This window comes from Petromyzon marinus, chromosome 8 (assembly GCF_048934315.1).
Source record: "Petromyzon marinus isolate PM22_M1 ecotype Great Lakes invasive population chromosome 8, UKy_Petmar_22M1.pri1.0, whole genome shotgun sequence".
Classification (NCBI taxonomy): domain Eukaryota; kingdom Metazoa; phylum Chordata; class Hyperoartia; order Petromyzontiformes; family Petromyzontidae; genus Petromyzon; species Petromyzon marinus.
The window spans coordinates 7726858-7798946 of NC_133674.1; the positions used below are offsets into that span (position 1 = coordinate 7726858).

Below are 72089 nucleotides of genomic sequence, written 5' to 3' on the forward strand. Positions count from 1 at the left end.
TAGGTGCCCCTACAGTGTGTTAAGGCTATATGGGGGAACTTTGTTGTCTGTGTGTGTGTGTGGGTCTGTGTGTGTGTGTGGGTCTGTGTGGGTGTGTGTGGGTGTGTGGGGGTTATGGGGAGCGGTCGTGTAGCGGTTAGCACCCGCTCGCCGCCAACACCACCGAATCGGTCATGGGCCTCCCCTAGGTCGGCTCGGCCTCAATTGAGTATCTGGTGCGATGTGTGAACATCGGCAATGGGGAGACAAAGGTGGTCGGGTGTGGCGGCTGGCTGGCTGGCCACCCACCCCCTCGTGTGCCGTGCCGGCCTTCATAGATGCTCGCTAACAGCACTTGCCCCAACTGTCTGTTGAGGCTATACTGGGGGGGGGGGATCTTTCTCTTTGTAAGGGTTGCCCCTAACTGACGGTGGATGGGTTCACGCCAGACGATCGCGATGTCGTGGTGGTGGTGGTGGCGGTGGCGGTGATGTCGCAGAATTCTTTCGGCCGCTTTGCCATTCATCCCACTCCGAGTTGGAGAACTCTCTCCGACTCCTCAAGCGAGGTAATGACACGCCCCTTTGATATGTTAATCTTTCACACACAAGCAAGAAATATATTTTTTTTTTAAACACGTTTATGTTGCTTCAGTCAGGTAAGGGCTTAAATTATCAATGCACATTGTTATTTCCGGCATCGCTGGTACAAAAAAACTGGAATAGGTGGAACCAGGAGCCAACAACCGTATCGTAAGTAGTCACCTGCACAGCTATTGTGAGGAGTATACTAGATGTGCAGTGCCGGGTGTGCGGGCAATGTGCGTTTGCCGAGTCACCAGCCCGCACGCACCCGGCTGAAATGAGTCCCTGACTTGAGCCGCGCATCTGATAGAACAATTCGCATCTGATAGAACAATTCGCATCTGATAGAACAATTCGCATCTGAAAGAACAATTCGCATCTGAAAGAATTCGCATCTGATAGAACAATTCGCATCTGATAGAACAATTCGCATCTGATAGAACAATTCGCATCTGATAGAACAATTCGCATCTGATAGAACAATTCGCATCTGATACAACAATTCGCATCTGATACAACAATTCGCCGTTCGTCGGTACATTTTTTTTTGGAGAAAAAAATGTTTTGGAGGAAGAAGAAAAAATACTTTGTGCTCGTTTTGGCGGATCCGAGGTGTTTCTTCTGTGATTCCAAGGATACATTTCATCGCGGATTACAAGAGACGTTGCTTTATTGTTGTTATATTTACTCTGACGCCGGTATTTCTCGACGGTGCCTCAGTTTCGCCTCTTCACTCTTAAAGCTGATGAGAACTTTGCGCATCACGAGTTCAAGTCATCCACACGTTCACGGACGGCGCCGTCTTTGTCAATACAACTAGTGGATGAGGGGGAGAGGGGCGTCCTCCCAAATGCCGTGCGGGTCACAGGGGGGAGGGGGGGTGGGGCGTAATTTGGTTCATACTTCACCAGGCTGATCAGGGGGCCGGTGAGGGCGGATAGGAGTGCAGTACAACAATGGAATGACAGTGGCCTGTTTGTGCACGTGTGGGTCACTCTTCCGAGCGCTATCCAGGCGCAAAAAACCCCGCCTAGCTTCCGAGATAATGACGAGGTCGGTCGCTTAATGTGCTAAATAATCTGCGGTACACAAAACGTTCAAGTGACACGAAATGATCAGTTGAAGACAAAAAGCTAAAATCAATTGACACAAACATATTGTGTGTGTGTTACATCATGTTGGTTCGACCCAGTGCATGTATCTAACAAGAGACGTTCCTTGTCTATGAACGTGTGGCAGTTCCCCAGCAGAGTTCCAAGCAAAAAGCCTGACTGCTGATGAGACACCGAATGTCAAAACCCGTTTGTTTTGCTTGTGCAGCATCTAACGAAAGGTGGTTAAAGTACTCGCTCGCAGAGGGCCTTGCGGCTAATGGGATGTGTCAAACAATTCGTTTGTACGTGGAGGGACGGACAAGGGAAGGAGGCGTTCTGTTTGCCAATCTATTTAAATCAATTAAGACCATCTCAGTTTAACATTCAGTAGGATTTCGCGACCAATATAATCCATAATCTAGGTTTCCGTTGGGTTAGATCGTGTAACTATGATTGCGTCGTTAAAACCCGACACAGCCAACGAGTAAAGTTTGTCACGTAAACAAAACGTGCCAATTAGTTACTATTTCAGCACTTTGAATTCACAATGCTGGCTGTAGCCTAATGAGGCTGGTTGTAATTACCGGCGAAGCGTCCTACTCAAATTGACGTGGGTTTACTCTCCAGCGCACTGAACTAGTAACGAATTGGCACGTTCTGTTTACGTGACAAAACTTACTAACTGGCTGTGCCGGTTGGTGGCGGGTTATAAACGACACGTTGATATTTACGCGATCCAACACCCCCCCCCCCCCCCCAAAAAAAACCTTTATTATGGATCAGACCATCTCGTATACCTCCGAATCTAGAGGTGAACCCTCTGGCACGAGCGATGCGAGTCCATCCACATGACCCCGTCGCAACGCAACCGGGCCGTGCGTGTCCCCTCCCGTCACTTTCTTCTGAGCATATTAATTCAGTTTCGTTGCCCCCTGATGATCAGACGCGCTTGAGCGCACGGTCACTGGCCCGCAGCCGAGCGGGACAATGAACCCGTGCCTCCGTGCGCGTTGACTCTTCTTGTGGCACTTTTTGTATCGCTGCGTTGTCTCATCAATCGGTTTCGTGTCGAGGTAACGACGCTGCTGCTCGTGCTGCTGCTGCTGCTGCTCCTGCTGCTCCTGCTGCTGCTGCTCCTGCTGCTGCTGCACTTTAATGACATTCGGTTTGATTCTACCGCGTGCTTTAATTTGGACTGAGCGCGAACGAGACGTCAGTAAAACCGTGATGTGATGTCACGTGTCTTTTTTTTTTGTTACCGCGTGTGCCCCTTCATCGGTGTGTCGTCTCTTACAGCGCAAGCACGCGTCGGGCCGACGTTTCGGGCAATGGTCCGTATTTGCCGTAGAGTGACAGTCTACCTCTCTGGCCTGTCTATGTGCTGTGAAGAAGAGCCATTGGTTTGAAACGTCGACGAATGCGTTGAGTTTTTTTATTTTTTTAAGTGTGAGAGCTATTGCGTGTGTTTGTGTGGGGCGCGGGGAGCGGTAGTGGAGCGGTTAGCGCGCTGCGCTACGAACTTGGCGACCTGAGTTCTATTCCCGCTCATGGCCAACATCAGTGACAATTATCTGAACCAGTCCTGGGCCTCCCCTAGGTCGACTCAGCCTCAAATGAGTACCTGGTGCGGTGTGTAAACATCGCCACTGGGGAGACAAAGGCGGCCGGGCGTGGTGCTGGTCACCCACCCCCTCGTATGCCGTTCTGGCCTTCATAGGTGCTCGCTTACAGCACTTGCCCCAACAGTCTGTTACAGGCGATACGGGGGATCTTTGTAATTTTTTTCTTTGTGTGTTTGTGTGATGCTCATTGTGCTGAACATCAGCGGAGGTCTTACTCCGAATCAGTTGAGCGGCATTAGATTTTCATCAGATTCGTAACGCTGTGTGGAAGCCACCTGGCCGATCGCTCCATACGAAGCTACGGGATCTTCTCGGCGACGTTTTGGCTGCCTCTCTCAAAGCTTGCGAAACGTGGAGCCCCTTTAAAAAAACACATCTGCGCCGATTTGAAATATCCGGACTGGCCTGCCTGCGGTCCGTCCTGGCTTTAACCAGGCTGGATTGTTTGAGGACCTCATAGATCCTTGAAATAACTATGATCAGTCACCTCCGTCAAGCAAATCTGCATTGGTTGGGTCATGTAGCCAGCATGCCCAGCTAGCGCTTGCCCTATGAGCTTCTGTTTAGCCGCATAGAAAAGGCGAAACGGGCGCGGGCTAGAGAAGATATGGGCTCATGCGGGCCAGGAACATGTGGTTCTGAGTGGACTTGCCGATACACTGGTACCAGCGGTGTCAAGATCGGCCTCTGTTGAGGAGGTTCGTGAAGGACGCTACTGGGCAGATGAAGGCAGTCGCCCTCAAGTAACAACGGAGGACTGAGGAGCGACGCTCACAACGAGCGGAACCCTGAGCAGATAATACGCAGCAAGATGGCACAGTGGGGAGCACAGATGGTGCGTCTACCAATCATCTCAGTCAATTCAGGGCACCTGGGTCTGTCCCGCCCCTTGCCAGCAGTGACCCCTTCCACACTGCGCGTGGCCTCAACGTAAACCTCTCCTGGCACAAGCGCAGTGGTGACTTCAGTGAGGTGACAAACGGCTGTTGTTGTGAGAGATGTCCTGAGGGTTTACGTGGCGGTTACGAGTGTTGGGTGAGTTGAGTTTCTTGTAATGAAGTGTGATCATGACAATTCATTATACACAAAAGCCACACAGAGTCAAAGGTCTGATTTTCAGGAAGCTCCTGCTGCCGCAATGGCTTGTTTCTTTTGAGATGTTTTCAGCCGCTCAATGATGAGTTGTGCTTATTATACAAGTGGGAAAAAATACCCCGAAGCGCTCGGAGAAAAGCCCACGCGCGAGCAGAAGCAACACTCTATCCCCGTACGGATGGAAACAGATGAAGATGAGATGTTAACTAGCTTGCCTGGTATACAGGAGGGCGTGGGTTCGATCCCGATCTTGAAGCCTGCTGCCGTATATTTGGTGTACGTGGTGCCTCTCTTGTCGTGGTCGCGTGGATTTTTCTCCGGGGCCTCCAGATGTTTCCTCCACATTTAAAAAACACGCGTTTAGAGTATTTGGTTGCTGCAACATTTCCATGCGATAAGTCACTTCTTGGAGCTTTCATTTGTGGCCAGGTCACTTCTGAAAAATAGCTAACATAGCTCAGTGGGCCTTACCTGGTAAAATACAAAAAAAAGTTACATTGTTTTTAATCCACTTTTTTTTGGATTAGATCGCGTAAATATATAAATGTGACGTTAAATCCGCCACCACCCGACACAGCCAACTAGTAAACAGAACGTGCGAATTCGTTACGAGTACAGCACTAAGCGGTGTGTTGGAGAGCCAGGCCACAACATTTGCAATCTGAGCACGACGTGCACTACCATATCCTGGCGAGCCGTCGGATGACGTTGCCTCGACGCCGACGGGAAGGGAACATTCACAACCAATCTGTGTGTGATCCACTAACCCTCGCTGTGGCCTCCACAGTGCCGGATCACAGGCGATGTGCAACATAGCCACCACCGGCTTGTTTTGTGTGTGTGGGTCGGCGTTGTGTAACAGACTTGTGTTGTTGGGTCTGTGTGTGTGTCGGCGTTGTGTAACAGACTTGTGTTGTTGGGTCTGTGTGTGTGTCGGCTGTGTGTAACAGACTTGTGTTGTTGTGTCTCTGTGTGTGTGTCGGGGTTGTGTAACAGACTTGTGTTGTTGTGTCTGTGTGTGTGTCGGCGTTGTGTAACAGACTTGTGTTGTTGTGTCTCTGTGTGTGTGTCGGCGTTGTGTAACAGACTTGTTTTGTTGTGTCTGTGTATGTGTCGGCGTTGTGTAACAGACTTGTGTTGTTGGGTCTGTGTGTGTGTCGGCTGTGTGTAACAGACTTGTGTTGTTGTGTCTGTGTGTGTGTCGGCGTTGTGTAACAGACTTGTGTTGTTGTGTCTGTGTGTGTGTCGGCGTTGTGTAACAGACTTGTGTTGTTGTGTCTGTGTGTGTGTCGGCGTTGTGTAACAGACTTGTGTTGTTGGGTCTGTGTGTTGGCGTTGTGTAACAGACTTGTGTTGTTGTGTCTGTGTGTGTGTCGGCTGTGTGTAACAGACTTGTGTTGTTGTGTCTGTGTGTGTGTCGGCGTTGTGTAACAGACTTGTGTTGTTGTTCATAATAAAGGTTTTTGGGTTAGATCGCGTTTATTTATAAATGTGTCGTAACCCTCCACCACCCGACACGGCCAATCAGCAAAAAAAAGTGTCACGTTGACAAAAGACAAATAATTCACTACTTTAGCCCACCGGTGTGTTGAAGAGTGAATCCACAACATTTACAGTTTGAGTACGACGTTTCGCTGGTAAATACATCCAGCATCATCGGGCAATTCGCCAGAATGGTAAAGCCCTCGCTTGCTCCCGGTTTTATATAGAGCAGCATGGTGACGTCATCACTTAACTCATAAAAAATCGCTCTGACAGCTACAGGCTTAGTGCGGCCTGGAAGCGTATTATTAAATAATACACATTACATTTTGATTTAAAGAATTACTAATCTACAACTCATTACTAATCATAACCAATGACTGATTACTAATAGATTATATAATTACAACACCCCCCCCCCTCCGCCTCTAATCACTGCACCTGATATGAGTTAAGTGATGACGTCACCCTGCTGCTCTATATAAAACCGGGAGCAAGCGAGGGCTTTACCATTCTGGCGAATTGCCCGATGATGCTGGATGTATTTACCAGCGAAACGTCGTACTCAAGCTGTAAATGTTGTGGATTCACTCTTCAACACACCGGTGGGCTAAAGTAGTGAATTATTTGTCTTTTGTCAACGTGACACTTTTTTTTGCTGATTGGCCGTGTCGGGTGGTGGAGGGTTACGACACATTTATAAATAAACGTGATCTAACCCAAAAACCTTTATTATGAATAATATTGGTCGCGAAAGCCTACGTGTTAAACTTGTGTTGTTGTGTCTGTGTGTGTGTCGGCTGTGTGTAACAGACTTGTGTTGTTGTGCCTCTGTGTGTGTCGGCGTTGTGTAACAGACTTGTGCTGTTGTGCCTCTGTGTGTGTCGGCGTTGTGTAACAGACTTGTGTTGTTGTGTCTGTGTGTGTGTGGGGAGCGGTGGTGCAGCGGTTAGCGCGCTGAGCCACGAACCCGGGCCACCCGAGTTCGATTCCCGCTCGCGGCCAACACCAGTGACTATTATTTGAACCGGTCCTGGGCCTCCCCTAGGTCGACTCAGCCTCAAATGAGTACCTGTTGCGGTGTGTAAACATCACCACTGAGGAGACAAAGGCGGCTGGACGTGGTGCTGGCCACCCAACCCTTCGTGTGCCGTGCAGGCCTTCATAGATTGCTCCTCGCTAATAGCACTTGCCCTAACAGGTCTGTTGAAGGCTATACGGGGGGATCTTTATCTGTGTATGTGTGTTGGTATGTTTAATTTTTTGCCGCGCGTGTGTGCGAGTCGTGTATCTAGCAGTGGATCAAAGAGACGCGACAAAAAAATGCCCCCCTTGCATTCGTATGTAAATTAATATTTACATATGAATCGCAGACAATAAACATAGCGCGCACACAGATGTGCACGCGCGTGCAGCGGGGTGCGCGCGCGGGGGGGGGGGGGCAGTGGTTGGGGTGGGGGGGGGTAGTTGGGACACCGCAGTGGCAGAGTAATAGTGGACGTGATGTGCCTTGCGACAGATGTTGATGGATGTTGATGGATGTGATGTTTGCGCGTGGCAGATCCGCGCGCGGATGTGATGAATCGCCCAATTGTTTCGGCCCCAGAGAAAGCAATCACTTAAAACTCGAGAAGATTAAATCAACATTTGCGCTATTGCGGCGAAAGGAGATGCGCCTTCAAGTGTAATCAGATTTGGCTCTGAACCTCGGATTGGGTTCATCAGAGGCGGCGAGGGTAATGTCAGCTGGATGGTGCCCATTAAATGCGTGTGTAAGGAGATGAGAGAAGATACGCCGAGCGGCGAGGAGGATTAATTCACTAAAACGACAATAAGGTGGTCCCAAGAATTCGTGGAAAGGGCCGTTATATAAATCCCAAATAGAATAGGGGAATCCGTGAGAGTGTGAATAAATTAGGGGGCACTAGTCCCGAGAGAGGGCAAGCGGGAGACGGCACGAACGAGACGGGACTAACGAGAGTCAGACTTGAAGGAACAGAGAGCAGATGAGAGACAGAACAGAACAACATCCACGGCGTACAGAGGAGCGGACACTCCAGACGGTTACGATCGAGCACGTACAGCCGGGACAGAACAAACCATAGTCGGGGCTTTACTTAAATCGGGTCTGTCTGGATCAGCGACCCAACAAATATGTATACAGCGCACTCCGTATCAGACACCTCTTCGCTCGGAGCGAGATGTTAACTACCTCGCCTGGTATGCAGGAGATCGTAGGTTCGATCCCGACCCTGACGCCTTGCTGTATATTTGGAGTCTGCGTGTCACTCTGCCCTGCTGTGGCGTGGATTTTTCTCCGGATCCTCCGGTTCTTCTCTCCACGGTTAGAATCAACATCACGCGTTTCGAGTATTTTGGCTGCTGTAAATGACCACGTGATAGGCCACTTCGTTGAGCTATCATTTGTGATAGCCAGGTCGCTTCTGAAAAAAAGCTACATCGCTCAGTGTGCCGTACCTGGTAAAATAAAATAAAACATTAAATCGCTATAATAGTAATATAAACCACAGGCAATCATTCTCCGAGAGAGAGAGAGAGGGAGGGACGAGGCTGCTGCGGTCGTGCGAGTTGTGGGGATCAGACGGGGGCCCTTCTCTGCGGCCACCACAACGCGCACCAGCGCCAGGAATCCGATGAGCCATGAAGCTCACATCACAGATGTCCTCACAGCCCCACTACACCTGCCGTCCCTAGGGGGCCCCGGGACAAATCACGCCGTGGAGACCCCCCCCTCCCCCACGACGCCTTCAAACCAAACCGATCGTAGTGCATCTGACACCGTGACGTTGAAGCGCGCCCCCTCCCCCCGCCTGCCCACCACCCCCAAAGCGCGGGGCTCGGGGCAATCGCCCCAGATTCGCCGTATCCTGGGGACGGCTCTGCCTGCTGCTCACTGATTTTAATCTCAATCGCCTCGTCTCAGCATCGGCGCTAAGTGCCTCTATCCGTTCGGTGAGGTACCGCATTCTAAAACTATTTAAACTTTTAAAATTATTTTTTTACCGTAGAGCTCTTTTTGAGAGGTGACCTGTCAACAAATAATAGCTCTGCGAAGTCGCCGCTCGAGTGGAAATGTACAGCAGCCAAATACTCTAAACGCACGATTATCAATGTGGAGGGAAACACGGGGAGGACCTGGAGAAAAATCCACGCGACCACGGGAAAAAGATGCAAACTCCAAATATTGCAACGGGCGTCGGGGTTGCGATTGAACCCATGATCTCGTGTGTACCAAGCGATCTCGCCACCGTGGCGTCACGATCCTACGACGCACTTTCGTCCCCCGTATGAGAGCAAACATGCATTGGAGTATCGCGTCTTATAATCCGGTAGTCGCGTGCGTGTGTGTGTGAGCGCGCTACAAGATTTGTGCAACTTTACCGTGAGGAAGCGGTGGCGCAGTGGTTGGCGCACTGCGCTACGGACCCAAGTCCGAGTCACGCTCGCAGCCACCAACATCGACTCAGCGCGGTGTGTAAAACATCAGCGCTGGGGAGACAAAGGCGGCCGGGCGTGGTGCTGGCCCCCCACCCTGTGCGCGTGCGGTGCCGATCTCCCTCGGTGTTGCTCGCAAGCAGCGCTTGGCCCGGCACTCTGCTGACGTCTACAGGGGGCGAATCTTCTTCCTGCTCGCTCCGTCGACTTCCATTCCGCGCTCTTCATCTCGCGCTGAAGTCATCTGGCGTTCCGCCGACGTCTCCGGCCTAACTCAATTTCAGTTCCACTCTCTGCCCCCCCCCCCCCTGCCACGCACACTTTGTAAATTGTATCTCTTGTCCTATAGTTATTAACATATATATTTTTTTAAATCGCGTATTTAGTTTCCCTTTATCGTTACATTCGAAGCTCATCTTTTTCCATCGAAACTTTGGTGAACTTGTGAGTTGTAGTGCACATTTAAAACAAATTGCAAACAATAAAAACAAAGCTGCTGGCTGCTTTATCGCCTAACATTAAATGCAATAAAATTCTACTCCACGAAGCCTGCCGTGCGTTGCCTGGGTGAAAGTTTCATTTCCAGGGGCGATTAATGATGTTGATGATGCAAGCAAGCAATGCCACGTCAAAGCTGGGCGCGCGTGATGAATGAAATTTTTTTTTTAATTTCATCAAACGGACTTCTTTTTCCTTCACGGTGTCATCATTTCATGATCTGCCTTCTGCCACGGCGGCGGGTAATTGAGTCGCGGATTTATTCATGTATCTAAATATTTGTAGAAATATTCAGTTGTGTTCCCCGACTGCCAAGTCACTGCTGGCACAAAAAAAAGAAGCGAACGGCTCGGTGGGCTTCGGATCCTAAAATGCCCCGATCCACAAATACGAATGAGACATCGCGGCCACTGCTGACGAGGTTATTTTCTGGCTAGACCACCTGAACGTGAAACTTTCCCTGTTGCTCTGCATCTACGAAAACAGACCGTCCTGGTAAAATTAAATTAAAACCAACCTGTTTAGTTGTATTTGTTTTTTTTTGTCATTTGCTTACCTTTCCTATTATTTGCACCGGACATCTGTGAAAAAGAGCTTCACAGCTCATCGGATTCCTCAAATATAATTTTTTTTTTAAATCTGATTCTGAACGCTGACTGTGAAGTCTTCTAATGTCCGTGAGTAATGGTGTAGTTGTAGAGAGGGGTGGATGAGTTCTTATACCTGGGCAGTGCGCTCATGGCCAGCCCCGGTTTATGCAGCGGTCTTCCGCTCCCTACTGGACATCCGTGGCGGGGAAAAAAACGCTTTATAGATCATCGGATTCCTCCAGTACTAATAAAGATTCTAACTCTGATTCGCGCCAATGCAACGGCAGCCCCATTTAGCGGCAACGTGAATGACGACTGTCGTTGGTCCCCTGTCGTTCGTGAGTTGGTCTCTACGGTCTCGTGGTTTGTGTTAATGCACTACGGGTGCGCTAATTGTAGTGAGGTGACAGCTCAGATCTACGTCACACATCAATATGCACTCACTCGTTAATAAGAATATAACATTGTAAGCGAGCGAAAATTGTACTTAAAAATTTTACATTCAAAGGCGCGGGAAAATAAATTAAAGAGAGTAAATCTATGGGTCTCTGTGTGTGTCGATGGACCTCTGTGTGAGTCTATGGGTCTATGTGAGTCAATGGGCCTCTGAGTCTATGGGTCTCTGCGTAAGTCTATGGGTCTCTGTGTGAGTCTATGGGTCTTTGTCTGAGTCTATGGGTCTCTGTGTAAGTCTATGTGTCTCTGTGTGAGTATATGGACCTCTTTGTGAGCCTATGGATATCTGTGTGTGTCTATGGGTATCTGTGTGTGTCTCTGGGTCTCTATGTGAGTCTATGGGTCTCTGTGTGAGTCTATGGGTATCTGTGTCAGTCTATGTGTCTATGCGAGTCTATGGGCCTCTGAGTCTATGGGTCTCTGCGTAAGCCTATGGGTCTTTGTGTGAGTCTATGTGTCTCTGTCTGAGTCTATGGACCTCTGTGTGAGTCTATGGGTATCTGTGTGTGTCTATGGGTCTTTGTGCGAGTCTATGGGTCTCTGTGTGAGTCTGTGGGTCTCTGTTTGTGTCTATGGATCTCTGTGTGAGTTTATGGGTCTCTGTGTGAGTGTATGGGTATCTGTGTGAATCTATAGGTCTCTGTGTGTGTCTATGGGTCTCTGTGCGAGTCTATGGGTCTCTGTCTGAGTCTATGGACCTCTGTGTGAGTCTATGGGTATCTGTGTGAGTCTATGGGTCTCTGTGTGAGTCTGTGGGTCTGTGTGTGAGTTTTCTCTTCTCTCTGTTAGTCACAGACTCACATTCCAGACGACTTGAGCTGCGACAGAGACGCGACGTTCGCCTTGCCTGGTCCTAGAGGCTCGAGGCTCTAGGAGGAGGACAATGGTGAGGACAAGGGATAGGACAAGAGGGAGGCCGAGGAGAAGGAGGACAATGGGGAGGGGGAGGACAATGGGGAGGGGGAGGACAATGGGGAGGGGGAGGAGGAGGACAATGGGGAGGGGGTGGAGGAAGACAATGGGGATGAGGAGGAGGGGGACAATGGGGAGGACAAGGAGGGATAGGACAAGAGGGAGGCCGAGGAGGAGGAGGAGGAGGCCGCTCGAGGCAGATTGGAGATTGTAACACGGGAGTTGTGACATGATGGCGGGAGCTCAGCACGCCGGCTGACCCAGCGCGTGCTTTGTAAGAGAGGAGGGCGACTCTGCACGGGGTTGCGTCGGTCAACTGCAAGCCAGCGGAGTTAACGGAGAAGCTCTGGGGGAAGGATGAAGCTAAGAAGGTTTCTATTTGCGGGGGGGGGGAGATACAAGACTGAAGTCATCCTCCTTCAGCACATTTGCCATGAAACTGGTCGGTGGCTCTTACTGAATGAAGATGCGAGCGGTCACCTCACTGCACTGCACGGCGCCTGTGGGGTGTTGCAACTGAACACGCAGTGCCGCGTTTATTCTCCTGGTGTTGTGTGTGACCACGGATTCATTTCTAGTTCATATTTGTTCCCCATCGCCACGAGGCTTCTTGGCTTACGAGTTCCAGGGTACTATCCTATCCAAATCCATAACGATCCTGTGCCATTGTTGCTTACATTCCTATCATTCTGTAAACAGATTGTAGTCATGTTGTTGATGTTCTTTAGGTCTATCGGTAAAGTCACGTAGATAGGTTCAAAGAAAATAACAAACGAAAAAACGACGACGTTTCGATTGCCAACACAAGCGACACAAGCGATCGAAACGTCGTAGAATATGAATTCCTGCAGTCACGAAAGCTTCAAGTCAAAATGTTGTTGTTGTTGCTTTGTCTTTTGTTTATGCTGCTGCTGCTGCTGTGCGGGTCTTGCCTGGTAACTTAGCCGGGTAACTGACTACTAAACAGCATCATCCGTGTAAGAAATCAAATAAACTCAACACTCAATCAAAGCAAATGTCTCCCTGGGATGGATGCTAACACGCTGTGCTGTCTGCCTCTGTCCGTGCCATGCGTGTAAACGAAAACAAACTATTTTTGTTTTATATTCTTGGTTCTTTCGGTAAAGTCACGTAGAAGGGAAACAATCAAATAATAATATAAAACAATAAAATTATCACGACGTTTCGACTGCAACACAAGCAATCATCATCAGGTGTGAAACCCACAACAAGATATTTTGAAAAACGCCACTTTTTTCAAATTTTCTTGCTGTGGTTTTCACACCTGATGATGATTGCTTGTGTTGCAGTCGAAACGTCGTGATAATTTTATTGTTTTATATTTTTATTATTTTATTGTTTCCCTTCTACGTGACTTTACCGAAAGAACCAAGAATATGAATCCCTGCAGTCACGAAAGCTTTAAATCAAAATTTATTTTTGTTTTATTTGTACCAGGTAAGGCGCACTGAGCTACATAGTCGCTTTTTTTTCAGAAGCGACCTGGCCACAAATGACAGCTAAGATGAAGTGGTTTATTGTGTGGAAATTCATCGCAGCCAAATACTCAAAATGCGTGATGTTGATTTCAAATGTGGTCAGATGAAACCGCGGACCCGGAGGAAAATCCACACGACCACGGGAAGAGAGACACCGCAGACTCCAAATATACAGCAGGCGCTGAGGTCAGGATCGAACCCACAACCTCCTGTATACTAGGCGAGGGAGTGAACATCTCTCCATTGTGTTTGTCTTCACATCCATGATGAGGGATTGAGAGACTGACTTTCGACCCAATTAAACCCTAACACGGTATTTCACTTGATGTGACACACCCTTGCAGTCATTATTTCTTGATATTTGATTTATGTATTTATTGTGAACATTTTTATTATGCTTATTCACCCAGTTAAGTTATTACTTTGTACTGCCAAGTGTTGGGTAAAACTGCAGCTCATTCTTCGGCAAGTTTGGGCAAGTTTGGGCAATACCAGTTCCAATGTTGAGTTGTTTTTATATATGTAGTGGCGTAACGCGCGTAGGGTTTGCAAACAGCAGTCGCATTATGTACGAGGTTGCAGGCAGTGGGGTCAGCTAAAGATAAGCAAGTGCAGGCGGGTGGCCTGGGTGACAGCAGACAGAGAGACGCCAGCAATTAGGGAAAGAGGCAGTGATTGGCTGGCTGCAAATGCGTAGTAGGCGCCACGGAGGCGAGAGATAGTGGCGATAAGGGGGAGAACACGTGGGGGAGAACACGTGCGTGAGGCGTCGGGAGGACTCCGGCTTAATGAGGGCCATCTGAGGGCACTTAATGAGGAGGGGGATAAAAGGGGAACGTGTGAGGCAGAGGAGTTGAGTTGGTTGGAGTGAAGAGAAGAGAGAATTCAAAAGAAGTCGGGGACCCCACTCTCCACACCTCGTCCTCGCCAGCGGTGTTGGCTGAACCCCCGCTGGAGGCACGGGCGAGGTTGGAGGAGTGAGGGTAGACAGACTAGCAGCAGAGAGGCGAGCGGAATCCTAACTGTGAGTGTAATGAGGCTAGCAGTAGAGAGGCTAGCAGAGTGTACAGTGACAGGCTAGCAGTGGAGAAGCTAACAGAGTGTGTAGTGAGAGGCTAGCAGTGGAGAAGCTAACAGAGTGTATAGTGAGAGGCTAGCAGTAGAGAAGCTAGCAGAGTGTATAGTGAGAGACTAGCAGTGGAGAAGCTAGCAGAGTGTATAGTGACAGGCTAGCAGTAGAGAAGCTAACAGAGTGTATAGTGAGAGACTAGCAGTAGAGAAGCTAGCAGAGTGTATAGTGAGAGGCTAGCAGTAGAGAAGCTAACAGAGTGTATAGTGACAGGCTAGCAGTGGAGAAGCTAACAGAGTGTATAGTGACAGGCTAGCAGTAGAGAAGCTATCAGAGTATATAGTGACAGGCTAGCAGTGGAGAAGCTAGCAAAGTGTACAGTGACAGACTAGCAGTGGAGAAGCTAACAGAGTGTATAGTGACAGGCTAGCAGTGGAGAAGCTATCAGAGTCTATAGTGACAGGCTAGCAGTGGAGAAGCTAGCAAAGTGTACAGTGACAGACTAGCAGTGGAGAAGCTAACAGAGTCTATAGTGACAGACTAGCAGTGGAGAAGCTAACAGAGTGTATAGTGACAGGCTAGCAGTGGAGAAGCTAACAGAGTGTACAGTGACAGGCTAGCAGTGGAGAAGCTAACAGAGTGTACAGTGACAGGCTAGCAGTGGAGAAGCTAGCAGAGTGTACAGTGACAGGCTAGCAGTGGAGAAGCTAGCAGAGTGTACAGTGACAGGCTAGCAGTGGAGAAGCTAACAGAGTGTATAGTGACAGGCTAGCAGTGGAGAAGCTAACAGAGTGTATAGTGACAGGCTAGCAGTGGAGAAGCTAGCAGAGTGTATAGTGACAGGCTAGCAGTGGAGAAGCTAACAGAGTGTACAGTGACAGGCTAGCAGTAGAGAAGTTAGCAGAGTGTACAGTGACAGGCTAGCAGTAGAGAAGCTAGCAGAGTGTATAGTGACAGGCTAGCAGTGGAGAAGCTAGCAGAGTGTACAGTGACAGGCTAGCAGTGGAGAAGCTAGGAGAGTGTACAGTGACAGGCTAGCAGTGGAGAAGCTATCAGAGTGTATAGTGACAGGCTAGCAGTGGAGAAGCTATCAGAGTGTACAGTGACAGGCTAGCAGTGGAGAAGCTAACAGAGTGTACAGTGACAGGCTAGCAGTGGAGAAGCTAACAGAGTGTATAGTGACAGGCTAGCAGTAGAGAGGCTAGCAGAGTGTACAGTGACAGGCTAGCAGTGGAGAAGCTAGCAGAGTGTATAGTGACAGGCTAGCAGTGGAGAAGCTAGCAGAGTGTATAGTGACAGGCTAGCAGTGGAGAAGCTAGCAGAGTGTATAGTGACAGGCTAGCAGTGGAGAAGCTAGCAGAGTGTATAGTGACAGGCTAGCAGTGGAGAAGCTAACAGAGTGTATAGTGACAGGCTAGCAGTGGAGAAGCTAGCGGTGTGTACAGTGACAGGCTAGCAGTGGAGAAGCTAGCAGAGTGTACAGTGACAGGCTAGCAGTAGAGAAGCTAGCAGAGTGTATAGTGAGAGGCTAGCAGTGGAGAAGCTAGCAGAGTGTACAGTGACAGGCTAGCAGTGGAGAAGCTAGCAGAGTGTATAGTGACAGGCTAGCAGTAGAGAAGCTAACAGAGTGTACAGTGACAGGCTAGCAGTGGAGAAGCTATCAGAGTGTACAGTGACAGGCTAGCAGTGGAGAAGCTAACATAGTGTACAGTGACAGGCTAGCAGTGGAGAAGCCAGCAGAGTGTATAGTGACAGGCTAGCAGTGGATAAGCTAGCAGAGTGTACAGTGACAGGCTAGCAATGGAGAAGCCAGCAGAGTGTATAGTGACAGGCTAGCAGTGGAGAAGCTATCAGAGTGTACAGTGACAGGCTAGCAGTGGAGAAGCTAGCAGAGTGTATAGTGACAGGCTAGCGGTGGAGAAGCTGGCAGAGTGTATAGTGACAGGCTAGCAGTGGAGAAGCTAGCAGAGTGTATAGTGATAGAGTGTATAGTGACAGGCTAGCAGTGGAGAAGCTGGCAGAGTGTATAGTGACAGGCTAGCAGTGGAGAAGCTAACAGAGTGTATAGTGACAGGCTAGCGGTGGAGAAGCTAACAGAGTGTTTAGTGACAGGCTAGCAGTGGAGAAGCTAACAGAGTGTACAGTGACAGGCTAGCAGTGGAGAAGCTAGCAGAGTGTATAGTGACAGGCTAGCAGTGGAGAAGCTAGCAGAGTGTATAGTGACAGGCTAGCAGTGGAGAAGCTAACAGAGTGTATAGTGACAGGCTAGCAGTGGAGAAGCTAACAGAGTGTATAGTGACAGGCTAGGAGTGGAGAAGCTATCAGTGTATAGTGACAGGCTAGCAGTGGAGAAGCTAACAGAGTGTATAGTGACAGGCTAGCAGTGGAGAAGCTAGCAGAGTGTACAGTGACAGGCTAGCAGTGGAGAAGCTAACAGAGTGTACAGTGACAGGCTAGCAGTGGAGAAGCTAACAGAGTGTATAGTGACAGGCTAGCGGTGGAGAAGCTAACAGAGTGTTTAGTGACAGGCTAGCAGTGGAGAAGCTGGCAGAGCGCAACGTAGCAGGCTAGCAGTGGAGCGAGAGCGAGCGGAGCGTAGCAGCCGAGCAGCACAAGAGGAGGAGTTGCGACGGAGTCACGTGGTGATGAACGCTAGGAGTTCTGTATGAATAAAGTGACACGGGAGAAAAATAATAAGCTGTCCGTGTTCAGTAACACCACGACATGTCTGTGGGCAAGGAAACTGGCGAATACGGAGGAATCCCAGGGCAGAACAGGGGAGGGGGGGAGAGACCATACAAACTCCGCGCCCGAGTTGTGAATCCAACCCATGCGCTTTCTCAAAATATTTTTTGTCATTTATACCGGAGGAATCCGATGAGCTATGAAGCTCTATCACGTCCAGTAGGGGCGGGTCAGAGAGTTCCATCAACAAACAATACAACACGCACGATAGGAGTGCGAAGTACAGGAAAGTAAATCACTGAAAACTTTTTTTATTTCACCAGGCAAAGCCCACTGAGCTAGATCAGCTTCTTTTTCAGACGCGACCTGGCCACAAGTGACAGCTCAACCAAGTGGCGTATCACGTGGACATTTATAGCAAACCAAAGACTCTTAAACGCGTGATGTTCATTCTAAATGTGGAGGGGAAAACCAGAGGACCCGGAGAAAAAAATCCACGCGACCACGGGGAGACAGGCATGCGGACTCCAAATATACAGCAGCAGGCGTCTGAATCGAACCCCCAACCATCCTGAATACCAGGCCAGGTAGTTAACACCTCGCCACTTAAATAACGAAAGTACACACAGTGAGGCGCAGCTGTCACCACTGCACTGCGCTGCCACCTTGCCGCACAGATCATTGGAAGTGAAAGTGACGCTTGGTTATCGCCTGGTACGGAGGACCGTGCAGAGGTGGAGAGATCACGGCTCTGACTGAGGCCTTGGACAACAAGGGGGGAGGTGGGGCGGTGGCGTTGACCGGAAAGATTATTCAGGTAAAATGAGCTACCGATTCATCAATTCAAATCCATTCTTATGCTCACACGAGATGCGCATTGAATCGTGCCTCTGAGAATGGGCTACTCATGCAAATGGGATGCATGTCGTATGCCGACATTATATTCAGACGAGCGGAGCGAACAAAAACACAAAATGAGACGGAACAAACGCGAGACACAGTACATGATGAGTATATTATAGCTTATACCCACGTTTAAACGTGCATTGAGGCGCCACGGTGGCTAGGAGATGTTAACTACCTCGCCTGGTATGCAGGAGCTCGTGGTTTAGATCCCGACCCTGACGCCTGCTGTATATTTGGAGTTTGCGTGTTCTTCCTGTGGTCGTGTGGATTTTTTATCCTGGCCCTCCGGTTTTTTCCCTTCCACAATTAGAAACGTGTTTTTGGCTGATATATTTCCACGTGATATTACACTAAGTTGAGCTATAATTTATGACAAGGTCGTTTCTGAAAAAGAGCTATATAGCTCAGTGGGTCTTACCTGGTAAAATAAAAACAGTTTTTTTTAGTTAGTAGCATGCCATAACCCTTTATAGAATGGCTTCACATTCAATAACATAAATCGGTGTGAGCGGTGGCGCAGTGGTTAGCGCGCTGTGCTGTGATTCCGCTGACTTGAGATCGATTTTCCCGGGTCACGGCCAATACCAGTGGCGAGTGATTTACCAGAACCCATCTTTCCCCCCCGTCCTCAGCCCCATGTATAGTCAAACAATTTCCACAGCTGCTCCGGTGTGGCGAGGCCTAATCCAGCAGTGGATTGGCACGAGGCTGTGCATTGTGAATTGTTGTTTTTACCAGGTAAAACCAACTAAGCTATTTATAACTATTTTCAGAAGCAACCATGCCACAAATGATATTTCAACTTCGGCGACATCACCACAGTGCCTGTGCCAGGCTAGGTGCACTTTGAGGCTATCAAGTGAAGTGTGGAATGCTCGCTGACAGGAGGTCTCAGGACAGACCCAGCACGTGCCATGGGTTGCCTGACTGAGATGACCAGTAGATACACCACCTGTACCCCCTACTGTGTCAACTCGCCGCAATTTATCCGCCCGGCGCTCCGCTCGTTGTTGTGAGCGTGGTTCCTCTGCCCTCCGTTGTTGCTGGAGGGCGACTGCCGCCAACTGCCCAGCAGCAGCAGCGTCCTTCACGAGCCTCGTCCATAGCACTGGACACGACTCAACACAAGCACGAACGTCGTTGTGGAGAATATAAACAACAACATAAATAAGCCATGACTCGTTCACATGCCCGTCCTCTTAAAAAACACACACACATTTCGTACACAGCCTGGCACAGAGGTCAGTGATCTTGGGCCCTCCCTCTTGTGATGTGGCTGTCCTTAATAGGTGCTCGCTAACAGCGATTGCCCGCACGGACTGTACCAGCGGTGGGTAACCTGCGGCTCTTTAACGAACCCCTTCGTGACGTTTCATGCAAACGCGCTGCGGCTCTTGAAACGCTGAATTCGAAACGAAATGCCTTTTTCTTGTGACTCCTCGTGGTTGCCGACCCCTGGGGCCCCGTTACCAGCTTCTCGTCTGGGTGTTGAAGCGCTGCCTGAGCAACGGCCCCAGGCGCTCCATCGAACACGAGTCGGAATCAGCGCTTCGGTCACCAACACGGCGCTTTGATGCCCTCTGCCGTCGCCGCAGCTGGGATCTCGCATATTCAGCCGAGAGCCATGACGGTGCAAACAATAATGCCGCACTGTCATGCCCCGCTTTACGTCGGGGATGCGTTCCCGAAAGTCGTGAAAGGTGCGACGACGAATATCGGAAGGGGGTCAATCGCAGCGATTTGCAAGGTGTAGGTGGAGTCGAAGGCCATAGGAGAGGCGACAGATAACGTGAAAGGACGGATGGCCCTGCCGGCCGCGTGAGTGTGGGTTGAGGGCAACGCAGATTGGGTCAAAGGGGGGAGACGTACATCGGAGTATTCCTGGAATTGTATGGACGATATAATAAACCACTCTGGTCAACGCTCCTTCAACGGAGGAGGAACAGCAGAACTACGCGAATTATCTCTCTCTCCTGAAGCCCTTGTTGCCGTGGCGAGCCCCAGATCTCGACATTGGCATCTCTAGCTCCTGAGCATATTTGCTCCAGAGAGGCTATGGTGATCAGCAACGCTATAGTTGCAACCGGAATCTGAATCTTGTCTGGACCTCCTCTAGGTCGACTCGACCGTTAATGCGTACCTGGATGCATGCTTTTTTAACACGTAGGTTTCACGACCAACATTAGGAGTCGAGAATAGTTTTGGGTTAGATCATATCGCCTTGGTGCGATGGAGGAGGAATGTTGAAAAGCAAGCAACATTGTTTTTAAAAAAAAATGTCCTTGGAAGTCAACGGTCGTCTTCTAGACATGCAAAGACTTACCCCACCATCGTGGCTCAGGGTAGCAAACAGCAAAAGAGCATCAACTCAAGGCTCAATCGCTCGGCTTTTCAACATTCCTACCCCGGTTGGTGCTGAAAACCAAAAAAATGCATATTTTCCCGCACCGGATACCTTGGTTCAATTGGCTCTGTCGGTTTAGCGAATGTACAGCTGCAACCATACTCTTTGGTTATTTTCGGTAACGTCACGTAGTTTCATTTCTACCCACGTGACGTTACCGGAAAGAACCAAAGAGTATGGATTCCTGCAGTCACGAAAGCTTCAAATCGAGATTGTACAGCTGAAAATTGGCATTATACAGACACCATGATAACACAAGGCCATAAAGAAGGCTGTCTCTGGTGTAGGCCAATCAGTTTCAAAGGCAATGCCCATCTGTTATCAGAGCCACGTGTTTGTTTGCATGCTTTGCCACAAGTACGTGTGGTTAATGCAAACCTGATGGTGGTTGAACATCTTAACAACTGTTTTGCTTATATTGTCCATGATTTCAATATTGGAAAAAAGGTCCCATAGATCATGATCTCACCCGGCAGCAACTAATTATGGACCTGGTTACATTGTGAACATCAGCAGCGGTTAGGGATCGTTGGCCATGTGTGCATGGTGCTGAACGTATTGCCTCATTACACATGAGCCTTGCTTGCCTTAATAGGTGCTCACTAACTTTGTTTGCCCCGAGTTTACATATGGGTTTGTGTGTGCGTCTGTGGGTCCCTACGTGGGTATATGTGCCTCTTGAGTAGATGGGTCTTTGAATCTGTGGGTGGATGTATGGGCCCTATAAGAGTTCAGTATATGGGCCTGTGTTTCTCCATGTCTTTCTTGCTGTATCTATAATCTGTCTACATTTATATTTAATTTCAGTCCCTTGACTCAAAGATGTTCTTTTGAACTTCATCTAGATACATTTCATTTTTAATGCGAATTGCATTTTTCAAATTTACTCTGCATTTATTTTCAAAAGTGAATGGTGTTAATAATGTATTGCTTTTATTGTCCAAATCAAATCAACCGACTCCTACCCCTCCTGTACACTAAGCCACCTTAGGCCACAATACACGATCTTAGGGTTAGGGCTTCTTTATTGCATACTAGCGGGAAGTACCCGACAAGTTTTGAAATATATTTCAAAACATGTCTTAAAAACATAACATATACATACACAAGTACTAAGCAATTGTGAAAGTCCGGCGTTCCGCTTGTCTGTAGATTTGTCCATCAAAAAAAATATAAGAGGCTTGAAGTCCTGAATCAAAAAGTAATAGAAAGTGGCGGGTAAATAGTTGATTTCAAAGCTTTCCGAAAATTGTCGACCCCCGCTCCCCCCCCCCCCCGTAGGCATATATACCTACACACCCTACATACAATAGTGTGAGTAGTGTCTAGTGACTTTATAGTAGTATCTGGCTCTACAGCCATATCTACCAACTCTATCGTAGTAACTTCTAACTCTATTGTAGTATCTGCCGACTCTATAGTAGTAGTATCTGCCGATTTTATAATATTCTCAACCAACTCTATAGTAGTAAATACTGACTCTACAGTAGTATCCAATGACTATAGCAGTATCTACTGAATCTATAGTCGTATCTATTGACACTATAGTAGTATCCACTCGCTATAGTAGTGTAGTGGTTGATTTCACTCGGACAACTTTTGTCTTTCTTCCAACACCACTTTATTTACAGTTCTCCACATGTCCTCAATGCTACACAATTCCCTTGATGCCACGGCTCGCTCGCCGCGCCTTACTCGACTCACTCGCCGTCTTTGTCTCTCCAATCTCCGCTTCTCTGTCAGCCCCGCTGTCACCGCTTCTCCGTTATCTCCACTATCACTCTGCTTTCTCCACTGCTGGCTGCTTCGTCTCTGCTCTCCGCTATCACCGTGCTCTCTCCACTGCTGGCTGCTTCGTCCCTGCTCTCCGCTATCACCGTGCTCTCTCCACTGCTGGTTGCTTCGTCTCTGCTTTCCGCTATCACTGTGCTCTCTCCGCTGCTAGCTGCTTCACTTCAGCTCCGCTTTCCTCTCTCCACTTGCTGGCTGCCTCACTTCAGCTCTGCTCCACGTCTTGCTTCGTCCAGTCCCTGAATCCAACTCCCCTCTCTCCTCGCGTCTCCCCAATTTATCCCCGTTCTCATTATTCCCCAATTAATTATCCCGCGTCCCACCGACGCTCCGCGTCCTCGTGCACCTGTTCCTTGCCCAGACATTAAGACGCCACTTCAGCCCTGACAACAACACCAGCCAATCACATTTCAGCCCTGACAACAACACCAGCCAATCACAGCGGTCTCTGGCTCCCTAGCTTTATTGGCCTAATCATTACCTCATCATCCCAACCATCGCACCTGGCTGTCCCAATATGACCCATACTGTCCTGCCCCCGCACGATCTCACCATTTACCCCCATGCGCATATTTATTCCACTACAGTAGTAACGCAAACTCTGCAGCAGTAACTACTGACTCTATGGTAGTATCTGCAGACTCTTTAGCAGTATTTGCTGATGCTATAGTCGTATCTATCGACTCTGCAGCAGTATCTACTGACTATAGTGGTACCTACTGACTGTACTATTATACCGACTCAAATAGTAGTATCTACCGACTATCATAGTATACACTGACTATAGCAGTAACTACTACCTCTATAGTAGTATCAACTGACTGGAGTAGTATTTAATGACTGTAGTAGTTTCTACTGACAGTAGTATCTACTAACAATAAAGGAGTATCTACTGACTCTATAGTAGTGTAGTGAGTCCAACTGAGTCACAGACGTTGTTCTTTAGAGGCAACACATGTATTCGTAACATCAACACGTAACACAAAGGGGTAACTGCCCCTTCAACAGATACAGCCTAGGGTGGTGGCCACCCAGCTAACTACACTATATGGAGGAGATACAGCTACGAAGGATCTGACCCTCAATCGGGTCCCGGCCACGTGTTGATGCCTGCAGAGCTTCCAGCTTGTAGAACGTGGAGCTTCAAGCTTGTAGAATGCAGCGACCCCGGTCCCTCTCAGGGACCCACCTTATATCCCCCTCGGGTCGGGGCCGCTCTGCCCTTGGCCCCGCCCACCTTCTCCAGCGTTCTGGCTCCCTCCCGATCCCTCTCGAGAGCACTCCCCGGACACGTGATCGCCCCCTAGCCCCCCCCCCCCCCCCCCCCGCCTGGGGGCCTCTCTGTGGACACTCCGGATCACGTGTCTACGGGGTCAACCAGAGTGTCATGGCCCGGGGCAACCGTATCCCTGGGCTGACACTCTCCCACTCCCCCTCGTGGGAGCCCCCACCACATGCCGTGCGTGGTGCCCGCGCTATCCCAGCGCTCACCAAGCCCCGCGAGGGCTGGTACCACACCCGCCCACGTGGTGTACGCGATGACGGTGCATCACACGCCATGGCCCTCTCAGGCCAGCACCATACAGTGACATCCCCGATGTCACTACAGTAGTATCTACTCACCGTAGTAGTAGTAGTATCTACGGACTGTATAGTAGTATCTACTGACTGTAGCAGTATTTACTGACTCTATTGTAGTATCTGCCGACTCTATAGTAGTAAATACTGACTCTACAATAGTCTCTACTGACTATAGTAGTATCTACAGAATCTGTAGTCGTATCTATTGACTCTTTCATAGTATCCACTGACTATAGAAGTAACTACTAACTCTATAGTAGTATCTGCTTACTCTATAGCAGTATCTACTTACTCTACAGTAGCCTCTACCGACTCTACAGTAGTATCTACCAACTCTATAGTTGTAACTACTGACTCTATAGTAGTATCTAGTGACTCTACGGTATAGCAATGTGTACTGGCTGTAGTAGTAGCTATACTAACTCTATAGCAGTGTGTATTGGCTGTAGTGTTAGCGATACTAACTCTATAGCAGTATCTACTGGCTGTAGTAGTAACTATACTAACTCTCTAAAAGTACTAACTTTTTATTTATTTTAATTTTTAGTTTACTACTGAAAGAACCAATAATAAGTCTACTTTATAGACTGCCAGTACCCTCACTCAGGTTAAAAACCAAGCTACAGTCTAAATTATAGACTGCCAATACACGCACCGAAATAACCAAGAATATAGTACTTAACAGTGCCGTGGTGAGGCCTAGTCCCGTGCAGAGCCCCCAACCTCGCCTAGATTGCCCAGCCGGACGAGGTGGCACCTTGGCAGACTGGGGCTGGGCAGTTATGCCCCCCCCTCCACCCACGATCCCCCCGCCCACTCTACAGTAGCATCTACGGCCTATAGTAGTATCATCCACCGACTCTATAGTAGTAACTGCACACATTGGGGTGGAGGGGGGGGAATAAGACATTCCACTGTGAAGAATTTACCTCAGTATTGTGTGTATTAATTTGGCATTTTTTACGCTAATAGGAATTTTTCTGGCCCCCAGCGATCGCGTGTGCATTGCTATGGGCAACCACGTCGCGGCTTTGTCGCGCATGCATAGATGCATGCTTTGGCGCGCGCTCAACGGCGTAATGTAATTATTAATCGTACTAAATTGTTAATTTAACTACTTTAAAATTGACGGATGTGAAATTCGAATAGCGCTGGCTCACCACGGGGCTTATCGCGTGGTACCTGGGAACTTTTTTAAAATGTAAACCCCACGGTTCGCCAGTGAAATCATTTGCAAATTTCGTCCACACACAGACAGACAGAGAGACACACAGACAAAAAAATATACTTATATAGGTAAGATCCCAAGACAAAGGCTCTCCGTATAGCCTAAATAGAATTCTGTTAGAAAGTAGCACCTCTGAAGGCAAGCACGGACAACGAGGGGGTGGATGGCCAGGACCAAACTTGGCCGCCTTTTTGCCTCCCTAGTGTTTACACATCGCAAAAGGAAACGTTTGAGTCTGATTCGGCCTAGGGAAGGCCCAGGACCGGTTAAGATATTTGTCACTGATGTTGGTCGTGAGTGGGGAATAGAACTCAGGGTCGCCGGGTTCGTTTTGCAGTGCACTAACCATTGTGCCACCGCTCCCCACATTTCATATCCCAAATATCCCCCGTATAGCCATAACAGATTGTTGGGGCAAGTGCTGTTAGCAAGTAGCACCGATAAAGGCCGGCACGGTACCCGAGGAGTGAGTGGTCAGCACCCTGCCCGACCGCAAATTGTCTCCCCAGTGGTGATGTTTACACATGGCACCAGGTATGCATTTGAGGCTGAGTCGACCTAGGGCCGTGAGCTGTCAACACCAGCGACACATCCAGCACACTCCAGCACCCAAAGGAATGGGTCTCTCCCAGACCACCGTGCTTGCGTTCATCCCCTTGCTATATCCTTATCTCCGAACCTTCTCGAACCTTCCAGAATGTTCTTCTCAACCCCCTCCTTCTCCCCTTTCCACTACTCCTGTCCCTTGGCCTATCTCTTTGCATTTGTCGCACTACATGACTGCCTCTCCAATGCACCCCCTTTGGCTTATCCCTATTTCTCTCTGCCCTTCATGTGGATTTTCCCATTTTTTCTAATGTACGGGCGGGAGCACAAGCCCTCCATAGAGGCTCAACTGGGTGCAGCTTCAAAGAAACAAATACTGGACGTACCCATGGCCCTGCAGGTTACGCTCGGCCGGGTGTCGGAGGTGCGTGCTGCGGCGAGGGAAAATACTGCCAGGGCACAAGCCGCTAATGAGGAGAGCACAGGACGGCACGAGCACGTGCCTCCTTGGGCTGTCGGTGACAGAGCGTGGTTGCATTGTCTGTAGGTGCCGCTGCAGACATCACCTAAGTTGCACCGCCCATGGCGGGGACCGGCCACAGTGCGTGCGAGTACAGGCGGGGCGTCGCCGTTGGTTTGTCCACCCATCGTGCCTCAAACCATACGTCCATCTCCATACCCTGTGCGGCCAGGGTCTGGTGTGTCCGACGTGCCAGGGCAGTCGTCCAAAATAATTGTGCAACCCAGGAAGTGCATTGTGCCACCCACAGAAGGCGACCCTCTGAGTCTCAGAGGCCCACAAGACTCTGCCACGTGCAATGGACCGTCGTTATTGACCCGGTTGAGAACTTTACGGCTGCGATAGCGGCTCTCCAAACCACGAAGTGGACTGTCGATTCCCAAGGCCACACTTTTTTTATGTGTGTACCCCGGTTGCGGTTGCTGTTGTTTGCGTGGGGTGGCTTGCACCACTCACTCGTCCTGTTGTGTTATTGTTGGTTTCTGTGGTCGAGTGATGAGTTCTTTTCCATGCAGATGTGGGTTCTCATTCTGCCCTAATTGTTGAAATGTTGTCTTTTTTTAAGTCTTGGTATTAGCCAGGACAGCTATATTTTTAAGAAGTGGGGAGGGTGATGTCATGAAAGTAGAGCCTACATGCACTGCGAGGGGACTAGTGGCCACGGGAGGTAATGACAGGGGTATCAGTTGTGAGTGCAAAGGGCCTGGTGGCTACGGGAATGATCGAGAAGGGAGCGTGGTCAGGTGACGGAAGAGGACGGTAGAATCTGCCGGTGGAGCGAGCGTCCAGAGTCAGCGACAATGATCGAGAAGGGGAGCGTGGCCTCGTTTTGGTATGTAAGAGAGATGCGTGGGAGGCTCGGGGCTGTTGCAGTGGGGTCTCCTCCGCCTGATGTCAGGTGAACGTGTCTTCAATAACGTGCTATCTCAAGAGAAGTCTGTCAAGTCGTCATTACACAAACGACAGGAGGTACAAGAGCAATGGGCACGCATAATGTACATGCATAGCGTACGTTGATTACCATATTAATAACACAACCGGTAATGGATACCCATTGTCATTTATACGCACTCATTAACCCCCCCCCCCCCCCCCCACTTCGCACAAGAAGGGCTCACAACTGACGTCATCATATCAATTCCTCTATTTAAGGAACGAAATAGGAGGATTTCTCCACAAATCTGGCTGCCGCCTGATAATGCGAAATGTCATTCTCAGATTGTAAATGTTGTGGATTTGCTCTCCAACACACCGGTGGGCTGTACAAGTAACGAATTGGCCACGTTCTGTTTACGTGACAAACCTTACTAATTTGCTGTGTCGGGTGGTGGTGGGTTTAACGACACATTGATATTTACGCGATATAACACGAAAAACCTGTATTATGGATGCTATTGGTTTCGAAAGCCTACGCGCTAAATAGATGTCATTTGAGGTTATAAATTGATTGTTCACGCTTACGGTGGCTTTCAGACCGCATCCATTATTTTCGTCTCCCCCCTCCTCTTCTCCGTGGTGCTAACGTTAAAAAAGACCGCCACTTTTTGCAAATTTTCTTGCTGTGGTTTTCACACCTGGTGATGATTGCTTGTGTTGCAGTCGAAACGTCGTGAGAATTGTATTGTTTTATATTTTTATTATTTTATTGTTTCCCTTCTACGTGACTTTACCGAAAGCACCAAGAATATGAATCCCTGCAGTCACGAAAGCTTTAAATCAAGACATAAAAGACCTTACTAAACTTTCTTATCGTAAACAAAGTGGTTTCTAAGAGTAACCAGCGAGCGATAACTAATTACTTCACGCACGCAGAGCGTCCGTTGAAAAAAAAATTGCGAGTTAGGACGTCACAAAATGGACAATATTGATGTTCACTATTCATACATTTATTTCTCAGAACCCTGATTGGTCAGGCAAGGGGCGGGGGGGGGGGTACTCTGTTGAAACGAAATTCAACAAGAGGGTTACAGTCGCCAAAAAATGTTGAGAACCACTGGGTTGGGTGATGATAATGCACGTGATATCGGAACAATTCATTGTGATGGTGTCGGTGATGAGGTGCAGGTGAGGATAATGATGTCAAGAATGGCTGTAATAAAACGAGGGCAGATGATGATGTGAGTGACATTGAACATTTTCATTGAGGTGGGGGTGTCAGTGATGGGTGGGTGCAGGTGATAATGATGCTGTAAGTGCTGTGGGTGCAGGTGATAACGATTATATTATCAGTGATGAGGGCAGGTGATAATGATGATGTCGGGGATGAGCGTGCAGATGAGGATGACAGCCGCTAGTCACACGAATATGTACATGGTGTGCTTGTTCGCTGTTGCAGTTAAATTAATTTTATTGAACTGGTGAATGCACTGCCAGGTGGATTGTGCCTTGTCCCACAAAAAAATATATTCTCACAACGCAATTTGCCATTAATATTTTAAACATATATTTTTTTTATTTTAATGAGTTTATTTCGTAGAAATACTTTTGATTATTAAAGGGTTTGTATGTTAATAGCTGCTACAGTATTTTAGTAACTATGCATATGCCCATGTAAAAACTGTTTAAGAAGAAAGCATATTTGTTCAATGTAATTCTCATCAGGCCCCATCGGTGTTAGGTGCAGTCTCCAACCCCAGCCTCTCTGTGCTCTGAAGAAGGGCCATTGCCCGAAACGTCACCTATTTTTTATTTAATATTCCACAACACCGTGTTAGGGGCCGTCCATAAAGACGTCACGCACCTGGGGGGGGGGGGGGAGGTCAGACATTTGTGACGATGTTTGACGAGGGGGGGGAGGTTGAGAAATGTGACGTCACATCAAAATGCGCAACTTTAAATAAATATAGAATTAAATTTTGATTTAAGAATTTAAGAATTGTTACAACACGAATTGTTATTGTTATAACAACACTCCTACATCAGAGTGCAGCGCCACATTAAATACGCACTACAATGACAATAGTTTAAAGCGATTTGAGACATGTTTTATTTTTGGGGGGGGGAGGCAGAGCTTTGTGACGTCACATTTGAGGGGGGCTCTGACTTTTTGTGACGCTGTGTGACGAAAGGGGGGGGGGGGGTCAAAAATCGTCCCAAATCGCGTGACGTCATTTATGGACGGCCCCTTACTGACGAATGGCGCCGCAGCAAGCAACGTCGGCAAACAACGCGTTTAATAATTATTACGATTATTTCGTAACGTATGAAAGTCGTCGTGATGGGCAGCCCACGATGATTTGCATGAAGGGGGTCATCCATTTAGTACGTTAACGTGGAGGGGGGAGGGGGGGTTAACCCAAATGCGTTCGCTTGCGTATGGGGGGTCTACTGACAATGTGTTTACGCTTAGCAAACGGGGGGGGGGGGGGTGAAGCGTCGACAATAATTTGTCTCCATTGGATAGTCCGACGGTGGACTATCTGTTTAAACACGTGAATATTATTACTTTTTTTTCATCGTTTCTGCAGTGTATTAAAATCGTCGGATTCGGGGGGGGGGGGGCGGGTGCGTCAGGCGTACGTACGCAGGTGGGACGGGGGGGGGTAAAAATTCCGCGTGCCTGGGGGGTGGGGGGGTCGAGTTGTGACAGATCTTGGCCTCGACCGGTGGCCCCCAACAACACGAGTCGTCGTGTCACGTGACCTCGGCCCGTGACGTCACCACCATCCTCGTGATATTTTCGAATGCGCTGGAGCCGACGGGGTTGGGGTGGCGGGGGAGGGGAGGGGCGGCGGGGGAGGGGAGGGGCGGCGGGGGAGGGGTCTACCACCAAATCTCCCGCCCTCTCCCGCAGCAACGCGCGCGCCCGTTGGCTATAAATGTGCACGTGATCCACGGTTGTCCAATGAGAGGAGCCCGTGAGGTGGTTTCTCTCTCAACCTCCCCCGCCACCTCTCGCGGAAGCTGCTGTTGCCATTTATTGAAGAAGGGCAACGCGAGTGGAGGAAGCGACCAGCGCATTGTGCGGCATCTCCCCTCGACTTTCTCGGCGATAATCGTGCCGTAGTAATCAGCGTGGGTTAGCAGCTAGGAGAGCTGTGCCTCGTTCTGCCTTTGTCCTTGAAGCAGGTCGCGTCCTCCCGTCCCCCCTCTTCACCGCCCGTGAAGCGAGCGAGCGAGCGAGATGCGTCGAGTCATGGCCGGCCTGGCGCTGCTGCAGCTGTCGCTGGGACTCGGTGAGTTTGGAGGAGGTGAGAGGATGAGGTGGCGAGACGAGGTGAACGGGTGGTGGTAGTGGTGGTGGTGATTGGGAGGTTGAAGCGATGAGGTAAAGCGGTGGACGTGGTGTGCGGTGGTTGACGAGCAGGCGAGGTGGTGTGGAAGGGTTGAGGTGGACGAGTGGTGGTGGTGGTTGTGGTGGTAATGATGGTGAATGGGCGATGAATTGGCATACGTGGGTGTGAAGTTGGTAGAGGTGCTGTGGTGGAAGTGAAAATGAGGGGATGAAGAGAGGATGGGGTGATGCGGCGTGGTTCCCTCTCGTTTCCTCTGGCGAAGCGGCGATGATGCTGGAAGTGGTGAAGACATGGAACGCGATGAGGTGACCGAGGCGTGAGGATTCAAAGGCTCTGGGGTGGCTGTTTACTGTTGGTTTTTGTCTCGCTTTTGTAAATGTATCGACTAAGCGAAACGCAAACCTAAGACATTTTACTCAGCCGGTCACGGTTAAGTAATGCGGTTACGAGCAGACAGAGTTGGCGGGGCGGGGGGGTTGGGATTGCTAAAGGGGTGTTTATCAAGAGGTTGAATGCGAATTCGGTCACAGGTTCTGGTGAGACGATGACCTGAGGCAGAAAGTTGTAGGCGGATTTCCCCGAGTCTTTGTCAAATTTGCTGGTGGAGATTTCTAGAACGGGGTTGCGTCTGCTGTGACCGATGCGTCTGTTGTTGTGGAGTGACTCATGCAGCCAGCTATGGCTCTAGGATTTGGTGTTACATGTTGTTTATTGTAAAAAAAATTCGGACGCAGTCCCTGTGATTACTGTTACGTTGCAATTATGGCTTTATTTTTTGGTGATTTCGAAAGCGATTTTTGGTTTGGACATGTTTGTTTTGTTGTAGTACGGAGTTAGACTGATGGCCTTAATCTAAGTTGTCTTGTGGTTGTTGTTGTTTGACTTGCATCCCACTGGGATTTTTTTTTGCACACAGCGTTGGTGTACGGTGCTTTTTTTTTTCAGGAATATTTTTGCTGGGTTTTTTTCATGGATTTTCTGTTTGCACAGTCACACATAGTCACTTTAAGATGTTTTCTTGTGCGTGTTTTTGTTTGTTGTGGTTGCACCCGATTCAAGAGCCGAATGGCTCGCAGGGCTATACCAAAATAAATTAACTGAAACTGATTAAAGCAGAGGAGGTTGAACTGCGCCGAGAACGTTCATCTCGCCCCGTGAGGAGGTGATGGAGGGATTTTTAAAGCTGCCACAGGAGGCAATGGAGAAGGATAACTTTTCGTATGGGTCATGTAAACCGATGGTATTATATTTTTTACACGCTTTTTATTAACTCGCTGTCTGTCGTATCAAATCTTTTAACTCAATTTTAACCCACTTCCCAAATGTGCTATCGACTGCAAACTTGGTATGCTTGTGTCATACTGATGACAATACTATATTCTATCATTAAAGATATATATATTTTTAAACATTATTTTTTATATGTTATATTTCGGCTTGGGTCTAATTGTCCACGCTCAACTGACGTTGGCTGTAATTGGCCCACGGTCTCCTTACGTTGTGGAAAGTTTCGGGGCCACTTCCTGGAGTCGTGGAGTTCTTACATTACTAGTACGGTACATTTCATGAAAGCGTGTTTTAAAAAAGTGTTTTTTTAATGTCACTTATTTTTAGCACGGACCTTAGTAACTGCGGCGTACACAAATTATTGGATGCGGCTGCTGGGTTGGCAGTGGTACACAAGGTGACTTTTGGTTGTTTTGTTTTTACCAGGTAAGACCCATTAAAATAATTTATAGCTCCTTTTTTTTAAAAAGCGACCGTGCCACAAATTATAGTTCAACTTTGTCGCTTGTGGAAATTTATAGCATCCAAATAACTCCAAACGCATGACGTTGCTTCTAAATGTGGAATGGAAGAACCGGAGGACCCAGAGAAAAATCCACGCGGTCAATACCAATACCCGTACCACGGTGCTTGTGCCAGGCTAGGTGCACTGAGGCCACGTGAAGTGTCGTAGGCTCGCCGACAGGAGGTCTCGAGACAGACCCATGTGCCATGGGTTGGCTGACTGATATGAATGGTAGATGCACCAGCTATATCCACGCGACCACTCCAAACATACAACAGGCTTTAGTTGGGAACGAACCCACGACCTCCTGTGTTTACCAGGCGAGGGCGTTAATATCTTGCCACCGCGGCGCCCCAAACAAAATAACTCTGCACACTTAAACTACCCTGTGGCCTGAACAGAGAAACATAATCGGTGACGTGCAAACACGTGCTATGAATAATTACCATTGCCCGAAACGTCGCCGATTATTATTTGTTTTATGGTTATCCGACGGGTTCACCGCTGCCTGGAGTACAGAGTGGTCTTTTGTTTGGCGCCATGTACCTTGGTGAAGCATCTACGGTTACACACTAGTACTATTTTGGAAGTAAACACTCCCCGCAGGTGTATTCGGTCGATTCGCCCGCAAACGAGGACCTGGTGCGGTGTGTAAAAACATCGCCACTGGGGAGACAAAGGCGGCCGGGTGTGGTGCTGGTCACCCACCCACTTGTATGCCGTTCTGGCCTTATAGGTGCTCGCAAACAGCACTTGCCCCCACGGTCTGTTAAGGCTATACAGGGGATCTTTGTTAGCTAATCGCAGACCTTGAATTTTAGTTGAGAACATATTGGTGCACAATGCCTTTTGTTTTGGTCATGGCTTATGGGTTCCGCGTTAGGTATTGTAATACTTCTAATTGGCTTTTCTTGCCACGATTCTACAGGAGACAAACTTACACCAGTTTCATTAATAGTTTCTTGAACAGACGTGTAATATATATTTATGTCCATATATTAAAGTGTGGTAATGAACACTAATGCAATCTTGCCCGTAGTGTTTTTTTAACTATTACATCAGTGCAGCGAAGTTCCTGGTGCATAGTGAGGTGATGGAGTGTACTTTGTAAAGTAGTGGTTATCTTGTTATTGTGATATTTTTTTTGTTGATGGCTATTGTCCCTCGTTACAGTCCTTGTAAATATTTATGGTTATAGATGTTGGTGGTGTAATGATGTTGGGTTCTGGCCATGGGTGGTTAATTCTTAACTTGGTTTTAAGAGCCGTCAATCTCATGCTGTCATGAAAAATTGTTTCCATTGAAATAGGTGACTAACAATGACCATGAGCCATAACCATACAATTAACTCTGCTTCTGATTGAGTTAATACTCAAATTTTAAAATAGCGCATTAAACAAGACGGCCAGAAATAAACATCCAAACAGGGAATATTCCACGTTTCAAAAGCACACGTTTGTACCCAGGAACAACCAGACCGTTGTGTACATTCTGAGCCCTGCTGATATGCTGGCACCACAACTTTCCCATTGAAGTGACTCAGAGCCACATGACAATCCAGCGGTAGCAGCTGCTTTTGTAGCTTCACTGGCTGCAATTTGTCAGTACGTAATACTATCCTTTCCTGACGGGGGGGCTATGGCCATGCAGCTGATTTAATGAATGTTCATGTTGAAAACACCGAACAAGGGAACTTCGTGAAGGTTTTTTGTTATCTCTTGGCCAATTGAAGCCATTTTGCTGGCTAACCACAGTTATCTCGACACAGACGTATATTTGGCTTTTAATCCATTGCTTCGCAAGAAGGTGAACTACAAGCTCCCACCGTGTATGAGAAAAATATAAACTATGGGTTAACGAAGTAGAATTTGGTACCACCTAGGATTTTTGACAATTTTTTTAAGTTATCAATTAAGGCCCAATGACCTATTTAGCTTTTTTTTCAGAAGCGGCCTGTCCACAAATGATAGCTCAACGAAGTGGCTTATCAGGTGGAAATATATAGCAGACAAATAATCGAAAAGCGTGTTTCTAGATGTGGAGGGAAAAATTGGAGGAACTTGAAGGGAAAATCTACGTGACCAGGGGGAGAACATGCAAACACCAAATATACAGCCGTCAGGGTTCTGGATTGAATCCATGACCTCTTGTATACCAGGCAAGGTGGTTAACATCTCGCCACCATGCCTGATGCCATTAGCGAGCACCACTGGGTGGTGTTGGTTGGCCTTCGTTCTAACCACACTTATGGTGACTGGGAATACGATTGCTCACGACAGTCAGGAGGGCACAGTGGCAATGACTGAGATGAGTTGCGAGCAAGTAATCCAATGTAGGGGGCACCGCGTGAACGTTGCTACTTTGCCCCCATGTTACAAGCGAAGTTGCCACTTGGAAAGAGATCCTGGTCAATCGATCAATGGTCACCTTAAGTCTGACAATTCCTCCTGCCTTCGCAGTAGGAGCAAATAGGAATGGCTCAATTGATACAATCAAACCCAAGGTTCCACCACATAAATGCCAATCTTTAGGTGCCTATGCAAATTGGCAACGTAGGTTTTAAGATGCCACAGGACCTTGGTTTTATTGTCGTGTTGTTATGGTCAATAGTCCTGGTAAACGTGTGGGTTATCGGCCATGAATGTGTTTTTACGGCGATTGAGCTTGGTGCAGTTGGTTATAAATTAATCCAAACTTGTCAGCCTATTTGAGAAGTATCAGTTCCTTTTTCATTTGTTCAGTGAATTCTAGGGGAAGTGTTTTTTTTTCGTTCGGAGTGCCTTTATGAAAAGTTCAGCATGTGGTTTGCACGTTACATTTTGCCTTTTAAAGCAGTGTTCCAAGGTTCCCTCAATGAATTGGTAAGGTGCTGAAATGCCAATGATTGGTGGGATTTGCACCTTTTGCTTATCTGAAGGTGACTTGAAAAATCTCCAGAAAATTTGGAAACCCTGCCACAGAAAATGTGCACTGGTTAATGAGGCTGCTTAATTGTGCTTACCTCCATGCCTGAGCCACTGAATTTTTACAACTCGACTATTTTCCAAAAGCTCTGCCTACATTTGGGTTTTGATTGCATGTTTACTGGTGTCAATGTTTTATTTTTATATCATTGTTTTTAAAATAAATGTTTTACTTCTGGTGTACAGCGCTTGAAGATTACCAATTTGGAAGGCACGTTATAAAACAGAATTTATTATTGCTGTTTGCATGGGCCTGGTGTTGCTATGAGCTAGGTGTGATAGCACGGTCCTCTGGTCTGGACAGAGGTAGATTTTATCACTCGCAATTTTTTCGAAAACGCTCAAACCCGCTGTGTGCGACGAGGTAGCCTTAGAAGATGGCAGTACAGCTGTTTTGTTGATGAGCCCATTCGTGCGCACACCCTTGAGTTTTAGTTCCTTTTCAACACGTGGTGAGGTTTATTCGAGGTGCTGTGTTTTCCTCTCTCCCTGAGTAATAAATTGGCCAAGCATCCCAATGCTGGATTTTCCAAGAAATGTTTGCGACCAATATAAACAAACCACGGTATTGCGATCGTGATGATGTAGACCAGGGGCGTGCAAGCTTCAATAAGCACGGAACGCATTGGGAATTGGCTCTCCCCCTGCAGGCCGTGATGGTCACGAACGTGACGTCATGTTAGCCTGCCCGCGGCAAACGGCCCGCCGAGTCCTTTTGCACAAGCATTCGCGGACCGATCCGTGCCTCGTTGTTGGTTTATCCACCTGCTGTAAATCTCGTGTTTGATGTGGCGCCGTCTTCCCTGTCCGTGCCCTGCACAGCGACCGTAGGTGCCGCCCCTCAGAAGTGCACCTACGGCCCGAGCTACTGGTGCCGCGACCTCGGCAGCGCCACCGAGTGCAGCGCCGTGCAGCACTGCGCTCAGACCGTGTGGAACAAGCCTACCGCCGTGCGTGACGCACCACAGCAAGGCCGCGTCGCGACCCACGACGGCACACCGCACGAGCACATCGTATCACGCCCCACTACAGCACACCGCATTGCAGCACGACGCACGAGCGGTGTGCCACATTGGCACACCGCACCACGACACGCTGTCGCACACAACCTTTTGCACCTCACTATTTGCATCAACGGCCACATGCCTAATTGTCAAGTAGAGGGTAGAGCAGAACAGAAACCCGTTCCTCCTTGGCAGCTGAACTGACGTTGTACTGGGAAAGTCTGAACGAACCATTGTGCGCTGAAATGTGCTATCATGGCCCCCAAGCTCCCGACGTTTATCTTGCCATTGCATTGGATGTTATCGATAAACTGGAATGCGGCATCCTATCTGTTGCACTAGTATGCACATGTGACTTTGTGGAGCAGTGATTAGCGTGCTGCGCTACGAACCCTGCGACCAGAGTTCGATTCCTGCTCATGGCCGTCACCAGTGACGATTATTTCAACCGGTCCTGGGCCTCCCCTAGGTCGATTTGGCCTCAAATTAGTACCTGCTGCATGATTTGTAAATATTGCCCCTCGGGAAGACATAGCCAGCTGGGCATGGTGCTGGCCACCCAATCCCTTCGTGTGCCTATACCGGCCTTCATAGGTGCTTGTTAAGAGCACTTGACCCAGCAGTCTGTTATGCCTATGCAGGAGATCTTTATTTTTGCTTGTGGGTGCTGTTAAAGGCTATATAGATTGAGGGAGGGATGTGTGTTTGTTTCTCAAGCAGAACAACCAGCTGTGTGATACTTGCAAGGAGGTGGTGACGGTGGTGCGGGACATGATGCTGGGAAGTGCCACGGAGGTGAGGCTGCTCCCGTGTATAATTATTATTATTCGTTGCTGTTATAACACCGCTTACACCGGTGTGTTTCAGAGGTATTTACACCCGCTAAAGCGACTCACATCTCTCAAACATTGCAAAGGGGCATCCCCAGTGGCAGCTGTCCCCATGTGACTCGGCACTTGGCCTGCCAGTGAGTCTTGTCAAACAGGGGCGATTGCTGTGAGGAGTAATGCCGATTTGAGTAGTTTGTGGGTAATTACTCTTTGGTTCTATTCAGTAAAGTCACGTAGGTAAAAAATAAAACACAAATCACGACATTTCGGCCACAACACAAGCGGCCTTCATCAGGTGAAGGGACCAGGCTGTCTCGAGGACAGCGCTAGAGTGAAACACAGCCACGCTCAGACCGCAACCTTTAAGCTGTGTGCGAGGAAACGAGGTGCCTTGACAAAGGAATTAGCATAAAAAATAGCATTTGATTGGCCGACTTGGCATGATGAACGGTGTAGAGGTGGTGTACATGCGGGTGAACATGCCGGTTGGCGAGGGGGGGAGGGGGAGTCTACCTATTGATGGTGTGAAAAGGGAATTTTTAAGAGCTGCGAAAGTTTGGGGTACCACTACTTGAAAAATATACTGTACCATTGAAAATCAGTTTAATGTTTGGTTCGATTTAGAACATCTTTCCAATGGTTGCTTAATTTGAAACCATCTTCTCGGTTGAAATTGTGTCTGTTTGTAGATCTAAATTGCCTCGTGAACAAATCTGATAAAAACCCGTGGGTTTTCAAAGAACCTTGGTATTGGAGAAAATTATATCGTGATCACCCAGTGTTGTAACAGTGATCCTTGCAGTCACGAAAGCTTTAAATCTATAATTTTTTTCAATGGGAGACCTTTAACCTTGTGATATTTTTTTTATTTAAAGCTTTCGTGACTGCAGGGATTCATATTCTTGGTTCTTTCGGTAAAGTGACTTTACTTGTGATATTTGTGTTCATCAGTGTGACTGCAGTCCCAAATTCTTGCGGTCAACTCTTGACCAATACACACCAATGGCAGCTGTTTGTCTGTTGCTGACTCCCCTGAAGTAACAACACATTTTGGCATGATGGCGTTTGCCCCCATCAACCCCACACCCCTCTTATGCCACCTAGCCCGTGGGAAACATGCAGCCCAAACAACAAAAACAGCTCCTTCTTTGACTGTGCCTCGGGGCTGTCTGACTTGATTTGATGATGGCATTTGCTCCATCAAAGGGCCTTCTCGCGACCTCCCCGTGCTGATTTGGCATGAAGCTCATGGGAGTGAGGTCTGTTATGGCAGGAGTGCCATAAACATGTTCACGACCCATGATTGTAAAGTTACGTCGTTCATGAACAAACCTATTGGGGAGCATGAGTTTGCGTTTATCCCACTGAGCTATAAACTACGTGATTTTTGTTTCCATTCCTCTCGGTTACATCGTCAGTGAGGCTTATCTATCCTTGGCTTTCCTAAGGCCTTAAATGAATAACTGGTAGACTGCAAACACCAGTACCGTGGCGAAAAAAAGGTGACTGTGCAGTGTTGTCCACTCGCCCCTCCTGCCACTGTGGCTGCCCTTGCTTGCTCACTAACAGCACTTGCCTTGACGGCAAACCTGCGGCTCCTAAGCCGCACGCGGCTCTGAAGGAACTGCTTCATGATGTTATTCACAATGCGGTCGCGGCTCTGAGAAATATTGAGGTTTTTACCGAATTCGTAAAAAAAAAATCGACTGATTTTTTAATTTTTTTTTGGGTTGTCAACCCCTTGGCCTATAGGGATAAATGGTGGGATCATTTGCCTGTGTGTGTGTTCTTGCTTTGTCCCCTTCCCTGCCCCACCCCCCACCCCACCCCAGGCTCAGTTGAAGGCGTACCTGGAAAGTGCCTGTTCCATGATGTCCGATCCAGGGCTCATTTCCGAGTGCCGGAAGTTGGTGGACAATTACCTGGACAATGTTTTGGACATGCTCAAGCATCAGATGGTGACTCTCTCATGCCGGCTCTTGGGCACTCCCCAAAAGTATTGTGCGGCTCCCTCTGTAAAAAAAACTAAACAATTTTTTTTTCTTTTTTTTTATATACCAGTTAAGGCGCCCCCTGAGCTATATAGCTTTCAGTAGCGTGACCTGGCTATCACAAATTATAACTCAATAGTGTGTACATTCATAGCCAAATACTCCTCAATGCATGTTGATTCTAAATGTGGAGGGGAAAAAACCAGAGGATGAATAAGTCGCGCGTCCCCAGAAGCATCCTCCGAAAGAAGTCTAGCAACTCGGCGGGGCTTTTCCTAAATGAAATAAAATCGCCATGCCTCGCTGATGTGACCCGGAGACGTGGAGAAGTTAAAATGCGTCTTGTGTTTTTCTTGTCTAAAACGTATTCTGCCTAAAAAAAAAACATTTTTGTTTGAGAGATCCCATGGTCTTTGGACCAAAGAGAATTTTTATTTTGACAACAGAGGTCTTCCCTGATGAATTATTATTAACACTAAACACTTTTAATTTGGTTTTGCTGCATCAGCAGTGGTGTAAAAATGAAAAATATAAAATCAACATTCGTCAAATAACACTGCAGCAAAAATAAAGTGTATAATAGGCAATGTTTCGAGCTTACGTCTCTGGCCTCTTGTCTGTAAAGAAGGGCCATTGCCCAAAACATAATTGTAACTTTTTTAAGGCAGTGTTATTGACAAATGTGGTGTTTTTTTTATTTTATCAGTTTTCTAAAGTCGAAAGGAAACCCTGCATATTCAGGTAGTGTAATATAATGCTGGCATTCTGACTTTATCTGATTGCTTGACCACAAGCACAGCTCCCATCTATTCACTGCTGGATGAGGGCCTGCCGCGTGACCCCATACCATGCGGGCCGTGTGGGCTGTTTTACCGTACTTGATCAGATTTCTTTTTTGTGTACAATCTTGAGAGAAATGTTGGTGAGATCCGTATCAGTCGGTTTCAGCCGGGACTTTTGTGCGTTTGTACAACTAACTGATTTGTATCTCCTTCAAATGCAATATAACATTGAAGTGTGTCAATATTTTATTTTCCGGTGTATTGCCAAACTCGGGTTTGGCTGACAGGTGTGTGACAATCTAAAACTGGGCAAACTAGGAAATAACTCCTTGGAGAGGGGGGGGGAGAAAATGTTTTGAGAATTTGTATGTTTCTTTGTAGTCCTTGTCGCAAAGAACTGAAGCATAGATGAAGGTGGCATAGTAAGGTGTGTGATACTTCCCGTATTTTATTTTCAACGTGCAGAAGGTTATCAAGAAGGCTTCCTCTGCTGTTGCCTTTCAAAAAGTGCAGACGTTGAACGTTTGCTGTACTCGTAAGTCTTCTGTCGTACAGTGACGATATTTGACGGACAAACAGGGTACGTTGTAACTGGTCAAGTGTCGTAAAGCAGCGTAGTGTACCCGACTGACACGGCAATAAAAAATGGGTGGTGGGAAAATGAAAGTCGATGTTTTCTCACGGCAATGGGTAAGACGGGGCCTCCAGGCTGAAATGGGGAAAAAACCAGCAGACAGGTCCCATTTGGGGAAATGCCCAATTTCTAAAAACGAGTCCTTTCGTGTGAAACTTGTGTCTTTTTACAAAATTGAAGGGGAACTTGAGCGAGGGTGTTTTTAGAAAAATGCGGCGGAGTATACGGAAATCGCATGTTTGCTTTGTGCACTTGCCGTTCCCGCATGACTGCAGAGGGAGAAGTTGCGGCGCTTTCCGCCCTTGCTTTGTAATGACTCGGTTGTTACCGATTCGGTAACGAGTTTAAAGTTCAAGTTAAGGCATCCCAGATGACCATTTAATGATACACGGCTCAGCAACGCTGGTCTATGCTGCAATTGGGAAATCTGGTTTTGACCACATTTGCTCCGGTACAAACTCTCCGTGGTCTATATATGACGGCGTCGATGCGGGGTCGGGGGGGGGGTGTGTGTTTGACAGGAAGGTTGGCAGAGCGATGGATGATTGTTATGGCATGGCGTTAGTGCTACACTCTTGCCTGCAGACGATTGGAGAACTGTTGTACCAGTGTGCAAATATTGTGGGGTGGACTCTCATCTCTTCTCCATGCCGCCACTGCGATTCGCCAGGAATGGTTGCGTGCAGAGGCGGCAGCAGATGGCTTTGTGGTTTCCTGCACCTGGTTTTTGTGCGTTACGCATGTTGAACTTCTCGCGCACCGTACTTAGCCAAGTTGTGTTAATCGGAGGTGCGGGGGGGAAGGACAAACTAAACGCAAAAAAAAACATTTTAAAGAAATTACTTTTTAATTTAGATTTGAAAGTGCATAGCTCCCAGTAGCTTCCTAATCTGCAGATCGGTGATTTAAAATAATACTTTCTCCATAATGAAGCTATTTTTTTGATAGTGGATTTTTCTCGTATTCTGTTGGGAATGTAAAGTACCCTTGGTGATTGAAAGCCACGACTATACAAGTCTTGATTTCAGTAGTGCTGTGCCATCTAAAAGAATGGAGCAGTGTTTTGTACATTTTACTGAAACTGCTGATCCGAGTTGGATTTTCAGCCATGGCTAAATTCAGTAGCCAGGGACATCTGAATCGGTCCTCCCACCCCCTCGCACAACCCACACGGACCAGTGCGGTGAAGTATGCTCAAACAACCTTGTCTCACAGCGGATTGATGGAAGAGGGTCTAACTCATTTTGTATTTGCACGTTATTAACTGTGGGGAGACGACGAACCTTCTCTAATGCCTCGAGGACCGATTTAACAATAATTTTATCACAATGGCACTTTTTTTGTACACCACTTATGTAATATGCATGAAATGGACTTAACTTTCTGACGACCTCCCCCAAGATGTGTAATGCTCCGTGCGATGTTCGGTCACTAGTACCCACGTGGCGTTTGTGGCCTGAGTGCCGGGTCTGGCTCGGGGCCGTGTTAGCGTAGCACCAATCCTGAACAACCATTTCATAAACCTCAATGTGCTGCAGTGTGCAGCTAAAAGACTTGCTATTTTCGACAACACTCCCCTTAGCTGTTTCTTCACTGCACAGAGATGGATGGTAATACTGTGGAATCCTACAAACTTCATTTGTGAATATTATTTACGTGATATTCAAGCCTTTGACCTACAAATGTTATAGAATTTAAACTGAACTGAAAAAGCAATAAAGCCACAACGTTGGATCTTGGGACTGAGCGGGCCACTGGCACAGATGTGGTGTTTGGTACACTAGAGGACACACCCTGGCTTTATGCAGCGAGTTAAATACAACTCGAGATTCTGTGCAAGGATGTGACGTTTGTCATGGGCGATTTTTTTGAGACAGTGATATGTGGTTGGGGAAAATGGGAGGAGTTTTTTTATATTGCACGATAATTGGACTCTTCAGCAGAACACACTTTGGAGGTGCGATTTGGCGAATCGTTTAGCTATGGTGAAGGTTCCAACCCGACTGGGCTGTTCTGTGGCCATTATGTGGCAGTACATCAAATTGGTTTGCGAACCCATCATTAATATTGAGTGTCTTGCCTTAATTTTGGTGAGGTTTTTGTCTGGTTTGCTTTCGGTTGGGTAAAACATTCCGCTCGGTGGCGATGTTAACTACTTGGCCTGGTATATAGGGGGTTTGTGGGTTCAATCCCGACCCTGACGGAGTTTGCGTGTCTTTCTCTCCCCGTGGTCACATGGATTTTTCTCCGGGTCTTCCGGCTTTTCTCTCCACATTTTAGGCGTGTGCATTTACATTATTTCAATTATTTGGCTGCTATAAGTTTCCACATGAAAAGCCAACTTTGAACTATCATTTGTGGCCAGGCCACTTCTGAAAAAGAGCTGTATAGCTCTGTGGGCTTTGCGTAGTAAAATTAAAAATTTTAAATATCCCAATGCATAACTACCAAAATGTCTTTGAAAACAAATGGCGTGAATGGTTCCATGTACGTGTGGCGGTGGTTTATATGGGGAACGGTAGCGTAGCGGTTAGCGCGCTACACTTCGAGACCAGAGTTTGATTCTCGCTCAAGGCCAACGCCAGTAACTATCTGAACCGGTTCTGGGCCTTCTCCAGGTTTACTCGGCCTCAAATGTGTACCTGGTTGGGTGTGTAAACATCGCCGCTGGGAACACAAAGGCAGCTGGGCGTGGTGCTGGCCACCCACCCCCTCGTGTGCCGTGCCAGCCTTCATAGGTGCTTGCTTAAGAGCACTTTCCCAAACAGTCTGTTGAGGCTAAGGGGGGGTTCTTTGTCTTTCTGTGCAGGATCCGAGTGTGGTGTGCACAGCTCTGACCGTTTGCAAGACCCAGCAATCTGTGAACGAGCATCGAATCTCCACCAACGACATCCCCGTTCCCGAGGTTCCCATCCTGGAGATGCTGGAGGAGAAGTTGAAGGTGTGTGTGGGGTGCTGCACGCGGTACTGGGGAGCGCCCCGTAGCAAAGTAGCTATCGAGTGTGCGGGCCGTACAGCTGCACCGGAGTCGGAGGAGACCAGGTGCCTGGTTACAAAGAGAGTGGGCGGGGGGCATTTCATTCCCCGCACCAGAGCCCCATGCCAATGATGCGACACCTCCGGCGAGCAAATGTTCCTCCTGCAGCCAACGACGGCTCGGGAGAAGCCTTGATGGAGGGGGGGGGGGGCTAATGCTTGTTTAATTGCCTTGGCACCAGCACAGCCTGTAATCCTGGGTTAAAGTTAATTTTGGTTTCTCAAGTTAGACGATTTTTTTTCTAATGGAGTACTGTTTGGATTTGTATGTACATTGCACCACATCTTGGTGCTGAAGACAATTAAGTGAAAAGCTGTAATTCAGCAATATTTTTTGCATGACGCGTAAGCGCCGCCACTTTCTGTGTGACGAAAGACAGGATGTGTGTGTGTGACCTGCAGTGTGGTGGATGAATGCCGTGTTGGTGAGACGAAACTGTTGGCGCTGCCAGTTGAAGTCCCCCTCTCCGCGTGCGGGGAGTTATTGGCACGCCACGCAGAGCCTGTAGCCTTTATCGCAACCACGGGCACAACACTAATCGAACTGTGCACGCTGGTGCGTGTGCAGAAGGGGAACGGCGACGTGTGTCACGACTGCGTGGCGTTCCTCAAGGACGTGCAGGACCTTATCAAGAAGAACCGCTCCTATGCCGATGCACTCATCGACGCCGTCTCCAAGCAGTGCGACATGCTTGGGCCTGACATGTCCGACGTGGTGAGGACGCGCCCGGGCCCTCCCCCCACCATTGCCATTCTCCTCTTCCTCGTGGGCGTGCGCTCCGTACCTCGTTTTTTGTTTTATTTTAATTCTGCAAAGTTCCGCGTTGCAAGCAAAACCAGGCAAAGGTAGCTGTTAATCTGAGAAATTAGCAGTAAATGTTCTTTAAACTTAAAGGTGCTTGGCACCCATCCACGTTTGGCTGGGACGGTTTCCGTTTCATAGCGGCTGTCCCAAAGCTTTTGTGAAAGTATGGATTCTTTTTTTTGTTCTGCTTTGCTCTGCTCGTGATAGAGATATAAGTGTGGGGCGACTTCAGCGGTGGGCAGGGCCTGCGTGCATTGGGCGTAGCCGTCTACAATGACCAGGAGGCTGCTGTCCATGTTCGGGGCTTCAAAATGAGTGGGCGTGGCTATGTATAAGTAGGCGGTGCTAATTTAGGGATGAGCCTGCCGCCAGCTCACCACGTGGCTCGGTTGGGAACTACCGTAGGTTTTACTAGGTATGCCTCGACTGAAACGAGCGGATTTCTGTGAGCGGCCCTTGGACCCCCATCGCCAGTCGCACTAACCACAGTGCCACCTAGCCGGCCCGCACTCTATAAGCACGCCATGTTTTGCCAATTTTAGCGATATTGATTAATGCCGATGCACAGGAGCAGCCAGGCTGTCGCTGTGTAACGCAAACGTTCACCCCCCCCCCCGCCCCTTCCTCTGTTCCCACCCTCATTAATTTACAGTGCAAGCAATACGTGTCTGCCTACGCCGACCAGATCGTGCAGATGTTCATGGGCTCGGTAAGGAAGGCCTTACTCCCCTCCTGCATGCTCCCCTTTTTTCTTCCCTCCCTCCCTTCTCCCACATTTGTTGTGCCCTTCCCGTAAATCTCGCACGAACACCTCGCACACCCCCGCCGTCAATTCCTCTTCCCTGTCCCCCTTGCTTTCAATGTCATACACACCATTATTATCAAGGTTATTTGGAACCTAGTGTTGTGTAAGCACTGCGACTGATTTTGTGTCTTTTGCTTCTCGAAATGTATTGAAACTGCAGGCCGAGGTACGTACGACGAGTTTTTTTTATGTACACCCCTAACCGCATCTGTGCCCTCTTTCATTTTTAACCCCGACCGTCACATCCTCCACCATGACCTGTGAAACCAACCGCATGCTGCGTGCCTTTCCCTTGTCCTTCACGTCATCATTGGCAGGCTCTGATGCCTGTGTGCCGTGCCCGTTAGTTTCCGTGCAGGCCCCCCCCTCCCCATGTCTCTAACCGCACAGTTCGCTTGCAGCGACGCTAACTCAGCAGAACTAACATAGCACTGATCGGTACCATGCAGCGGGAGCGGTGGCTGGTGGCAGTTGTTCCACAGTTGTTTTGCATCGTTTGTTTATCCCTTACTGTTGAGGGGGCTAGCTGTGTTACTTTTGACGTGGGTGGCAGCCTGCTTTGGAATAATCTGTTGCTTGGTATGCATGTTTGTATGGGCCCACATGATGATGTGTGTGTGTGTGTGTCTGAGTGTACGTCCATTAGTGGAGGGGTGCCGCGGTGGCGATGTTAACTAGCTCACTTGGCATGCAGTAGGTCGTGGGTTCAGTCCAGAGCCTCACGCCTGATATATTTGCAGTTTGCATGTTTTCCCTGCGGTCGCATTAATTTTTCTCTTATTTCCTCTGGTTTATCCCTTCCATTTGGAATAGACATGCGTTCAGTGTATTTGGCTGCTCTAAATGTTCATTGTGATGAGCCACTTTGTTGACCCATCATTTGAGGCCAGGTCACTTCTAGCATACTGAGCCAATATCCCCAAAGCCTGGGTTTGATGCCTGATGATGCAGAGCATTGGTTAAAAGTGAAATATATGCCATTTTCTGAACCTCTATTTTAACTGGTCCTTTTAATGCGTACCTTGCACATTCTGAACATCAGCATTTGAACAAAAATAATACCCTATCAGTATTTCAGGCCACAACACTGTGTCATGCCGGCCTTTAAGTACTCGCGAACAGCACTTCCTTGCGGTCTACACCATTTAAATGGGGGATCATCGTTTGAATGTGTGCGCACCATTGACTAAAACAGTGATGCCCCTCTGACTGTGTGTGTGTGCAGTCTCCAGAGGTCCTGTGCAGTGGTGTGGGCATCTGTTCCAAGGCCAAGCACTCCCCTCTTTTGAGTCTGACCCCTGCGCTGTCCATCAAGGTGAATAGTCTTGCAGACGCGTGCCTTCCCACTCGCTGACCAAAAAAATTATTTGGTCCCAGTTGCACAAGGCAAGCGTGTGATTCCTTCGCTCACTCAATCGTTAGCATGCACTCATGCTAACGCCTGGATGAACTGCGAAACGCATTGTGCAGAGATGTCATTTTTGTCACTGCGACTCCACCGTACGTACCCCCCCCCCCCCTCGTGTGTTAATTTCAGCCCTCGGAGCCATCACCATCGGGTCATTTTAATTATTGATCAATTGCGGTACCAGCATTGGATTTGTGCGAGTACGACCTTGAGTGTGTTACTGTAATTCTAGATTTAAAGCTTTCGTGACTGCTAGGATCCATACTCTTTGGTTCTATTGGGTAAAGTCACGTAGGTAAAAAATAAAATAACAAAAATCACGACGTTTCGGCCACAACACAAGCGGCCTTCATCAGGTGAAGGGACGAGACTGTCTGGAGGACAGCGCTGGAGTGAACAAAAGCCACGCTCGGATCACGACCTTTAAGTTGTGTGAGAAGAAACAAAGCTCCTTAACAAAGGAATTAGCATATAATTTAGCATTGAAATGGCTCATTGAAATAGCTAAGTTAAAGTATACACATCCGCAGAGGCACCCCTTGACAAAGGAATTAGCATAGAATTTAGCATTGAAATAGCTGAGTGATTAGCTTGTAACTGGTCACAAAAATAGCTATGTTAAAGTCAGAGCATATACATTCACCAAGGCACCTAGTACAAATCAAACAGGAGAATTTAGCGAAACACAACCACGCTCAGACCGCGGACCTTTAAACTGTGTGCGAGCAAACAAGGTGTCCTGACAAATAAATTAGCATAAAAATTAGCATTTGATTGGCCGATTTTAGAAAAGAGGTGGTGTACGTGCCAGTGGACTTGCCGTTTGGCGCGGGGGGCGGGGGGAGGGGAGTTTACCTATTGATGGTGTGAAAAGGGAATTTATAAGAGCTGCGAAAGTTTGGGGTACCACTACTTGAAAAATATACTGTACCATTGAAATTAGTTTAATGTTTAGTTCGATTTATAACATCTTTCCAATGATTGCTTAATTTGAAACCATCTTCTCGTTTGAAATTGTGTCTGTTTGTAGATCTGAATTGCCTCGTGAACAAATCTCTGATAAAAACCCGTGGGTGTGCAAAGAACCTTGGTATCGGAGAAAATTATATCGTGATCACCCACAGCGTTGTAACAGTGATCAGCTACGGCAGAAGAATTCGTTCTGCCGTGTTTCAAATCTGATTTGTGCTCGCGAATTCGGTCAGAGACATGTCGCTTCGTCTCCCCGATATAGCAATCACCGCAGGTACAACTCAATTTGTAAACCCTGGGGTACTGTAAGTCAGGAATGACATCCTTCACGGATGGGATCAGATCACGAATTTTGTGTACTGTATTGAACCGGACCTGGATCTTGTGTTTGTTTAGAATTTTGGAAATATTTTTAGTAACGCCTGCTATATATGGTAGTGTGATGGTTTTGACCGGAGTATCAAGTGGTTGTTTCTGTATGGAGGGAGAAACAGCTTGGTGGATGGTACGGTCAGAGTAACCATTCTTTTTGAGGGCCAGGTGTACATGTTTTTAATTAACTGGTCAGGTGGTGTTGGTCCGAAATGCAATGAGCCCTATGGTATAAAGTTTTGAGAGAATTATTTTGGGCTGGGTGGTGGTGGGAATCAGGTTTCAAGTAGGAATCTGTGTGAGTGGGTTTCCTGTAGACAGAATGCCCCAATGAGCCATCAGGTCTCCTCTCAAACAGAACATCTAAGAATGGTAGCTTGCCATCTTTCTCCACTTCCATGGTGAATTTGATGGCGGGATGTCTGGAATTGATGTGGTGTCGGAAAAGGTTCAGAGCTGGGAGGCCATGTGGACAAGTGACGAAAGTGCCATCCACATCTCTTCCACAGGGAAGGTCTGAGGGTGGAAGTCTGGATGGCGTCTGATTCAAATTTCTCCATGAAAATATTGGCTATCACTGGTGATAAGGGGGACCCCATGGGGGTACCCTCATTTTGTTTGTAGAAGGAGCCATTCCAAGTAAAGTAGGTATTGTTGAGGCAGTGCCTAACCAGTGCAGGTGTGTCGGGGTCTAGTCCATGTTGGACCAAATTTTCAATTATTTCAATGGTTTCAGGTACTGGGACCTTGGTGAACAAAGAGACCACATCGAAGCTGACAAGGATATCGTCAGGGGACAGTACAACGTCTTTGACCATAGAGACCAATTGGGCTGAGTTAAGTACTGCTGAGGCGGTCTTGCCAATGAAAGGCAGCAAGGTATCTGACAGAAAACGGGCTAGTCTATAGGTAGGGGAGTTGATCGTGGATACGATGGGTCGTAGTGGGGTGCCTTCTACCTGAATCTTGGGAAGACCATAGAATCTAGGGGTTCTTGCAGCAGAAGGTTTTAGGGAGGGACGTTTAGTTGGGTCGATTAGGGAGGTCGAACTTGTGATGATCTTGTTGGTTTTTATCGCTAGGCTATTAGTAGGGTCATTTTTTATTTCTGACCAGTTACAAACTAATCACTCAGCTATTTCAATGCTAAATTCTATGCTAATTCCTTTGTCAAGGGGTGCCTCTGCAGATGTGTATACTTTAACTTGGCTATTTCAATGAGCCATTTCAATGCTAAATTATATGCTAATTCCTTTGTTAAGGCGCTTTGCTTCTTCTCACACAGCTTAAAGGGTCGTGATCTGAGCGTGGCTTTTTTTCACTCCAGCGCTGTCCTCCAGACAGTCTCGTCCCTTCACCTGATGAAGGCCGCTTGTGTTGCGGCCGAAACGTCGTGATTTTTGTTATTTTATTTTTTACCTATGCGACTTTACCCAATAGAACCAAAGAGTGTGTGTTACTGTAGGTAGGCGACGAGATGTCAAACTAACCATTTGAAATGTGAGCCCGTCGGTCGTGTAACTGATCACATTGCTGCGCAGAGCTCCGGCCCGTCGCAAGACAACGCGCAAGAGACCGGTGGCGCCGTCCCGACTGCGGGGAACGTGGTATTTTTTTTTAAGAGCGTGGTTTCGGCATGCTCGGCGACGTAGCGCGACGTGACGCCGTGTGTGTGCGTGCAGCAGAGCCGCGTGCCGTCGTCGCTGAAGGGAGGACCAAATTGCGTCATCTGCGAGTTTGTGATGGAGAAGCTTGATGAGCTGATCGGCAACAACAAGTCTGAGGCAAGTTCCTGGCGTGGCGCGTTTTGTTTTAACCGTGGCGCGCGGTCTGTGCTCACGTGATGTCTGCACGGGTGTCGGTCGTGTGTCGCCGCTCCACTGCGTGTGCAGGTTTGCGGTGGGGCGAGTTCATTTCTGACGTGATGGAGAGGCCTCGGTTATATCAAGCTCGGCATCGAGTTAAACTCTTAGGTCGAAATCTGGCCTCATCTCTCGGTTGTACGTATATATGTGTTGAACTTTCGTACGGCACGTAGCCTAATCGTAGGTGCCAGAATTGTGAGCGGGTTTTAAAATGAAACTTACATTACCGTTACAATAATTGCGCATCTAACCGTATGTCCAGATTTTCCTCTTGTTTGCATCGATTTAAAAACATCCGATCTGTTCTCCTCGGGCGTACGCGTCTGTTAAACCATGCGAACCTTGAGTGCAACGTACTGCACGTATAACCGTGTAGATTGTGTTCATCTGTCCACCCTTCGCACCAGACATGGGTACTTGGTGTCCTTAACCTTTTTGTTGTTGCAACCGCTACGAGCGATGTAGTCTTTTACTTTTACGTAGCCACCGAGATCATAAGGTGTAAAACGCTTAATTACATCCAAAACCTCATTTGAAGCCCAAATCGACCAGGCCATTGGGCACTGCTATATAACGTTGCTGACTTGTCATTTTAAACCAATATTGCTGCAACGGGGCCCTTCTAAAGAATGGTCTTAATGCTGCTAGCCCCACTACAACTAACTTTCCTGGCATCTTCTGTAAGTCTCTGTGGTTCCTTACGGACAGTACCCTGCCGCACGGTAACAACCCGTTCCTCTAATGACGAACTATGGTGAGGTACCTCTTTCTTACTCGCCAAGATTGTGCAAATTGTTTCTGCTCTGAAAACAATAGCTCCTCTGCCAATGAGTAACCAAGTTCCTAACTCCATCCCTGGCCATCTTTGTTCTCCTACTCGGTCATGGCGCTACAAGCGTTTACGCGCCCAGTTCCACTGCATTCGCCCCAAAAAACAAAACGTGTGTGCGTATTATTTACGGTGGTATTTTTCCCGGTAGTCTGCTCCGATAACGTGCTAGCAGCGTTCCTGAAGAACACCGCGTTACGGAGAAATGGCGTTACAATAAATAATGTAGGGTATAGCACAGTCGGCAATAACACCGTCAGATGCGTATGCAGGCAGAACAGACTGAGGGATGCGAGTAGCATCTAGCAGCATCCCACCTTGTGATGCTGCACCGAGGAAGCCGTTCAACCGCTTATTCCTACTCGCGCGATTGTAGTTCCGTTCACTCGATCGCGTTCTATCCAGTTCGCAACCGCGTTTGGAAAAAAATGCGTTTCCCCAAATTACATTCACCACGGTCTGTATCCGATTTGCGTTGTGAAAACCACGCGTTGTAGGAGAACGGACTGCGTACGTGCAGAATTTTCGTTTGCGACGGCGACCATGCCCTTTAAATGTGCTTCTCCCCCCCCCCCCCCCCCCCCCCCCCCCGCAGGCAGAAATTGTCAAGGACCTGGAGCTGGTGTGCTCCCACCTGCCCAGCACCATCGGCGGCGAGTGCAAGGAATTTGTGGACACGTACGGGCGCGCCGCCATCGAGCTGCTGGTGCAGGAGCTGGACGCCGGAACCGTGTGCACCTTCCTCGGCCTCTGCAAGAGCGAGGCTCGGCGGCTGGCTCTGGCGAGAGGTACGCGGGGGGGCCCCCCGAGCGGCGTCGCAGCCGGCCGGCCGCTTGTTTCTCGCGAGCTTCGCGGTACCAATTTGTTGCGGGGCCGCCCCCCCGGTTAATGTCGCCGGGTGCGTTTTTAACCGTATGGTACTACGGAGCCACTGCAACGCGGCGGAACATTTAAGGTCGCGTAAGAGTGGGGGGCCATTGTACATCCAGTGTCGGTGTATCTGAATTTTTCCCAAGGTTTAAAAAAATTACACCGCAAATTTCACAAAATTGGGATTGCACCGTGCAACGTGGCTCGCTGCTCTGCTGTGAAACTACTGCAGACTGAAGCGGCGCTTTTGTGAGCACCCTGCACTCTAAGAATGGCATGAATATCAAATGTCTTTTCCCTTCCAGCTCCCCCGCCCCCCCCCCCCCCCTCACTAATTACCCTCCACGACCATGTTGGTAGTGGTTGTGTTAGAAGGTGATCTTTTTAAAAATATTTATCGTTTGAGAGGTGCCCGAGTGGCTTGTGGGTCGGAGCACCGAGTCAACCCTGCTGTGAGCTCTTTAGGTTCAACTCTGGAGTTTTTGTTTTAGTCACCTGTGATTGAACCGGTCATTCGCGTGTAGCGAGTTGATGGTCTCATTGTGGTCGCCCATGGACTGACCACACAAATCAAGCATCGCGTTAAATCTTTTTTTCACTTCATGTGTGGCAAGCTTGCATACTCCGGTAAATGGGCACACGTGTTTGACTGCCAGGCGACGAACATTTGTTTCCCACACGCGTTTGGTAACAAAAAGATTCCCTAGCCCCTGGTAATGTTGTAGCCTTTGGTGTTTGTGCATGAGTTGTAAGGAAGGGCCACCTCATCATTGTGGCCTTCCACTGTGACTCCCTTGTACTCTGGCCTCGCCCCGTGCCCCCCCCCCGCCCCACCACAGTGATGCCAGCAAAGCTGGACGGCGGCACCTTCTGCGAGGCGTGCAAGATGCTCGTCAGCTACTTGGACTCGATACTCGGGCAGAACGCCACCAAGGAGCAGATTGAGCAGGCGCTGGAGACGGTGTGCTCCTTCCTGCCCGACGCGTTTCAGCAGCAGGTAGCGGACGCGTGGTGTGGCTGTGAGACGTGGCGAGGCACGGGGCGTCATGGCGAACTCTACCCCCTCGCCCGCACTGCGCGTCCTCGGCAACACTCGTCCCGGCAGCCATGATTTAAAAATATATGTGTAATCGTCGCGCCCATTTACACAGCAAATCCTCGCAGGGGCTTCCTCCTCCGTCATTCTCGCCGTGGAGAGCAGTGGCGGGCGCGCGTTGCAAGTCGACATTATTCGCCCTATCGGCAAACACTGGTAACATCACCTGTGCGGCAATAATAGTAAATAAACGTCACGCGGATTAAAACAGGAGCAAACAAACGAGAAGCCCCCCCCCCTCCTATCCATCTGTGCGAAGCGTAAATCTGATAAGGGTCACGGATTAACGTCGACCAGTGCGGGCACGAAGAAAGGGAATGCACCAACGATGACGCACTCCCACAGGGTTGGACCGCAACGGATTGGAGGCTGTCACTGCTCAACACTCCGTGTCAATTTGCATCAAACAACAATAAAGCAATTTTTTTTGGTGATGCTTCCATTGACAGGTGGCCTTTATGTGCTATATTTGCTATGAAGGACCCATTGCCTGACCTATTGTGTGTGTGTATATATGTATTATTTTTCCATTCATGGCCACGGTTATTGATGAATGTAGGTTGAATAATTATCATAGTGTTGACACCGGGCACAATTTGATCTGTCAAACATTAATATGTTGTATCGTGTCTGTATGAAGGCAGGGGTGATCAGATGGCGAGGAGATGATGGTACAGTCCGATAAATGTGTGAATCCATCTGTAAATCTTTGTGTTATTTCCTTGCATGGCTAGTTTATATCTAGGTTATATACTTCCCCCCCAACCCACCACATTAAAAAGACACTCCTTTAAAAAATAAAATATCAGAATATCCGATGAGCTGTAAAGCTCTTTTTCACATACATCGAAATTAACCTAACATCCCAAAAGCAAAGCTTTGAGACCTGGGTAAGACCTTCGTAAATAATTGGAACAGCATTAAGCGCACAAGCCTCTTGTGGAGAACAGACAAACGGAGATATGCGCATTGAGACAGAAAGAGGGAACGCGTGGATTGGAGCGCATGGTCGTTTAAGACATTGTGCTGACGGTTAAGAAATGTAAGTAGAACATCACTTGGAAGGATTGCGGTGGCCGGTGATCGAGACTTAGCGAGGAATGGCAGCCGAAGGATGGAACGCACCTGGGAGGACATCTACCACGGACGCCTAGAGATGAAATCTTGCTCGTCTGCTGGTGCCGGGTGGATTGTTGCATCTGCCAGTCTTCTCAAGTCGGCCAAAGCATGGCACCTGGGTGTGTCCGGTGACCTGTCGCCGAGCCTTCGACAACTCACGTGGCCTCGGTGCACCTAGCCTGGCGCCATGGTGACATCACTGTCACTTAGTGGCGAATGGTGGCTGTTACACTACCGCGAGGATCGCGGTACCACAAAGGGCGGCAACAGCTTGACGGGGGGGGGGGGGGGGGAAGAGGCCTTCATCCAGCAGTGGATTGATCCTGGCCGACGTTGCGTGCGAACGCTACGGCGCCTGATGACGCGCCGCCCCTTTGCCTTCGTCGCGACCCCGGCCGGTGCCGTGGTGGTCTTGCCGTAACCACAACACGTGTGTCCCCTCCCTCCCTCCCCCCCTTGCGGCACAGTGCGACTCGCTCGTGGAGCAGTACGGGGAACTGCTGGTGCAGCTGCTGGAGCAAGCGCTGGACCCCGACTTCGTCTGTAACGTGAGCGCGACGACGTGCATATACACCAAACTCCACGCCACGTCTCGTCTCACAACACCACGTCACTTCACACCTACACCACGTCACGCCTGTCTCCCTGTCTGTAACGTGAGCGCGGCGACGTGCATACACACCAAACTCCACACCACGCCACGATGCGCCATGTCTCACCCACACCCCTTCACGTTTCGCCACGCCACGTTGCGTCGCACGACACCACTCCACACCATGCCACGCCTTGCTACGATGCTCTACTCCATGCCATGCCACACGCCCCGCCCACACCCTGCCATGTCACGCCACACTACGCCGCGTGCAACGCCACACTACTTCACGCCACTCTGCTGCCCCCTCCTGGCCATTATGAAATGTGTGTACGTTGCACTTCGTTTGCACCGTACGTTGCCAACCGTGCTTAATCGGAGGGAAGAGGGGGAAGGAATAACAAAATACACACAACAACAAGCAGTTCTGAAGAAATTGGTTTTCAATCTATTTAAAAGTGCATATAGCTTCGGCTGTTGCCCGCCCTCCACTTTTTTCGCGCGAGCGCTATGCAGACCAACATTTTGTCGGGACGTGTCGTGGGCTAACGGCAAATGTGGCGGCGAGCCCTCTGGCTCTGCCATCGTACCGGCATTCGTCCTCGATGTTGTAGCTCCACACCAAAGGTCTCTGCGTGCTGCCCCTGGAAAACGTCCGAAGCCTCTTTTTAAAAGAAGGGGCAAAGATTTGAACACAATTCAAATGTTCCGTTTTGGGCTCTCGCAGCTGCGCGCACCGATTCTTCGTGTCAAGGTTCTTGTTCGCTGGGTGTGGGGCTTGAAGTCCAAATTTGGTGACGAAACCGAGCCCTCCATTCTACAAACGGTTACCACTTGTGACCTGAAGGCAGTCGCCAACTAGAAGTGGACTGGAAAGTCATTGCGTTTCGCGAATCGCACTGCCAGTCCATCTGGTTTGGTCGTAAACAATAGCAATTGTGACCGCACACTGCAACATGTCTTTGACAACCACCCTATTCAGAGGGTGGTGTCATTTAATTTATGCTAATGAATGTTAATGTAACTTAAAATAATTCCGTTTGGCGCTCTGACAAACTTACAAACTCTCATTCTGTTTTGTGTAACTGGAAAATTGCCCGACTGTCACATGCTCATTGCTGAACATGATTACTCAGTCCGAGGACATGCAGGCCCACACGGTACATACTATTGGGTTTTTTTTCGGGTTTTGTAATTTTAAATTCCCAGTGGCTGAGGCACAGGTTCTCATTTTGAGGTTAATTGTTAATTTCCGAGGCTCCTAGAGCTGGTCTTGGGTAAAATGCGGATTATCGGAACTCTTTGGTAATACATGTGCTTAATTTACTTTCTCGCACTACACTGAGACATCAAGGCGTGCTTCGGCAAAAATTAACAAGTGCTGCCCTCTTCCCAGTCCGCAACTGTACGGGGGCGGGGGTGACCCATTGCAGTGCAGTTTAGATTAACTGGGTGAGAACTGGTGAGAACAGAAGAGACCAGGATTAGTGTCGCTTGCAGAGGTGACCTGGGTCACCAACATTACAAAAGCGACAAAGCAAACAGTTGGCAGCACATGAAACAAGCAAATCTAAATTGTAGCTCAACCGCGCGCGTGACAACTGCGCAAATATAATCCCTGCATTTAATTAAATACGTTTCCTGTAACAAAGTGTCTCTGTGGTGGGTGGTAGGTGCCAGCGATCTGGGTAGAGGGAGAGGCCGGTAATTAAAACGAGGCTAAACTATTTTTTTTTATTTTACCAGGCAAGTCCCACTGAGTGATATAGCTCTATTCGAAGCGACCTGGCCACAAATGACCACTCAACGAAGTGGCTTCTGTGACATTTTATAGCAGCAGCCAAATACTCGAACGCAAATTGGTTCTAAAATGTGGAGGGAACAGCCGGAGCACCAGGTGAAAAATCCACGCAACCATGGGGAGAGAGCACATGCAAACTCTAAATATACAGCAGTCGTCGGGATTCCGGATCTAACCCACAACCCCCTCTGTGTACCGGGCGAGGGATTTAACATCTCGCCCACCGCGTCTGTAACCACCGAGGTGCCCCGCTCCCTCGTGGCGTGGCCGCCCTGCGTGCGAGCAGAAGCTGGGAGCGTGCATCGCAGCGCGTCACGTGACCCCGCTGGGGCTGGAGGAGTGCACCTGGGGCCCGTCCTTCTGGTGCCAGAGCAAGGAGAACGCGCAGCGCTGCAGCGTGAGTTGCGGGGGAACGCGCACGCATGGAAAAAGCACAGACGAAGATTCTCCACCCTGTATAGCCTTAACAGACTGTTGGGGCAAGTTTTGTTAAGCAAGTTGCACCCTAATGAAGGCCGGCACGGTGGCACACGGAGGGGGTGGATGGCCAGCACCACGCCTGGCTGCTTTTGTCTGCCCAGTGGCGATGTTTACACACTGCACCAGGGTTTGAGGCTGCGAGCGGTTATCGAACTCGGGTTGTCGCGCAGCGCATTGCCCACTACACTACCGCTTCCCATCCGCGTGCGCGCGCACGCACGTGTGTGTAGTGTCCCCACCCCCACACAGTAACCGCTGCGTCGTGGCTGACCGTGTCTCACGTGTGTCCATTTTTTTTATCTGTTGCCAGGCGGAGGAGCACTGCAAGCGCCACGTGTGGAACTGAGCGACCGTCTGAACGAGACTGCCACCCTCGCCTCTCTGATCCCTCGCCCCCTGCTCCACACTCCACTCTGCATCCCCACAGTTCCACGCTCCCCCTCGGCATATCCCTCCATGCGCACCTCTCCGCCGCAAACCCGCCGCCGCCTCCTCGCACGCCATCCGCCTCACGCCCTGTCCCGCGGGTCCCTCCACGTACGCCCCCTCCGTGCACGTGAGGCCGTGCTCACCGCCACCTCCGCGTACACGCGAACCCCTCCACGTGTCCAGACTCGCTCCTCCGCCGTCATGTCTCCTGGGTGGAATGTGCTCCAACGTGAGCGCACGGGGCGCGTGAGGATGTGCTGCTGGGCGGTGTGGGTGTGTGGATGGCGTGCCTGATGCAGGTCTCGCGGGGGGCGGAGGGGGTGGGGGTGTGGGTTGGCTCACTGCTGCCAAAGCTAGGGGTACAGTGATCCCTGCCTGTCTGCAGCGGATTTCACAAACATCACTGGTTTTGCTTTTTTGGAGCAGTTTTTCTCCTCCCCAATTTCGTGTTTGATTTTTGCGGGTTTGATAATGAATTTGATTGCTTTACTGGGGGGTTCTAATCTTCAAATTTCTAACTTTGATTTTAGCGCGTTACTTATACCGGTCGGATACATTTTGGTGTAAAATTTTGCCGATTTGGAGAATGTACTTTGGCGTGGTTGGATTGTAGCTGCTTTCTTTTTTTGTATGTTCGAAACTATTTAACGTTTGAACGATTTTGAAAACCATTTTCTTGACTTGGGTAGTGGGGGCGGGGGGGGTTGATGTTTTTCTCCCTCTGCCTTCGATTCCGCTTGATGATGATGCATCATTTGATTTTCTGACCGAGAACACAGTTTGCTTTCTGCACAGCTCCTAACGGGATGGTGGGGGAGGGGGGGTGGGTGGAGGTCTGCAAAGGTCTGCACCGCAATCACTTCGGCCGAACTGCTCGGCACAACGGAGCCACATTTTCATTTCACCGCAAAGGAGCGTTCTGTTTGAAAAGTAGAACCTTGCGTTGGAGCGGCGATGGCCAAAAGTGTTTTGCGGCCCCCCTCCTCGCTTGTCCCCGGCGCCTACCAATCCTGATGACACCGTTTGCCCGCGTCCGAAATCGTCTCGTTGAATATATCAAAAAAAGGATAAGTACACTTTTGTTTCTGCACACAACCAATCGTCACCTGTCTCGCGCGCGCGTGAGTGAGCACGACGCTTGTGTGCAGGTTTTTAAAGGAATTAATTCGGCCCCTTCATGGCTTAGCAGGTGCCGTAGATTCTGGAACAATGACTAAATAAAGCCTGTAACGTGAAGTGCGGGAAGTGTTTTTTGTGTGTTTTGTGTGTGGGTGGTTGTGCAGAGCGGTAGTGTAGAGGTTAGCACGCTGTGCTACGAACCTGGCGACCCGGGTTCGATTCCCGCTCACGGCCAATACCAGTGGACGGGTATCGGAACCGGTCCTGGACCTCTCCTGGGTAAACTCCACCTCAACTGAGTACCTGGTGCAATGTGTAAAACATCGCCGCTAGGGAGACAAAGGCGGCCGGGCGTGGTGTTGGCCACCCCACCCCCCTCGTGTGCCGTGCCGGCCTTAATAGGTGCTCTCTAACAGCACTTGCCTCCCAACAGTCTGTTAAGGCTACACGGGGGAATCTGTGTTTTTGGTTGCTTGCGAGTGATGAATGTGAATCGTTTCCCTGTGGAGTCGAGAGGGGTGGGGGGGCGTGGTTGGTTATTTTCATAGCTTTGTGGATCCTTGTGCAGGTGGGAATGCCTCTGCCTGCTGATCGATGTTTATCTTCCGGATGAAATTTGTCATTTTCCCTGCCCGAGTGAGAAATGTGACGTTTCAATAGACTTTATCAAAGTGTGACTTTGGGGGGGGGGGTATGGGTGACACGAGGACAGTTTTTGCGGGGGGGGGGGGCATTATCTGATTAGACCCCCTCTCCTTCCACAAATTGCGCGTGCATCACATGGCACACAAGTCGGTGTGATAATTCTGCTGGTCGCGTGGCGACCTTGCCTCGTTGGCACCACCTGGTAAGGCTAAAACAGTCGCTACATTGCGCTGCGCTCTGGAAACTTACCAAGGAAAAACCCCCTTCAGTGCCTGGAGAAACGCCCCCCCCCCCCCACGCACCCAGCGTGTGGCGTGCAACGCAGATGTCGGGTCGAACAACAAGCGCGCGTCGCCACCTCTCGGACTGCAGAGCTGTAACTTGGCGAGGCCACCATTATTCGCCCCCCCCCTTTTCTCTCTCTGGGTTCTCCCGTAAGCGAGGGCCCTTGTAATGTTCGTGACGGGACAAAGACGTCTCGAAGTAGACGAGTGATGTCTTCACGCGTCCGTCTCTCTCCACATACCGCCGGCCACACGGAGCTCTGTTTGGGGTTGGGTGTGGGGGGGGTGAGTGCACGATTTCGGCAGCGTTTATTCAAGACTCGCAAAACGCCGGACCGGTGGCAAGACGCACCCCCGTGGTGTCTCGTCATCGACAGTCGGACTCGCTTGACTCGATGCTTGGACTGCCTATCGGACAGGCAAGTGCCCCCGCGCCTGCGATGAGCACGGTTGGCTACGTACGGTGCGGAAGAAGTTCAACATACAAGTACCCCTCCCGTTATGTTGTGGTTGGGGCTGATATTGACACAACCATACAACCCGAAATAATCATCGGCGTCGGGCTGATGGATTGTGAAACTATTTTTGGATGTGCAAATTCGACTTGCTTATGTCGTTTGCGAACGTGTCCTCGGTATCTGCTGATGGCTGCTGAATCGTTCGTTGACATGCACACGCGTCCAGGGAATTCGTTCTGAGCAATCTCTCGAGTGCACCTTAAAGTCGTCCCTGCCATTAATTGTCGCAGATGCATCGGCGACCTCTGTTCGCTTTCGTTGTAAATATTTTAGTGTGCTCTGTTGCACTTCAATTGATGTCGGTAACCTTTCATTTTAAAAGACTTAGAGCCTCCCGTCACCATCATTGAATTATTCACGACGGCAATCACCAGTATTACTACACGTTTTTACCCAGGAAAGCCTTGCAGTCAACTTTTTCCAGGAGGGTAGTGCTAAGTTTTCTCAGTAGGGGGCCACAATTGCCATGTTTCCAAATAAATTAATTGGCAAGTGTTTTGTTTTTATTAGACAATGTGGACTATTACGCGGGCACACACGCCCTACGCTTTTTGGAAATTGTCTGCTGTGAAGCTGTGGTGTAGACTGCATGCATTTCAATGGGTAAATCCAACCGCAGTATTATCCATGGCGCCCGACGGTGTCGAACCGCGAGCCTCTGCAACAAACCGCAAATGTGGTCCCGCCACGGTGGCTAGGAGATGTTGACTACCTCGTCTGGTATACAGGAGGTCGTGAGTTCGATTCCGACCCTGACGATGCCTGCTGCTGTATAGTTTGCGTCTCTCCCTCATCATCATCATCACGGTGGCTATGAGATGTTAACTACCTCGCCTGGTATACAGAAGGTCGTGGGTTCGATCCCGACCCTGACGATGCCTGCTGTATTTTTTGAGGTTTTTTTACATTATCCCCGTGTCCAGTTCTTTTCCTCCACAATTAGAATCGACGTGTTTCAGAATCTTTGGCTGCTATACATTCGACATGATAAGCCACTTCGTTTGAGTTATCGTTTGTGGCAAGGTCGCTTCTGAAAAAAAGAGCTATATATAGCTCAGTGGGCCTTACCCGGTAAAATACATAGTTTAACTTTAATCGATATTCATGAAGGGAAGCTCGGTTCACTCTTCTGAGCTCTGTTGGGGATGCTTTTCTGTGTGCGCATCTTCGATGGATGCCCGCCACTGGGAATGCCGAGTGGATTCTAATTGGTCACGAGAGTCGATGCGAGTGAATGCAGGCGAGAGAGCTGCAGGACAAGTCGGCCTGGAGCTCTCGTCCTCTCCCTGCCTCTCATCTCTCTTGCTTTACCTGCCTCTCTTTTCCCCATACCTTTCCTCTCTCTTTCCCTCCTCTCCAGTCCCTGACCTCGCTCTCCCTGCCTCTCATTTACCTTCCTCTCCCTGCCTCTCTCTTCTCCCTGCCTCTCCCTGCCTCTCTCTCTCACACACACCCCGTGCCCCCCGTGGCTCATCAATGGCTCTGCCTCTTCCTTCCCAGCCTCTCGCTCTCCCTCCCCACCCCACGTGGCACGCCGCCCTGCTGCTTGAGCCCTAGGTCCCGGTCTGGCGCGGCAAGCGTTGGCGATACCCGGGCAACGCTTCGTGTGTTCGTGTGCACGTACACACGTGTGCACGTGTGTGTGTGCACGTGTGTGTGTTGAACTTCCTTTGCACCGTGCGTGGTCAACAGTGTTCATGGGAGGTGCGGGTGTGCTCAGTCCCACGTGTACGCAAGAGTCCAGTCGCGCAGGAGTCTGAGTACTCGCCCGGAGCGAGGAGGCGCGTGTGCGTCGCCTTGCTGGGAAATCGCTTTAAACATGTAACGACGTATAATTGCCGACTTTTCTCAAAATCAGTTTAACACGTAGCAGGCTTTCGCGACCAATATTATTCATAATCAAGGTTTTTGGGTTAGATCGCGTTGTTTATAAATGTGTCGTAGCCCTCCACCACCCGACACGGACAAACAGTAAAAAATGTGTCACGTTTACAAAGGACAAATAGTTCACTACTTTAGCCCACCGGTGTGTTGAAGAGTGAATCAACATCATTTAAAATTTAAGTAAAAATCTACTGCTGGATGAAGGTGCCTCTCCCCCTTCCTCCCCCCCTTCCATGTCGATCGTTTGGAGTTGCTTGAGCATACTTCACCACTCTGGTCCCGGTGCGGGTTGATGAATGGGGGTTGGGTGGGGGGGGAAGACACGTCACGGCTCAGGACCGGTCCGGATATCATTGTCGCTGATGTTAGCCGTGAACCAGACATTGAACTCTGGTCAGCTGGTCTCAGAGCGCAGTGAGCGCGTCAGCCACTTCTCAGCCGCTCCTTGCCCCAGCGCACGACAGCATCCCGCTGAGCCACGGCAGCTGCTTTCTCAGACGCAACCTGGCTATCACGAGCGATAGCTCAACGAAGTGGCTTATCATCCTCGTGTGGATATTTATAGCGGCCAAGTAATCTAAATCGTCTGGGCGCATCTCCACTGCCGTACCGAGCAATCCCGTATCCAACCATCGCGGTACGACGCTGATGGCTGGTAATCCAAGCCTGTGCTGTGCCGATATCCCTTTTGATTTAAAGCCGAGTGGACTCACAATCAGCTGAGCGAAACGCCCGGAGTTGTTTTTGTTGTTGCAACCGAAGTAGCCCCCCACCCCTTGCCTGAGCCAACGTTTGTTCTGGTAAATACATGTACGAATATTCTAGATTTGAAGTTTTCGTGACTGCAAGGATCCATACTCTTGATTCTTTCGGTAAAGTCACGTTGGAAAATAAAATAAAATAATAATAAAAATCGCGACGTTTCGGCGCGCGACACAAGCGTCCGTCATCAGGCGAATAATGATCGCCAGTATCTTAACCGACGGTTCATTTCGCGAGGTTATGCCTCGCTTAGCGCTCGTAAGTGCGAGCGAATATCAAAAACAGTGAAATGGCCGCTGTGCGCTTGCGTGACGCGGTTTGTTCTCGCTCGCTGCTTACTCTGGGAAACCAAAAGTGTTTAAGATCGGTGAGTTTAGAAAGGGGCCGTCCATAAATGACGTCACGCAATTTTGGACGATTTTTGACCCCCCCCTCCCCCCATCGTCACACGGTGTCACAAAAAGTCAGACCCCCCCCCCTCAAATATGACGTCACAAAGCTTTGACCCCTCCCCCCCCTCATCGTCACACGGTGTCATAAAAAGTCAGACCCCCCCCCCTCAAATATGACGTCACAAAGCTCTGACCCCCCCCTCATCGTCACACGGTGTCACAAAAAGTCAGACCCCCCCCCCCTCAAATATGACGTCACAAAGCTCTGACCTCCCCCCCCAAAATAAAACATGCTTCAAATCGCTTTAAACTATTGTCATTGTAGTGCGTATTTAATGTGGCGCTGCACTCTGATGTTGTAGGAGAAAACATTTATTAAAGAGTATATTTAATTAAGTACAACGTGTTGTCTATGTTTATTTAAAGTTGCGCATTTTGACGTGACGTCACATTTCTCACACCCCCCCCCACGTCACACATCGTCACAAATGCCTGACACCCCCGACCCCCCCCCCCTAGGTGCGTGACGTCATTTATGGACGGTTCCAAAGGTCTTTTGCATCGTCCTATAGGTTACCATATGGATTCGAATGCCGTCGTAGTTATTTTATAGTCTGCGGCTTCTTCTTCTTTCGTATATGAGCTGATTTGTTTCGTGCATTGCGCAGATTCATACAACGTGATCATTATTCACCAACGACTCTCACCGTGTGGTATCATTTAGCACACACACACGTGTGTGTGTGTGCTAAATGATACCACACGTGTGTGTCGTAGCCCCCTGGGACATTACCACGTGACACCCCCCCCCCCTTCCCCAGGGGTCCACGTGCCCACCCCACCCCCCGTTTGAGGAACCACTGCTCCGGACTGCGAGACAACGCTGCTGCTGCTGCTGTTGCAGCTCTTCGTTCGTGATGTGTGGCAATGCCCGAGTCCGCGCAGGGGTTCCATGCCTTGCGATGTTTGGCCCGTTCCAGACCTCTGAGCGCGGCGTGGCTTCGCGCGGGAGGAGCGAAAACCCCCACCGGCTCCGCACAGATGCATGCAAGAATCCGGTCGCTGTCAGAACCCTCGGTTCGTGGCTGTAGCTTCAACCCTGGCCTACCGCGTGCCCACGAGGTGGCGCAATTCGGCAGTGCATTGAGGGTCATGTGACTTGAGCGTAGCATGATGCTCGGTGCACCTAGCCTGGCACAAGCGCCCGTTGGGTGACGCCACCGCCACTTAGTGGTGAGCGGCGGTTCTTGGTGAGAGCGTCGGAGTCGGACGCGTTGGATGCTGAGCAATTTTAATTCCAATCGGTGATTGTTTGATTTTAAAGATGCTGTTTTGTACTGGAGGGTGTTTTAGAGGACTCGTCCATAGTCGCGTGAGTGGGAATCTTGAGATTCATTCACGACCAGGGTTGTCAGGGGGCCTCCCTGTGCGGCCACTGGATTTTAGTGTTTAGGAAATTGCATTGCACTCTTAATAATCCGCAGTGTAGAAGGCCATTAATGTGATTTTTTTTACGTTGCTTTAATTCTTCATTTTAATAAATCTCTATATATGTCGTTTGTCTTTTAATCGTGATTCTTTACACGCTTTTATTTAACTCACTCTGTTGTTGTTGTCGTTGTTCTATCCTCGAATATTGTAACTCTGTTTTTACCCACTTCCCAATGTGGTATCGACTACAAACTTGTTATACCTATGTCATAATGATGACAATAACTATATTATATCAAAAAATAAAATAAAAACATTTTAAAACATTATTTTAATATGGTATGTTTCGGCTTGGGTCTAATTGTCCACGGTCCCTTACGTTGTGGCAAGCTTCGGGCCACTTCCTGGAGTCGTGGAGTTCTTCCATTACTAGTAGGGTACATTTCATGAAAGCGTGTTTTTTAAAAATAGTTTTTAGTATTATTTACTTAATATGGTGATTGCTAATTTTAATGGTAGGTCAGTGACACTTAAGCCTCTCCGGTTTCCTGGGTGAACACGTGGGCTCGATTTTGCCCAATCCTGGCCGAACTGGCTCAACGAGTTTAATAAATGAATGTGCCATCAACACGTGGTGCGAATAATAGATTGGATGTATTTATAATCCAGGTGCGAGGCTGTTGTGGGCAGACGTCTCTGTTTTAAAGCAATACTTTCATAGTCCAGTTTACCATGGAAGTCCAGTTTACCATGGGAGTCCAGTTTACCATGAAAGTCCGGTTTACCATGGAATTCCAGCTTACCATGAAGGTCCATTTTACCATGGGAGTCCAGTTTACCATGGGTGTCCAGTTTACCATGAAAGTTCAGTGCACCGTGGAAATCCAGTTTACCATGGAAATCCAGTTGACCATGGAAGTTCAGTGCACCATGAAAGTCCAGTTTACCATGGAAGTTCAGTTTACCCTGGCAGTCCAGTTTACCATGTAAGTTCAGTGCACCATGGAAGTTCAGTTTACCATGGAAGTTTAGTTGACCATGGAAGTTCAGTGCACCATGAAAGTCCAGTTTACCATGGAAGTCCAGTTTAACATGGAAGTTCAGTTTACCATGGAAGTTCATTGCACCATGGAAGTCCAGTTTACCATGGAAGTTCAGTTTACCCTGGCAGTCCAGTTTACCATGGAAGTTCAGTTTACCATGGAAGTCCAATTCACCATGGAAGTCCAGTTTACCATGAAAGTCCAGTTTACCATGGAAGTTCAGTTTACCATTGGAGTCCAGTTTACCATGGAAGTTCAGGTTACCATGGAAGTTCAGTGCACCATGGAAGTCCAGTGCACCATAGGCAGTGTTCGGCAACTTATGGCACCGCAGCCGCATGCGGCTCTTCAAAGGGCTGCTTCCCGACGTCTTTGTGAAGGAGCACCCCGTCTCGTACTCACCACGGTACATTGGCGCCTCTTGAAATATTACACTTTTTTTTAAATCGAATTCGACAACAACAACAACAAACAACAAAAACACTCTTCTTGTTATTTTGGTTTGGATGGAACGTGCTGGGTCGGATCTGGGAGCGGAACGTCGGACGTCGTGCCGAACAACAGGCGGCACCACCCGAAGGTGCGTGGGAGAGTCGTGCGGCAGCAGCCTGCTCGCTTGTGGCTGCCGGGCGGCGCGTGACCCTCCGTCTGTGACCTGTGACCTGAGACTGATATTACATTGCAACAGATGCAGCGGTTTACCGTGCAGGACACTATGTAGGATTGGACAACAGCGTGGAGAGTTGAAGAGTGTCGTCGTCTTCTTGTTGTTGTTGTCGTTCAGGGGGGGGGGGGGAAAGAACGGAACCGAAGAGAGGAAGAGCGAACCAGAGCGAGTGGCTTCGTGGCGACGTAAAGAGATCGGTGGCATAAAGTCGTGGCCACTAGTTGAGGATGTTGGCACTCCCAGACAGAGAGGAGAGTGGAAACAACAAATGATGAAATGTGCGGGGCTATCTGGCCCCATGGATCGTGGTGGTGGTGATGATGACGATGCCCGCACTCGGCAGGAGAAGCCGCGCAAGCCCAGATTGCTTACCCAGGAGGGATTCGTCCAATGGGCCCGATCAGAATTTGGTGACAACTCACGGTAACAACAACTTTAGTGGTACCGATTGTTTTTTTTTATATATATATACGCCCAATACGAGTGTGGATTACTATTGCTATTGTAAGGCTCACTGAGCTACATAGCGATTTTTTTTCCCCCGAAGCGACCTGGCTATCACTAAACGATAGCTCAACGAAGTGGCTCATCGTCGTGTGGCAATCGATAGCAGTCAAATACTCTAAACGCGCGTTGATTCTCAATGTGGAAGGGGAAACCTCACGGGGAGAACGTGTACATACATAGGCGTCAGGGTCTGGGTCGAACCTGTTATACCAGGCGAGGTAGTTAACTAGGATTAGCGGATGATTTGATAACCCACTAATCTCAAATGGCCATCGCATATCGCAATGTTGTCGGCCACATCAAGGCTTTCAGCCGCCAGCAGAGTCGCGTAACTTTGAGGTGGCACTCAAAAGCGAGGTCTCCTGGCTTTGACTCATTGGACCCTCTTTGTGCCCCAAAATTATTGTTTTTTTTGCCGACTCGTAATCTGACATAGACCTTCGCCCTCCGAGTCTTCATGCCAGCACGTTCCATTGCACTGCATTCCGTACATAATTTCGAATTTGTGCTGAATCGTCATGTGTTAACATTCAGATTTTTGTGTTAACCGCCCAAACATTTTTTTAAACTGAACTATTGTTTATTTTAGCAGATGAGGCCCACTGAGCTATGTAGCTTGTTTCAGAAGCAACCTGGTCATCACAAATGATAGCCCAGCGAAGTGACTTACCACGTGGAAATTTACAGCAGCCAAAAGACTCTCAACGCACGGTTCTAAATGTGGAGAGGAATAACCGGAGGACCCGGAGACAAATCCACACCACCACGGGGAAGAGAGACACGCCAAATATACAGCAGCAGGTGTCAGGGTCGGGATGGAACCCAAGACGTCCTGCATCCCAGGCGAGGTAGTCAACATCCCTCGCCGAAGTTTCTCCGCCCCTCAGAGGAGGGAAAAGACAGCGCTCATCATTGCTGGGTTTCGTGTTGCCAGTGGAGGTAATTCCGCATTACTATGCCCGGGGGACGGCCTCTCCATTGGGGGATCGTCGTTGGCTTCTAATTAAGTGATTCAGTCAGAGCGCGATGTATCCCCCCCCCCCCACCCCCTTTTTACGTTGTTTCGCAAATACGTCGTCACTTTGTGATGATTGACACCGCTACTACCCCGATGTGCGTCGCCTCAAGCCCCACGCTCACGTCGCTGACGGCACCGTCCTGTCCTGTCTCGTTATCCGTCGTCTCTCAGCCCTTCGCCTCCACCACCACCACCACCACCCACTACAACTACCACGACTACCCTGTACATCGCTTCGATTTACGTCGTTTCGATACTCGTCATCGCATTGCCGACCGAAGAGAAGCCTCACGTGATCTCAAGAGTGGTCCACCCTAAACCACATCCACTGCACGAACCATGGCAGTAGATGCGGATACCTGATGCACAAATGGGAAATAAATAAATAAAAAATATCCAGTGGTGTGCCACTGTGGTCATTCAGAACAGAGACCGTACAACGCCTCACGACGCAATTCCTCGATCCACAAATACGAAGGAGTCATCATCGCAGCGAATGCACCCCGCTGCTCCTGACGCGGTTATTATCTGGGCTTGGAGTTGTTGCTCTCCATCTACATCAGCAGCCATACGAAAGGAGAATTGGATCGGAAACATTTCGGGCGACTTATTCATTGACTTTTGCCCACCCTCCTACAATAATAATAATATTTACCACCATGGGAGAACAGCTAACGGGGTAGCACCAATGAACTGAGATAACCCTGATGCTGGTGCCACTTTGGGCTATCTTTGGCCACGTGTCGTCCTTGGCCCCCATGCAAATCACGGTCTTGATGCACTGGAGGACGAAGAAGACGAAGAAAATAAGAAGATCAAAATCTCAAGGGTATTTTTTTCAGGAGGTTCCTGCATTGGGATGCTTGGCCAATTCCGTGCGTGAGCGTCGTCGGAAGCGGAAGCGTCTGGAGAGGCTCTGTCGCGCCATACGAAGGGGGGGCAACGCTCCAAACAAACTCCGCACCGGTGGATTCAACTCCTCCGTCGTTCTTTAATCGGTGGAACTTATTTTGCTTTACTTAGACACTCGAGACTGTGGCTCTCTCCTTGATCTAAAATCACGCGCCGCGTGCCTTTTACTCATCGTAATTTCTAATCCCGAAAAGTGGCTTCTCTGCATTGTAATTATAACTCCAGAATCATCATCATCAGCATCATCAGCAGCATCAGCAGCAGTCGCACGCGCTAAGTGAGTGCGCGATTTGTGAGTGCTGACCACGGCTGCGTCGCCTGGCTGAGTGGGAGAGTGATTGGGTCGAGAATGAGAGACACGGACAAAAAACATGTTATCCCATGTAGCCTTAACAGACCGTTTGGGGCAAGCACTGTTAGCGAGCACCTATAGAGGCATGGATAGAGACAGCACAGACACACGGCCACCACCATCACCAGTGAGAGTATCTGAACCGGTCCTGGGCCTCCCCTAGGTTGACTCAACCTAAAATGAGTACTCGGTAGGGCGTGTAAACATCGCCACTCTGTGCCACAGTGCCGGCCTTCATTAAGTGCTACTCACTAACAGCACTTGCTCCAACAATCTGTTGAGGCTATACGGGATGGGGGGTGGTCTGTGGCTGTGTAAACACTTACGACAGAGCAGCTGTATTGTTTTTCGTGGGCAAACATCTGGGAGGAGGGGTGGGGCGAGCACTTCCGTGGTCAGATTGCGTATCCCACAACCGAGTTCAAGTCCATCCTGGGGTCGACTCAGGCCATTAACGTCATTGGTCATCATCATCATGGAACCAGATTGTCGACAATCGCCATCCTCAAATTGGACAATGTCAATCGTCATCATGTCGGGCGTCAGTGACCGTCATCACCATCGTCACCACCATCACCACCACCATCATCATCACCAGCATCGCCGTCAGTATCACTCTGGGATCTGTAATGTGAATTGCCTCGTCATAGGGACGTGGCCTTATACCTGGCATTGTGTGCCGTGTATGCCACATCGAGCGTTTAGATGTAATTTCATCAGCGGTGGTGGCACAGTGTTCATGATTGCAACTTTCAAATCAAAACGAGCCGGGTTCGACTCCTGGTCGAGGCTGCTGCAATTTCGGCCAAGTTCCTTCGATCTGGAATGGGTGTTTTGTTTTGTTTTTTTCCCCGCAACGATTGGCGACCCTGCCTGCCGCGAGGGAAAGTCGCCCGGTGGACGCCAGGAGGCCTCTCCACGCCGTCGGCATCCCTCACGGGTCAAGGGATGCTACAATCCGTCTCACTCCTCGCCAGACAACTTGTGCCGCTGCATCATTAGCCTTTGGTCATCCCCCCCCCCCCCTCCTGGACGCATTCCCTCCTTTGTCTGCCGTTCCATCACCGGTCTCGTTCGTCCGCCAATCGTCTCATCTCGCGACACGTGCTGGCCAACCTCGTTCGCTGTTCTTCATCATGAAATGTGTGGACGCGTGCGTTGAACTTTTTTTAGCAGTGTACGTAGCCAACCGTGCTAATCGGAGGTGCGTGGGAAGGACAACAAACTAACACACACACACAAACAAACAGTTTAAAAGAAATTGGTTTTCAATGTAGATTATTTAAAAAGTGCATCATAGCGCCAGTTGGCTTTCCTGATACCGGAAGGAAGAGCGTTCCAGACGGCCGCGGAAGCGCATCTGAAAGCGCCGCGCGGTGCGGTGACCGCCGCCTTTGTTTGATGACTGAGCCAGAAGCCGCCGCCGCTGCTGCTGCTGCCTGCGAGGGTGACCACCGAAGTTCGCGTGATGATGGTAGTTTTATGTGATGATGGTAGTTGTATGTGATGATGGTAGTTGTATGTGATGATGGTAGTTGTATGTGATGATGGTAGTTGTATGTGATGATGGTAGTTGTATGTGATGATGGTAGTTGTATGTGATGATGGTAGTTGTATGTGATGATGGTAGTTTTATGTGATGATGGTAGTTTTATGTGATGATGGTAGTTGTATGTGATGATGGTAGTTTTATGTGATAATGGTAGTTGTATGTGATGATGGTAGTTGTATGTGATGATGGTAGTTGTATGTGATGATGGTAGTTTTATGTGATGATGGTAGTTGTATGTGATGATGGTAGTTGTATGTGATGATGGTAGTTTTATGTGATGATGGTAGTTTTATGTGATAATGGTAGTTGTATGTGATGATGGTAGTTGTATGTGATGATGGTAGTTGTATGTGATGATGGTAGTTTTATGTGATGATGGTAGTTGTATGTGATGATGGTAGTTGTATGTGATGATGGTAGTTGTATGTGATGATGGCAGTTTTATGTGATGATGGTAGTTTTATGTGATGATGGTAGTGTTATGTGATGATGGTAGTTTTATGTGATGATGGTAGTTTTATGTGATGATGGTAGTGTTATGTGATGATGGTAGTTTTACGTGATGATGGTAGTTTTATGTGATAATGGTAGTTGTATGTGATGATGGTAGTTTTATGTGATGATGGTAGTTGTATGTGATGATGGTAGTTTTATGTGATGATGGTAGTTGTATGTGATGATGGTAGTTTTATGTGATGATGGTAGTTTTATGTGATGATGGTAGTTGTATGTGATGATGGTAGTTTTATGTGATGATGGTAGTTTTATGTGATGATGGTAGTTTTATGTGATGATTGTAGTTGTATGTTATGATGGTAGTTTTATGTGATGATGGTAGTTGTATGTGATGATGGTAGTTGTATGTGATGATGGTAGTTGTATGTGATGATGGTAGTTTTATGTGATAATGGTAGTTGTATGTGATGATGGTAGTTGTATGTGATGATGGTAGTTGTATGTGATGATGGTAGTTTTATGTGATGATGGTAGTTTTATGTGATAATGGTAGTTGTATGTGATGATGGTAGTTTTATGTGATGATGGTAGTTGTATGTGATGATGGTAGTTTTATGTGATGATGGTAGTTGTATGTGATGATGGTAGTTGTATGTGATGATGGTAGTTTTATGTGATGATGGTAGTTGTATGTGATGATGGTAGTTGTATGTGATGATGGTAGTTTTATGTGATAATGGTAGTTGTATGTGATGATGGTAGTTGTATGTGATGATGGTAGTTTTATGTGATGATGGTAGTTGTATGTGATGATGGTAGTTGTATGTGATGATGGTAGTTTTGTGTGATGATGGTAGTTGTATGTGATGATGGTAGTTGTATGTGATGATGGTAGTTTTATGTGATGATGGTAGTGTTATGTGATGATAGTAGTTTTATGTGATGATGGTAGTTGTATGTTATGATGGTAGTTTTATGTGATGATGGTAGTTGTATGTGATGATGGTAGTTTTATGTGATGATGGTAGTTTTATGTAATGATGGTAGTTTTATGTGATGATGGTAGTTTTATGTGATGATGGTAGTGTTATGTGATGATGGTAGTTTTATGTGATGATGGTAGTTTTATGTGATGATGGTAGTTTTATGTGATGATGGTAGTTTTATGTGATGATGGTAGTTTTGTGTGATGATGGTAGTTGTATGTGATGATGGTAGTTTTATGTGATGATGGTAGTTGTATGTGATGATGGTAGTTTTATGTGATGATGGTAGTTGTATGTGATGATGGTAGTGTTATGTGATGATGGTAGTTTTATGTGATGATGGTAGTTTTATGTGATAATGGTAGTTTTATGTGATGATGGTAGTTTTGTGTGATGATGGTAGTGTTATGTGATGATGGTAGTTTTATGTGATGATGGTAGCTTAATGTGATGATGGTAGTTGTATGTGATGATGGTAGTTTTGTGTGATGATGGTAGTTGTATGTGATGATGGTAGTTGTATGTGATGATGGTAGTTTTATGTGATGATGGTAGTTTTATGTGATAATGGTAGTTGTATGTGATGATGGCAGTTTTATGTGATGATGGTAGTTTTATGTGATGATGGTAGTGTTATGTGATGATGGTAGTTTTATGTGATGATGGTAGTTTTATGTGATGATGGTAGTGTTATGTGATGATGGTAGTTTTACGTGATGATGGTAGTTTTATGTGATAATGGTAGTTGTATGTGATGATGGTAGTTTTATGTGATGATGGTAGTTGTATGTGATGATGGTAGTTTTATGTGATGATGGTAGTTGTATGTGATGATGGTAGTTTTATGTGATGAT

At 48.6% G+C, this 72089-nt stretch overlaps 1 protein-coding gene across 3 annotated transcripts; it reads left to right on the forward strand.

The window, feature by feature from the left end:
- The first annotated feature begins 29840 nt into the window (after positions 1-29840).
- Positions 29841-57943, forward strand: PSAP (prosaposin). 3 transcript variants are annotated; one of them, XM_076065580.1, is made up of 14 exons: positions 29841-30187; positions 35810-35937; positions 36712-36786; positions 38654-38779; positions 43038-43169; positions 43833-43979; positions 44722-44778; positions 46100-46189; positions 49309-49414; positions 50920-51108; positions 52030-52187; positions 53873-53953; positions 56085-56195; positions 56589-57943. In XM_076065580.1, exons 1-14 carry the CDS (start codon positions 30121-30123, stop codon positions 56622-56624), a joined length of 1503 nt encoding a protein of 500 aa, XP_075921695.1. In that variant the 5' UTR covers positions 29841-30120; the 3' UTR covers positions 56625-57943. The 3 variants fall into 3 exon arrangements, with proteins under 3 accessions (XP_075921695.1, XP_075921696.1, XP_075921697.1); XM_076065581.1 differs by having other exon boundaries at positions 49312-49414; XM_076065582.1 differs by having other exon boundaries at positions 29842-30172.
- Positions 57944-72089: the final 14146 nt, after the last annotated feature.

Excerpts from the sequence above, each read along its gene's own strand:
- PSAP (XM_076065580.1), top strand. The coding sequence starts at position 30,121 with ATGCGTCGAGTCATGGCCGGCCTGGCGCTGCTGCAGCTGTCGCTGGGA. Across the intron at positions 30,188-35,809 it reads ACTCGGTGAGTTTGGAGGAG|CGACCGTAGGTGCCGCCCCT; the intron begins GTGAGAGGATGA and ends TGCCCTGCACAG. Across the intron at positions 43,980-44,721 it reads GGCCTGACATGTCCGACGTG|TGCAAGCAATACGTGTCTGC; the intron begins GTGAGGACGCGC and ends ATTAATTTACAG.